This window comes from Telmatherina bonti (genome assembly GCF_933228915.1).
Source record: "Telmatherina bonti genome assembly, chromosome: 15".
NCBI lineage: Eukaryota > Metazoa > Chordata > Actinopteri > Atheriniformes > Telmatherinidae > Telmatherina > Telmatherina bonti.
Genome location: NC_136613.1, coordinates 24,251,028 through 24,323,116, shown reverse-complemented (window position 1 = coordinate 24,323,116; position 72,089 = coordinate 24,251,028). Strand labels below are relative to the sequence as shown.

The 72,089-nt window shown below is 39.7% G+C and overlaps 2 protein-coding genes across 2 annotated transcripts; one reads left to right on the top strand and one right to left on the bottom strand.

Annotated features, from left to right (window-relative positions):
• Window positions 1–49,190: 49,190 nt before the first annotated feature.
• Window positions 49,191–59,538, top strand: pou1f1 (POU class 1 homeobox 1; the record flags this gene model as incomplete). Its single annotated transcript, XM_079254211.1, has 7 exons — window positions 49,191–49,326; window positions 50,915–51,076; window positions 51,376–51,474; window positions 57,168–57,428; window positions 57,920–58,084; window positions 59,135–59,195; window positions 59,298–59,538. The coding sequence occupies 7 exons, from the start codon at window positions 49,191–49,193 to the stop codon at window positions 59,536–59,538; spliced, it is 1,125 nt and encodes a 374-aa protein (XP_079110337.1).
• Window positions 59,539–61,750: 2,212 nt separating this feature from the next.
• On the bottom strand, window positions 61,751–71,798 carry chmp2ba (charged multivesicular body protein 2Ba). Its single transcript, XM_079254417.1, has 6 exons — window positions 71,610–71,798; window positions 68,957–69,048; window positions 65,946–66,140; window positions 64,928–65,030; window positions 64,590–64,696; window positions 61,751–63,449 (listed from the first exon to the last, which is right to left on the bottom strand). The coding sequence occupies exons 1-6, from the start codon at window positions 71,641–71,643 to the stop codon at window positions 63,336–63,338; spliced, it is 645 nt and encodes a 214-aa protein (XP_079110543.1). The 5' UTR covers window positions 71,644–71,798; the 3' UTR covers window positions 61,751–63,335.
• Between the last annotated feature and the right edge of the window lie 291 nt (window positions 71,799–72,089).

Here is a 72,089-nt window from a genome sequence, read left to right as displayed (position 1 = left end):
AGCAAGCAGCTGTGCATTACATTGTTTTAATGCACGATGAGTCTAGAACACCACGACGCGCAGTGCATTAAAACTGTGTAATACATGGATCTGAGTTGTTTAATTCTCTCATACCACAGTCCCACACAGTAAACATTTTCGAACAAGTATTTTTCTTTTTTACAAAACTTGATAAATATGCTACAGTATAGGAACTATTTTATGTTAACTAGCTAACCCACCTTTCTCTCATTCACCTGTCGAAAGATCTGAACTAGTTGCTATGGTGATGCCCATAAGGAGTGACATAACAGTGATTTAACTTGCCAAATTACGTGTGTTTATACATACAAAAATAAGGCATACCAGTTAGCATTAGAATTATCACTGACCATGGTCTGTGGTAAGCATTTTACTGACTCACTTTGGTCTATTAATTAAATTGCAGTTCTGAGCATGTTTTGTAATCCAAGGTCACATGATGTAACATTCTCTACCATGATGTTGCTTAGCAACAAATATGGCCGTGCCCTAACTGAAATCAACATAGCAGGAGAAAAATGAGACCACCTTTTATCCAGATTCCAGTAACATCACTGGTGTGATTCCTGATGACTGTACATCCCCTACATTCTTCTTCTATCATAAAAGATGTCAGATTGAGACATTTCCGTGCTACCTGTGACATTGAATTTCTGAATGCTTCACCTCCACGGATGTGCAGAGCATTGTGCTGCTGCTGAGTGGGTAGCAAGGCTTCTTTGATTGTTCATTATAAAGTAAGTGCAGCTCAGAAAATACCATCATTTTTTCATCTCATGTTTCCGCAGCACAAGCAGTTTTAACTGGATGTTCAAATCACACATGTCTGTTTGGATGGGGTTTGTAGGAAAAACTCCAGTTTAACCCAGTTAACATTTATTTTCTCATGGTTTTTAGATTATTGTAGTCTTTTTCAGGATTGTTTTCAGATGGGAGGTACAGAAACCATCCAGGTAGGTACCTGTATAGGTGCCTGTACAAATAGGTACCTTATCCCTCATTTTACCTGAAGGAAGTACCTTATACCTTCCTGTACTAAACTTCCTGTTTAGTATTTTGAACCTAATTTTCTTCTTAACAGCAGTATCACAGATATTAGATCTTTGCATACAAAAGATGCTTCAAGGCAATATGCAGCCTAGGATTACATATGCTTGTGAGAGTAGTAACATACAACAAGACAGATTTTATTTGCGTGAGATAAAAACACAATCTGAAGGTGCTTTAAATCACAAGAGAAAATTGTGTAAATTGTGAAGTTATTTTTGTTTGTTTTTAGAACATGCATTTGGTTCTACAAATCTAGTTCTGGCTTGTAGGCCAGTGAGGCAGATGGATGACAATCCAGAGTAATATTCATTCCAATTACAATCTTTATACAAGGAGTTTCAGATCCAGGCTTCCCTGTTTGGAATTCTAAGTACATCTCCATGTTTCACTGGCAGCATTGAAAATTTGATCCTTATGAGTTTGGAATTTTACAGACATATTTTTTTTTTTAGTAAAATGACCTTTTTTATTTTCTTTTTAGAGACAAAACTTTGTTCAGAAAACATAACCCTCAATATTAACTGATTTGGAAGTCCTTGTCATTGAAAATCTGCTTTTCTCTTTCATAGAGAGGCACATCCATCAGTGCCACCTGTAAGAGTCTCAGGGGGGAGGGCTTGATACTGAAAAATAGAGGCATACCTGGAAGAGAGAACTTGAGGTGAAGATCTCACAAGAGATATGAGAAGAAATCTGGGAAAAAGAACAACAATTTATAGCCAATCTAGGACATCACAAGAACAACTTTGAATGTACAATTTTGACTGTCTCCCCAAATTTAAGACAGACACGTCAAGAACAGAATAATAGCTGATAGCTTCACACACTGCTTATAGTCCAACTCTGTGTTGCAAAAATAATTGGAGGCAATCAGACATAAATTGTTAGACACCAATTTGCAATTGAATCCACCATGTCTTCTCCTTTTTTAGAGCTTTGCTACAGTAGATTTAATTTTTTTTAAAAATCTGTCATGTAAAACTATTGTGTTTTATGTGCAAGTCCTTCCAGTGTCCATAAAGAAGTTTTTAACATGAAATTTTTTAAAAAAAATGAATGAATTATCCTCATTCAGCCTTGATCTGTGAGGCATAAAGAACACCACTCCATTAAATATTGACATAAAAGTTTAGTAAGAGAGTTAATAAGATAATATAAAGTATGTTTATTGGAATTTTGTTTTGGTTTCTGACACTTTCTGATAGCTATACAGGCCCTGGGTCAAACTATCCACAGAACATTATTGCTGTTCCAGAGAAACAAACATAACAAAAGTGTTAAAAATATACAATTGTTTAATGTTTAATGCTTTTGTTTTATTAATGTGCAAGAAAAAGTGTTTATTTTCTTGACTTGTTTTAGGGCCCACATATTTGTTTAATTTTGTTGTATAAGAATGAAACACAACCTGCTGGATATTTGACATGTCTAAGCATTTAAAAAACGGGGTTTAACGGAAGAAAAATATAATTCAGTAACAAAAACGGAGAGTTGACTCAGACAGCTGTCATTCATGACACCTGAAATTTTCTCCCTTCAGGAAATCCCCCTTTTCCACCTCACAGATTGGGGGAATGCCATGTGGACATTTGCATCATTTTCCAATGCCAAGTTGCCAACATATTGTTAACTAAAACACAGTAAACATTGGTTTTTATAAATAAGTTAGAATAATTCCTCCTTACCCACGACCCTTCATTGGACTAAGCAGTTGTGGTAATGAATGAATGAATAATTCTTCTTTATCAGCAATATTGTAACAATTTTTGCATTGTGCCGAATTTATCATCTAATGTGAGGATGTGCATATTAGTTACGTTTGAGACAATATCAGATAGAAGGTTCATTAAAGACAGAAGAGCATGAGCATCTTTGGATTTTAGAGAATTGTCGTTTTTCTCATTTTTTTTCTTCAATATCAAAGGCCAGATATCAACTGAAGATTTATGCGACAAGTTGCACATAAAAGTTTCACAAAATGATGAACCACATCCTGGTAGGATGATCAGCAGATTAAATGTTAACTGGAGGCTATAGAAATAATGATTGTGATGATTACTGTCCATTTAACACAGTTTTTATATCATGTAGCAAGAAGACATTTAGTAATTAAAAATCAGAACACCACCAAGACAGAGAAAAATGACTTCACAAGATTAAAGGTATGTGTACGACATGCTTTGCAGAACCCAATAAAACAAAACAAAACAAAAAAAATCTATGCATGCAGGTCTGGAAAGCTTCTTTTTTGTATAACCATTTAAATTACCATTTAAAAACTGGATTTTCTATTTACTCAGGTTATGTTTGTCTAATATTTTAATTTGTGTGTTAATCTGAAATGTTTTAGTGTGATAAATTTTCAAAAAGTAAGAAATAAGGAAGAGCATAGTGTTACCCATATATATGTATGTACATGCCAAAGAGTTTTGTTGATTCCTTAGGTGATATGCGTTATTTTGGTTCGTGTTTTTTTTTTTTTTTTTTAAATTTAATTTTGAAATCGTTTTTTTTTTTTTTTTTTTTTTTTAGTGTCTTACCTTCCCTGAGTTAGTTATTGGGGATGGGACGGTGCTTCTTGAGACATAATTTTGTGTATGTGTGTGTTGGTGTGTGATCATGTGTATGTGTGAGTTATATGCTGTGTATATTCCTGTTTGATGGGTTCTTGATTTCAGGGATTTGATGGGTACCAATGGTTTTTATCTCTCTTTTTTTTGTCCTCAGTGTAAAACACTTTGTGCTACATTTTTTATTGTATAAAAAGTGCTTTATAAATTAAGATTGATTAACTGATTGTTGATTGCTTGTTAATAACTCCACTGGCATATTTGTAGGTCAGGTCAACCTCCCACATTCAAACCTATAATTTAGTAGCATATAAAGGGTTCTTTTTTAGGAAGGTCTAATCCTCTGGAAATCTGTTTGTAATCCAACTGTGATGTTTATTGATCAGTGTGTGTCTTTTCTTGCTGAATCCTTTTGTCCCACCAGACTCTGCTCGTATCTGCTTTGTATGCTTCCGTTTTGACAGCGTACCAACTTCAATTAGTGTGCTATTCAAACACAAGAGTAGTTTTTGTGGTGTGTGTTTTTTTCAGATGTCTCTGTCCGTTTATTTTGTCGTATCTTTGCGTTTCTACTTTCCTCATTTTTATATGTCTTGTCCATAATTGTAAGCACAGCTCTTAAATTTTAACGCTTGCAGGCGTGTTTGGATCTGGCAGAATTTATGGCCATGTTGGATTGCACCTTCACTTCCTCAGTGGATAGTGACTGTCAGCCAAAACCCAACTGCTAAATTAACATCCTCCAAAGGAACAAAAGAGACAGCATCATCACAAAATGGAAAAAAAAAATCCTCTAAGAATTTTTTTCAAAAGACAGCAGACATACAAATAAAAAAAAATTATAAAAGACAATATGCAATGTCAGTACCATCATCCATTTTCATGATTGTTAGGACAGGCTTAAGAACCCCAGGGGACAGTGAGGGTGTTATGATGTGGTACTGTTATGATGTGGTGGTTTGCTTTTTCCTTGGTTCTGGGTTGTTTGTTTGTTTAGCTTTATTGATTTCCTGGTCATTGAGTTCACCTGCGTTCACTTAGTTAATTTGCTTCACCTGTTTCTTGTTTGGTTTTTCTGTGTATTTATACCCCTCGGTTTCAGTTGTGTTTGTTTGGTTCATTGTCATTCTGTTAATTGTCATTTTGTTGCTCTGCCCTGCGAATAAACCTGAGTTCTGTAGACTGGCGCCCCGACTCCTGCATTTGGGTCCACCTCCCTCCAGCCACTGTAACAGAATGAACCCACCAAACGAGGACCCAGCGGAGATGATCACTCTCTTTGAATTTCTTCGTCGGGAGGCAGCCAAACACCTCCCGACCTACGAGCCTCTGGACCCAGACCCTCTCTGGACCTCGCGACGAAAGAGACACTCCAGGCGCCGTAAGCAAAAACCCCCAGTGAGCATGACGAGTGACGAACTGGTGGGAATGCTGCTGGGGCTGGACGAAGAACCGGAACCAGTCGACACTGAGGTCCAGTCGCGGTTCTGGGGAACCAGATTGGCTATCAAGCCACCAGCTCCACGGTCCACGTATCCAGTATCCCCGCCTGGTCCACGGTCTACGCCGCCCGCGTCCCAGCCCAGACCCACGTCTCCGGCGCTGCGGGCTCCCACGCCGGCGCCCGGAACCCGTCCGGCGCTGCAGGCTCCCACGCCAGCGCCCGGGTCCACGTCTCCGGCGCTGCAGGCTCCCACGCCAGCGCCCGGGTCTACGTCTCCGGCGCTGCAGGCTCCCACGCCAGCGCCCAGGTCCACGTCTCCGGCGCTACAGGCTCCCACGCCAGCGCCCAGGTCCACGTCTCCGGCGCTGCAGGCTCCCACGCCAGCGCCCAGGTCCACGTCTCCGGCGCTGCAGGCTCCCACGCCGGCGCCCAGGTCCACGTCTCCGGCGCTGCAGGCTCCCACGCCGGCGCCCAGGTCCACGTCTCCGGCGCTGCAGGCTCCCACGCCGGCGCCCAGAGCCCGTCCGGCGCTGCAGGCTCCCACGCCAGCGCCCAGAGCTCGTCCACCTTCCTTGCTCCATGTTCCCGAGGGGGTCCCGGGTCGGGACGCTCCTCCCCTGCTCCATGTTCCCGAGGGGGTCCCAGGACGGGACGCTCCTCCCTTGACCCATGTTCCTGAGGGGGTCCCAGGACGGGACGCTCCTCCCTTGCTCCATGTTCCCGAGGGGGTCCCAGGACGGGACGCTCCTCCCTTGCTCCATGTTCCCGAGGGGGTCCCAGGATGGGACGCTCCTCCCTTGCTCCATGTTCCCGAGGGGGTCCCAGGACGGGACGCTCCTCCCTTGCTCCATGTTCCCGAGGGGGTCCCAGGACGGGATGCTCCTCCCTTGCTCCATGTTCCCGAGGGGGTCCCAGGTTGGGACGCTCCCCCTCTGTCCCGAGTTCCCGAGGGGGTCCCAGGTTGGGACGCTCCCCCTCTGTCCCGAGTTCCCGAGGGGGTCCCAGGTTGGGACGCTCCTCCTCTGTCCCGAGTTCCCGAGGGGGTCCCAGGTTGGGATTCTCCTCCACCGGCCCCAGCGCCAGCCCCGGTGTCCGGCGAGGAGGTCGCTCCTTCTCCTCCGTCTCCAGTGTCCGGCGAGGAGGTCGCTCCTTCTCCTCCTCCGTCTCCAGTGTCCGGCGAGGAGGTCGCTCCTTCTCCTCCTCCGTCTCCAGTGTCCGGCGAGGAGGTCGCTCCTTCTCCTCCTCCGTCTCCAGTGTCCGGCGAGGAGGTCGCTCCTTCTCCTCCTCCGTCTCCAGTGTCCGGCGAGGAGGTCGCTCCTTCTCCTCCTCCGTCTCCAGTGTCCGGCGAGGAGGTCGCTCCTTCTCCTCCTCCGTCTCCAGTGTCCGGCGAGGAGGTCGCTCCTTCTCCTCCTCCGTCTCCAGTGTCCGGCGAGGAGGTCGCTCCTTCTCCTCCTCCGTCTCCAGTGTCCGGCGAGGAGGTCGCTCCTTCTCCTCCTCCGTCTCCAGTGTCCGGCGAGGAGGTCGCTCCTTCTCCTCCTCCGTCTCCAGTGTCCGGCGAGGAGGTCGCTCCTTCTCCTCCTCCGTCTCCAGTGTCCGGCGAGGAGGTCGCTCCTTCTCCTCCTCCGTCTCCAGTGTCCGGCGAGGAGGTCGCTCCTTCTCCTCCTCCGTCTCCAGTGTCCGGCGAGGAGGTCGCTCCTTCTCCTCCTCCGTCTCCAGTGTCCGGCGAGGAGGTCGCTCCTTCTCCTCCTCCGTCTCCAGTGTCCGGCGAGGAGGTCGCTCCTTCTCCTCCTCCGTCTCCAGTGTCCGGCGAGGAGGTCGCTCCTTCTCCTCCTCCGTCTCCAGTGTCCGGCGAGGAGGTCGCTCCTTCTCCTCCTCCGTCTCCAGTGTCCGGCGAGGAGGTCGCTCCTTCTCCTCCTCCGTCTCCAGTGTCCGGCGAGGAGGTCGCTCCTTCTCCTCCTCCGTCTCCAGTGTGCGGCGAGGAGGTCGCTCCTTCTCCTCCTCCGTCTCCAGTGTGCGGCGAGGAGGTCGCTCCTTCTCCTCCTCCGTCTCCAGTGTGCGGCGAGGAGGTCGCTCCTTCTCCTCCTCCGTCTCCAGTGTGCGGCGAGGAGGTCGCTCCTTCTCCTCCTCCGTCTCCAGTGTGCGGCGAGGAGGTCGCTCCTTCTCCTCCTCCGTCTCCAGTGTGCGGCGAGGAGGTCGCTCCTTCTCCTCCTCCGTCTCCAGTGTGCGGCGAGGAGGTCGCTCCTTCTCCTCCTCCGTCTCCAGTGTGCGGCGAGGAGGTCGCTCCTTCTCCTCCTCCGTCTCCAGTGTGCGGCGAGGAGGTCGCTCCTTCTCCTCCTCCGTCTCCAGTGTGCGGCGAGGAGGTCGCTCCTTCTCCTCCTCCGTCTCCAGTGTCCGGCGAGGAGGTCGCTCCTTCTCCTCCTCCGTCTCCAGTGTCCGGCGAGGAGGTCGCTCCTTCTCCTCTGCCTCCGGTGTCCAACGTGAGGGATCCAGAGCCGAGGCTGCCCCCGTCGTCTCGGCCTCCCGGCCGTCCTCCAGAGCCTGGCCTGCCTTCGTCGTCTCGGCCTCCCGGCCGTCCTCCAGAGCCTGGCCTGCCTTCGTCGTCTCGGCCTCCCGGCCGTCCTCCAGAGCCTGGCCTGCCTTCGTCGTCTCGGCCTCCCGGCCGCCCTCCAGAGCCTGGCCTGCCTTCGTCGTCTCGGCCTCCCGGCCGCCCTCCAGAGCTAGGCCCTTTGGACTCTTTCCCCGGCCCTGTGCCCCTGGACTTTGTTTTTTTCCCCTGGTCCCTCCTCCGGGCCCCCTCCTCCCGCCCGTCTCGGGACTCTGGACGTTTTTGGGGCCATCCGGTGGCTGGCCCTTGAGGGGGGGGTACTGTTATGATGTGGTACTGTTATGATGTGGTGGTTTGCTTTTTCCTTGGTTCTGGGTTCCTGTTTTATTTTGGTAGTATTTCCTGTTTGGTTCCCTTGTTTGTTTGTTTAGCTTTATTGATTTCCTGGTCATTGAGTTCACCTGCGTTCACTTAGTTAATTTGCTTCACCTGTTTCTTGGTTTTTCTGTGTATTTATACCCCTCGGTTTCAGTTGTGTTTGTTTGGTTCATTGTCATTCTGTTAATTGTCATTTTGTTGCTCTGCCCTGCGAATAAACCTGAGTTCTGTAGACTGGCGCCCCGACTCCTGCATTTGGGTCCACCTCCCTCCAGCCACTGTAACAGAGGGAAGCATTTTTTTTTTTTTTTTTTTTTTTTTTTTTTTTTTTTTGGTGTACTCTTAACAATGTCTGAAGATATGTTGAGCTCTGATTATCCCTGTATGCCTCCATTGACAGTATGAATTTGGTTAGTCTCACTAGTGCAGGATTATCATTGGCTTGCTGACTTCCTGCTCTGGTATCACTCCAAAAGAACCTGTTTTGATTTTCACAGCACCTACTACCTACAAAGGGGACTGATATTACCTTGCAACGCTTCAAAGCCTGAGGACAAACACTGTGAAAAGGTGAACTTCATTTTATTTCTCCATGCCAACACAGCTGTGGTTGGAGGTATAATACACCATATTGAGTTTCCCATCTGTTTGCATATTGGTCCACTGTATAACCATCTGTTGGGTTGACTTGCTTTATGTTATGCTATGAACACATCTCACTACTTTGAGGAAATTTCTTCAAAAACTGGTGAAAAGGACCACTTGAGCCCAGGAATGAACTAATTGAAATTTGATCCCTTTGGGTCGGGCTTACTACACATCAAATATTTATTGACCATAAATAACTCAGGAATGGTTTTATTAATTACAACAATATACAGCTAATTAATAGCATGAAGAGATGATGGGAAGTTTATCTAGATATCCCTTCATTTTCTATACACAACCATCCATTCATTATCTACATTGTTGAATTGGGAAAAGTAATTAGGTTTGCAGACTTCACTTTGGTTTTTAACCATTTAAGCTCATCGTGACATATCAGATGTAAACGGCTTGCATCACTGTATGGTAAAAACGAACCTCAAAATCTTGTTGAGCACAATGTGATACTTGTTTTCTGCCAACAGATAGAAACCAAAAGACTATATTCTCTTAACTTTGAAATATCATATAGTGAAAAATAGTAAGTATCTTAAAGAAAATGTGGTAATATTTTTTTTATACATTTTTTTAATATGTCCATAAAGACCTAAGACCTCTTATTAAAAAGATTAGGCTTTTCTCACAAATTTTCCATTGGCTGGTTATACGGGTTAAGATTGTCCGTGGTTTAGTTCTAGCCCTACTACAAGAGTACATTAGGAAGAAAAAAAGCCAGATCAAGTCAACCAGAACTCAACTCAAACCTGTTAAGAGAAAATCCAGCCTCCTTTTCTCTCTCCCTCTCTTCAATATATATATATATATATGTGTGTACTTTTTTTCTTTTTTAGCAAAGAAATTGGACTTTAAGAAACTGTGTTTCTTATTTCTACACAGCACACACTGTAATTGGCCAAACATGCTTTGTTTTGTAGCATCAGCCATGAGCTACAGGGTGACTCGGTTTTAGCTGCAACAGTCTGCTGTGCTCATTAGGAAGCCACAGTGCAGAACATTCCAGGCAAACTCAACGGTATTTCAGCAACTGTCTCACAACAGAGCAAGTGTCAAACTCAGTCATCCAAATCTTGCTTCTCTAATCCAGCAACATTGTTTCTTTCCTTTTTTTTTTTAAGTTTGATTTTTTTTTTTTTTTACTTGAATAGTTTTACAGGAAAAAACGTCAGGGTCTTTGTAGGTTTTATTTATTTTTTAACCATTACAAATACATTTTGGGATTGTATCTGAGAGTTCCAGATTATCTTTCATAACAATTATTTTCAATGAAGCAATTAATGTCCAAAATAAATGGTGTATTGATAAACACATTTGGTTTGAAATACATCATTCATAAATAATGTTGTTTTTTCACACGGTTTTGGGTTTCACTGTGGGATTAAAACTAAGCTGCAGAGTTTGGTAAAGTTGGCAAAGACTAAAATCAGAACAAGGATCAAGTGAGTGTTGACAGATGTGATGAAATTAAATAATAATGAAAGATTGTTGGTCTATAAATACCGTATGTGCAGTCTGTCAAATTAGTTGAAGAGTTCATAGCATAAATACCTCCTATGAATATGAAGATTTTGCGTAGTTATGCAACACTGACAGTTTTGAGATGTAATTTCTTTCACTGAAAAAGCATTCACAAGATTTAATTTGGAATCAACTGAAACTGCATCGTCTTTGCATCAATAATAGATAAATATTAAATCAGCCATTATTTAAAGAACTGATTCCCAACCAGGGACCCAAAAGGTCATGGGAAATGTTTGAAGTTTTAAATGCACAGAAGTTACGCAGTTAAGATTTGTGCATGTACAAAATCTTGACATATGTTCTGTATTAATAAATGCCTTTGTAAGGATGATGTGGATCAGACACTGTTACTCACAGAGACATGCTGGCTGCACGTCTACAGTTCTACACAGACATTTGACTGATGCGTATCTCACAGACACATTTGCTTGCAGCTATGATACCAACAAGCAGACCCAGAGCCCTGAATAAAAAACACATGCAGTGCAAAGATGCTCTTCACAAGCAAGTTGTAGCACAGATTTGGAAAAATGTCTAAGAGGGAGCGACAAAAATTTCCGACGACAGATAAAACAATCTGGAGACACTGTGTAATCTGATCTTGTCAGAACCACTGTTTGCAGCTTATAAAAATACTTCAGGAGGAAATTGAGTTTGGTTTCAGTGATGTTCATACTCATCAAATGAATCACTAACGTGAAGAAGTGAAAAATCTCGACAGTGCAATTAATAATCTCATACCTTCATTCAGTGAAAATATTTTAACAAATATGAAAAGTTTTAGATTTACAAATGAAATTGTATCCCACAGCCAGGCCAATCATGACATTATAGGTTATTCTTCTATTCAGTACTTAGTACCATTCAGGTAGTAAAGACTGCTTTGAGGCAAAGTGTAGTTCTGACTATTTTTCTGAAATTTGAGAGTTTGTATTAGTCGTTCTTACTCAGGAGATGAAGACAGAAAAAAGGTAGCAATTCATTCAACATTTATTTAAATGTCAGATATATTTTCTGAACTATTTTCAAAACTAAAAACTGTGGATCTTTAGAAGACAGCAGGCCTCTTCCCAATTTGCTTTGGAGCAGGTCCTGTCAAAGCAAAGACTGAAAGTTGGAGAATTTTACCTGTCAACCTCATTGTTAAGGACCAGATTCACTTTACCATTCAGCTCAAAATGATCTTGCCAGTAGATTTCACCCTTAGGAACAGAGTCAAGGCGTATTGGATGTTAGTTAACTTGAAAAGAGTATGCTGTTTCAGACAACAGTTTCATGAAAAGAGCTTCTTGTGTATGTGGTTATGTTCATTTTGCACAATTAGGTTATTGTTTTAAAAGACAAATGACAACATATACGTCTAAAAGCCTTTCTGTATTTTATCTCACACAGTCAGGGACTCTAAAAATGCAATCAGGCACAGAGAATCAACTTCAGAGGACACAGTGGAAGATTTAGCAGCAAACGTCACCACATGCTGACCTGATGTGCTTTGATCCAATATCCAGTGGACTGGTTACTATTTCTATCTGTACCATGGGTAGAAGCAGCAGATCACACATTTGGAACATGTTCTGTACGAGCACTTGGGCCGGTGCTGCTTGTGTAAACCTTGTGGAAACATGTGGATTTGTAGCATGAATGCACCACCATTTCACAAAGGTTTTGGGGATTTCAGGCCAGGATTGCAACTTCCTAAGCCGATAAAAGCTGTCAGCGTTGTGACAAAAAACTTCCAGATGGGTTTAAAAAAAACAACAAAACACTTGCAGACACATATTGACTGCACAGTGAATAATGGGTGGATGTAGCCAAGATGTTTCCCATTGCTTTTTACAAAGGCTGCAGTATTGCAGTGGGCCATGACTTGTTCTAAAAACGTCTTCAAACCTTCCCACAGTTACATGGGTAGTTGCATAATGCTTACACCTTTGTCACACATGTCAGAAGTAGCTATAGAGTCACTTATTTTTACTCTAAAGTTGGACTTTTAACATAAACATTGATTTGCTTTTTTGGAACAAGACCTTTTAATTTCTTTTTTTCTGTACTTCAGTGCTCTGTTGCACTTGGTACAATGTGAAGCTAAAGCATGCAAAACACTGAAGTTATTCATTACCAAACACAGAGGGGATGTAAAAGTGCAGACTAAATCCTATTAAGGTGTGCAAATGGATGCACTTTCTTCAATTAAGTGTCCCATCAGGAGGCTGTTGCACATAAGTGCCACATAAACAGAATCTGTCATTGATTCTGCCTTCAAGACTCTTCTATACCAGCCTTCTGTGCCTCGTGACCTATTTATATGTCCCCAAATTCTCATTGCCCCAGCTACTAAAGTTTTCAAGCTGTCATGTGAATTCAACACATCAGTGAAGAACATCAAGCACAGATACATTTTAAGCCATTTGAGAATGAACAAAAATCAAACAAATATCCAAGACCAATGTATGGTGCTATGGGAAAATTATATTTTGCATCACTGATTTAGTGCAGTGAAATATTGTTTGTTTAACAACTACATAGTAACAGTAGGGAAAAATACAAATAGCTTTTAACATCTTCAGTTTTTAGTATATTTTAAACTGTATTGTTCTTCTCAAACCACAAGACACAATAAAGAAAGTAGAGAATATAATATCTTCCATCAAAACAAACAAAGACAGGGACAATTTCCAAATTCAATATGAGTTCTGCTGAAGGGTTTGACTTTATGCGATGGTAAATTTACTCGGAGGATATTTAGCTGTAACGGTGAAGGAGGAACACATGGATTAGATGCACTTGTCACCAGACACATTGTGTAACAAACTGTTATCAACTTTTAATCCAAAACAAAGTAGTTGTGAAGTTTTGAAAGACACATAGGAATGACTGAGCACTGACTAAAATAAAAAAAAAAAAAACATCCAAAATGTGAATTATAAAAGCTTCACAAGGCATAAATAAAGAAGCAGAAATAAATGTTCTGTATATCTCTGAAGGGTAATAAGGACCGTAGATGAATTTTCACCTCCAAATGTGATTGAGACATGAGGGCTCTCTTACAGATGGACCAGAGCAGATGGTAGAAGCTTTTGGTCATGTGGTATAATGAGAGAAGGGTTCAAGAAGAAATCCCAGAAGGAGGAGACACTGATGCATTTTAAATGTGTCAACATGGTGTGGGAGATTATAAATTTCCTTGTTTATCTCTTTTCCTCATGCTAATTTTGCATTACTGTTACAGTCACGCCACGGCAACAGTGTGCCTGGGTGAGCTTCAGGTGGACTGGGAACATAGGTAAGTCACTGCATTATGTTTCTGCATCGTTGGAGCCCAACGCCATCTGACTCTGCTTCTAACCCCGGCTGTGATGATTTTGCTTTGCAAGACAGAAGCATGGTGTCAAATAACGAGGGAAAACCATACAGTGAGGATTTTTACCACTAGTTGTGCTACTGAGCAATGTTTTAAAAGTGAATTTTGATTTATATTGGGGGCACTCATTGATGCAATGAACAGCATGAGAAACAAAGGCTGCAGGCAAGGAAAGATGAGGGAAAATCATGCCAGATACAGCCAGCAATCATAAAGAGCTGTGTATATTTTTCATGAAAAATAAGTTATATATAAGATCTGTTTTTTTTAAAGAGACCATTTGCTTTGAACAAAAACTCTAGAGAAAATAATCTAAAAGAATAATGAGATTAAGCTATTTATAGTTGCTCAAAACAAACAAAAGCAAAAAAAAGACAAAAAAATGTTCACTAACCTTGGTAACAGTGATTTCTTTAACAAGATAAATTGAGCAATATGTAATGGCTGTTGTGTTTTGAATTCAGTTTAAAAGCCTTGTGACGCTGCTACAATAGCTGCTACAATAATAGCTGCTACAATAATAGCTGCTATAATAATAGCTGCTACAATAATAGCTGCTACAATAATAGCTGCTATAATAATAGCTGCTACAATAATAGCATGATCATGTGAGGCATAGTCTTCACTGTGTGTAACTTCTTACCATGCCTTCAAATTGACACTAAACGCTAAATTGACAGTAAGACAGAAAATTAAAGACAGAAATTAACCTTCTAATGTCACCAGGTGAAACGTGGTTGGATCATCAAAGTAGGTCTAAACAGAAGGAGAGATTTGGGAGTGTGTGTGGCCGGAAATAAGCTATACATTTAATGTAAATATGATCTTGTTCGAAAAACAAATGTGCAAAACAGATGAAGTAAAACATTGTGAAATAACATGTTCGGAGCAGACAATGTAGTGTTTTCTGCAGGATTTAAAAGGAAATGTTTTTAGGATATATTTGCTCATCTCTCAAGACATTTTACTGGAACACTACATGAAGAAAACTGTTGATTCATGTTGATCCCTGCCAGTCCACCCACATACATCTTTTTATTACTTTTATTTCACCTCAGGAAATACAACAGTTGTTACCATAGCAGCAACAGAAAGAATTTGTTCACAGTTATGCTACTTACAAGAAAAGTCATAATATATATAATAGATATATATAATACATATAATATATATAATACATATATATATACGTATATATATATATATATATATATATATATATATATATATATATATAGAGAGAGAGAGAGAGAGAGAGAGAGAGAGAGAGAGAGAGAGAGAGAGAGAGAGAGAGATGTCACTTGGTGAGGCTTAATAACCACTAGAGGTGACATATTCTTTGAAAATGTTGTTTTTTTTTGGGGGGGGGGGGGGGGGGCTCCATAAGCAAATGACACATGGGTTCATATTTTGGAGGACTATACTATATGGATCCTATTATAAATGAAAATGCAGGGGTAGATTATTTGGCTATGACTGGGGAAAACATCCTGACTTCCCATAGAGCATATTGACAAACTAAGCAACATTGTGCATTTTCTAAATGCACAATAAGTCCTCTCCTCAATAAGACCAGACTGAGGTCAGGTTCATAAGCACTGGGACAAAGTATTTTGTTTAACTATGCTATGTTTTGTTTGATTGTGAAAATGGAGGTTAAAGAAAAATAAATGAACTCACTGAGAGGCACCTGAATTTATATATATTTAGAATAAATTTAAAGCTTAAAGTTGCACCAATTAAGCACAAACTGCACTAATGCACATAAACATACTCTCATAACTTTAACTGACTGGATAATTATATTTTTTACAGTTGATACCAAAAGTGTGTATTTAGATGGACTTATATTATTATTGAAATTGGAAAGACATGCATGCTTATAATATGTCAAGCTGCCATTATCAAGGATAATAAGTCCTTATAAATTAAGGACTAGCATTTGAAATACTGCATCTTTGTCTATCTGTCTGTTTGAGGACAGCGTGAGGGTGGGGGTTCCTCTGTTATGTTTCTTTCAGGGAAAAGTCTAAGTTGCCCTTGTTGCTTGGGAACACCACCATAGGCACATTAATATTACTTGTGATCTCACAGATCATGCTACCAGATTGTAGACATTGCAGATGCACAAGATGATAAAATTTGCCCATTGAAAATCCAGCTTTCTTGACTTTAGTGTGAAAAGGTTTTTCTGCAAGACAGGAATTTATTCTGTTTTAGAAAACTGTCTAGCATTCTATATGTTTAGAATTCTATGGGGCTATGGCATATGAGAGTCTAAGTGTTTGTATGAAATTGCCTTAAAAAACAAACTTCAAGAAAACAATTTTTGGATAATATTGCAAATGAGAAGAAGAAAGAAAGAAAATGATGTCAAGTTAGGACATAAATGTTACGATCGATCATCCATCCAGATAAGATAAGATTCATCCATCCATCCATTTTCTATACCACTTAGTTCAATTCAGGGTTGCTGAACTCTGTCCCAGCAGGCAAGAGAGAGGGTACACCCTGGACAGGTCCAATGTCCATCACAGGGTGAGTGCTAAGGTAATAAATAATAAATACCTTCCCACTCTTCAGCCCCGCTCCCTAACAACCCAACCAGAGAGTTATGCATCCTCATTGCTGTGAGGTCAAAGGATTTCCTTAGTCTGTCTGTGGAACAGTTGAGAGATGACAAACTTGACGCATGTACTCATCATGTGTAAGAACACATTGCACAGAGGATGTGTGGTGGTGAGGTGTTGTCCATGATGGACTGAAACTTAAAAACTTGAGATGATAGATTTGGAATTAAATGACAAACTACTGTAAAATATAGGCAGTAAGAAAATATCCAGAAAACCATAGGAAATACGCTTGAAAAGGCAAAGTTCTGGACAAGAAACAAAAGAAAGTAATAAAAACTGGTCGCAAAGTCATGTTGCTCTCAGACGAGAATGAACAACCTTATCTTCTCATCCCAAGTTGCAATCTTCTTTTGGACTAAAAGTCTTTTATAATAATATAGTCTGAAGCCTTTAGGAATAGGCAACCTACACTGTATGTTGATATTTTTCAGACACTGCCCACAAATGTATCTACACTTATCCAGTCTGGAACACACAAAAAACATGAACATGAAAAATCATTGGGATGAGGGTAAAAGTCTGGAGAAACCTGTACTCTACACTGTACCACACTTTTGTGTGAAAATAGGCTAAAAAAAAAACAACAACCATCAGTTAATTAAATGAGTTTGTTACTCTTTACTGGATCAGGACTATCAGCCTCACACTGCAGTCAGGCCCTAAATTTCCACTGGGGTGCCTGTGTGATGCGTCTGAGCCGTGGCTTTTGGACCTGATCAAAATAAGATCCCCCTGCAGGATGGAAATGGCTGAACTCTGTAAACATTATGTCATTAACGGTGACCCCCAGGTTAGAAGTCAAGTAGGTCAGGATGTCAGGGTTTTTATTTACGAGGAAGTTTTTAATGGAAATGGAGAATAACAAGCTCTAACATGACACCACACATCTTTTGTCGAAAGACAACTGAGATATCAGACGTTTTGGCAGTGGAAGGTGAGTCTAACATACTTGCAGATCTTGCTACACTGACTAGAATCACAGGTGTCCGCATCTGGCATGCACCTGGTGCAACTTGGTGCCAGACATGGACCTGGTGGAAATTAGGGGTGAGAGTGACTAGTCAGTTTCAGTGCCTTTTCTTTGTATGCATGAAATGTTACTGTTGGTGTTAAGGCCTCCTTATATAATGCAGCTAGTAAATCACTGTCTTTCAAAAGGAATGATGAAGTCCCACTACTCCCACCAGCAAGACTTCTACAATATTTTGCGTGTGTGGGATGAGTGTGTTCAGCTACATGTTGCTGTGCTTGTAATACTATTATTTGAACAGTTAAAAATACATTTGTATTTCTGTGCCAGTCACCTCTCAAAGCTGGTCATGCTCAAAATGGCCTATTTCAGGGCACCAGTTAAACAGTTGGTGTCTTCCTGGTTGATGGCTTTTCTCCCGAAATTTGGGTTTCCCATAGGATTTTTTTTTCTCATGAGAAGAAAACTGTTGGGTTTCTATTTATTCAAAGTTTCCTGGGATTACTTCCTGTTATAAATTGGTGCAGTGCATCAAGAGTAACACGGTTTGGAGGACACCACCCAGTGACAGGACAACTATGTGTATTCAATAAATATCATGAGATGCCAGAAATTAGACATCTCTTAAAGTTACAAATCATGCACCTGTGGGTTTTTTGCCCTGGCCCTAAACCTGTTTCCTAGAAAGGTATATAGAGGCTATTTCAAAAGGCTATAAACGTCTCTTAATCCAGCAATGCACTTACTTATGTCTCAAGCAAAGCAATTCAGCTAATATTGAACAGGTGAATAATTGATGGGTAAAGGAAGAAAATTCAACGCAGACATCACATTCCCAATATTCATTTTATTTTTTTTAATTTGTTCCCTCATCTCACATCCCTCCTCATATCTCTTCCAATTGGCTCCTTTGAGTTTGGGAGTGCTTGCAGGACAAGCTGTGAGCAAAAATGCACAGGTGAATCTCTTGTAATCATGTTCTGTATTGTCAGTAATGTATGGAAAAAAGCTGTGACATATTATGGCAGACTGTAATTGAGTTAAAAGCATCTCATTACTGCTGTTGGTGCTCATTTGATGCAGGAGTAGATTGTAACAAAGCCATGGGTGTGCCAGTCAAAGTGACAAAGAGAGAAACAAATTTAAAAATGCATCTTAACTTAAACTCTTTTTTCCTAGTTTCTTCAGGGAGAATATGAATTAAAAACTGTCCTATTTATTGAATAAAACAGAAAGACGGAGTATTTTCTTATGTAATGAACATTACTTTTAAAAAAGAAGAATATTATTACTTTTTTTAAAAGGTGAAAGCCCTTGCCCTGGAGGAGTTTGTGAACCCACTCTCACTTTTAAATATATGCTAATAGAGACTCATCACTGATATGACTTCATGTTAAATTTGCTAACCCTCAAGTTAGTGTTTTAATTTTATATTCAAATGCTCTCGCTCTCTGTTCGAACAAATGTAAAGTAGACTGCCCCCATCTTCTCTTGCACTTGTGTTGCCATGGCTCAGAGGATTTTCACTTCACTGCAGGTATTATTTGTGCTGAAACCAGTAATGAACTGATAATACTTAGGACCACCAGGGTCCTTCATGTCATCAGTGACTCTGTAGTTGAAGAGTCGTCCTTAGAAAAGTCCTCTGAGACACAAGTGCCTCTCCATTCCAGACTTGGCTTTTCCTGTCTGACCATCTCTTGTCCCGCACATGTACACATCTTTTTATTAATATAAATATATAAGCAGTTATACATATCATAATGTATTAATATAGATATAATATAAAATCAATATATGTTCCATTCATATTTCTTCATTTGGGATTTAAAAATTTAATATTATTATAAATATTTATTGTACTATAAATGTACATCCTATATGGCTATTTACATATTTTACCATTTATCAATATAGACTCATCTGGATATATTCTCACTAATACATTTACATATATTAGACAATATGGTGTTAATACACACAATTAATGTAATGCATATTGATTTACAATATACTTATATTTTGTATTTAATAATGTTTACTTACATACACAATAAAATACATCACAAGCTTACAGTGTTAAGTCCCATCTCTCTCTGAATCTTAAAAGAGTTTTTTGTTTTTTTTTGCTTAAATAGATGGATGTTTGCAGGTTGTGGACAGTTCTACATCTAGTATATTCCAAAATTTCACTCCATTAATAGTTATACTGAATGTTGACATCTGTAGTCATTCCAAAAAAGCACTTTCAAGTGCCTTTTCAGCACTGATACCCTCTATATATCTTTGACCACTTTAGTTTATTTCGTTTTCACAGTATTTATTTAATGGATTTAGGTTTAGGAATATGGTCATTTTGTTTATTTTATTTGAGTTTTGCCAATTTTCCTCTGAACCAAACATATATGTTATTAGCAAGCATGATTCCTTTGAGTGATGGAAATATTTTACTTCTATGGTTCATATATAATGAAACCAACTTCCTGGTACTCCCTCCCCAATTTACAAACAATGTGATTTAATGTCAGTTTCATAAATTGCTTCCTGTTTTAGATAACCTTTAATCCACTCCAGTTACAGTGCCCTATATCTCATACTTGTCTAATTTATTAATTTTATTTTTTGTTTTGTTTCACAAAATATTTTTAAGACCTATGCATATTTCTCTTCATCAATGGCACTTGTAACTTCTTCAGTGAGTTAGATTAAAGTTTGTGAGGTTGAGTAATGACCTCTGAATGTCCCAAGTCAAGCAGGAGACAATGAGTTTGATTGGGCTGTTTTGTGTCTTCACGATTGTAGAGTCTGGGGTCCAGGGGGTGGGCTGAGGTTGTTAATAAGCTCCATAGTGGCACAGCTAGGTGATTGGACAAGATCCGTCTGGAGTTCCTCAAGGCTCTGGATGCTGCAGGGCTGTCTTGTTGACACACCTCCACAGCATCATGTGAACATTGGAGAAAGTGCCTTCTTAAACTGGTAGCTTGTGGTGGTAGTCCCCCTTTTTTTAAAATGGGGACCTGAGATTGTGTTCCAACCACAGATCGATCACACTTCATATCCTCCCTAGCAATGTTAACTCAGAAGACCTGTAGTGGAGGGTTTGTCGGATAGTTGAATTTAGATTGGAGTTGAGGTCTGGACTTGGAGACTGACTTCGACAGTATACCCCAGGAACTCCTGTGGGGGTGCTTCAGGAGTGTGGAGTACCTTGTACCTTGTACATGCTGTGCTGTCCCTGTACAACTAATGTCAGAGCTCGACCCACACTGCAGGCAGTAAGTGCGGTTCATTTCCAGCGAGGGTTGGACTCCAACAAGGCTGCCTTTGTTACTTACTCGATAGCTTTTATGGAGAAAATTTCAAGGTGCAGTCAAAGTGTTGAGGGGGTAACCTCAGGAGTTTGTTTTTTTGTTTGTATAGAATGAAGAGCTGAAAATGTTGTCTGCTGATTGTCTATTTTTTCCTTTCTTTTAGTCTTTTTTTTCTCTTCTGTTTTCTCTCATTTTTTTGCACTCTCAGGTCTAGAATTAATACAGTACATTTAGCCTCAAACGCAATTAAAAATAAAAAATAACACTTCATCATCAACAAAGCCTGTATAAAGAAACAAGGCTGCCATTCTGCTTGCTATGCTCCTGGACCAGAGGTGGTCCTGGCTGGTTTTGCGCCCTGGGCGAACCCCCCCCCTTTTAGAACTGTGTTTTCTTTTTCTTTCTTTCTTTTTTTTTTTTTTTTTTTTACATTTTCACACAACCAAATAAATGTAACATTATACAGATCTGTTAATTTTATGCTTGAAAGATAATTTATTTGGAAGCAGTAGTGTGTTTGGGGAATAATCAGAGTTCAGTCCTGTATAGGCCTACATGACTTTCAGCAGCAAGCTGACGTGATAGTAGCGCAGACAGCGTCCAGTGCTTATTAACTTGACTTGGAAATGCGCGGCATTGGGGGGGGCAGTTGCCCACATTGCCCATAGCAAAGACTATCCCTGTGCTGGACAGAACTAGTTAAGAAAGAAAAAGTGGATTGGATCTTTTTTTTGTTGTGGCTCTGTTGACTTCATCGGGTCATGAGCTTACGCTGGACGGACCATGTCTTTCAAATCTGGGTTTCCTACCAGCTGAGTTTCCAACCTTTTCCCTAAACGCAAATAGGCTGAAGGAAATTTAGGGATGGATGGATGGATGGAAGAATACATGGATCAGTTTGTCGTGACAAGTCAAAGATGTGTGCTAAATCTTTTATGAAAAAAGTCATCATTTAATATTTTACAACAGTCATATCTACACCAGGGCATCAGTCGATGTTTTGTTTTTACACTTATTTACAATATCAGTGATTGGTAGATAAAGCTACAATCTATCTATTTATCTGTCTCTCTTTCTTGCCACCAGTCATAAACAAGATCTTGAGCTATTTAAACGCCTCTGTTTCAGGCAGACACCCAACCCTGACCCAAAGGAATCCCATCACCTTTTTCTGTTTGACAACCATGGCCTCAAATGTGAAGGTGGGGATCTTGATCCTGGCACTTCAAATCACTCCAGCGCATGCTGAAGGTCATGACTTGAAGATGTCAACAGAACTCTAGAAAGCAGATTTGAAACCCTGATGTTCCCGAAACCTCCTCTGTCTTAATACGCTTTGAAATGCTGTCACTGAAAACCACAAACAGGATTGGTGACAACTGAGAGCCCCAGTGAAGTCCAGCATATAACATGAGTGACCTTGACTTTGGGGCAACTCCACACACACACACATCCTAATAGTCTGCTAGAGTAATTCTGGTAAATATTTTTGCAGTAACCCCCACTGAACCCTCATCGCCTGTCTTTGAGTATCCACAAGATCTGGCCATGTATCTGATGAAACATCATGTCAATCATTGAGCTTTGACTTAAGTTGGACAAGTACCGAATACACACAAAATACCATGTGCTGGAACATAGTTCTTACTGTAGACAAACTTTTGGAAACTCTAACGATATTCAAATAGCAAAAAAGCACTTGGGCTCGAAACAGGGAATCTGTTCCTCCCGATTATGCCCATTCAACCCTGTATTGGAAACTGCAGACATAGAAAATGAATCGTTGGAAGGATGGATGTGTTAAGTTGCACTGCATTGAACTCTGTTAGCCAACATAAATTTGCTTCAGCTAACACTGAACTTTTAATCACCACAGTTATGCCAACACCAAGTCTGTTAACACACTCATTATGATTCCTTTTCTTCTACACAAATACTTTAAGACCTCTGATGTTAAAGTAGACAAGAAGGCTTGAAGGTGGGCTGTGCGCATAGAAGCGGATCAGAGGATAAAGAAATGCATAAAATATGCAGTTACATCATCCACAACATACAATCTCTGACAGCTTCGAATAGTCCTCAAACCACTGCAATAGTTTCCTGTCAGCCTGTGGGGTAGATACTATAACAAAACATACATCTGAGATTTATGCCTTGAAGGTGACAGAGCAATACAAAGAAACTGAGTTGCAGTATGTCTGTGTCCAAGATGAAATTATCTTCAAAGAGAAACTGATTGGTATTAAGATTAATCTTACTGTACAGGCCACTCTGTGGTGCAATGAGATGATCTGTGTACAATCACATAATATGACCAATGATCTCAAGTTCATGCTGCCACTCTTTGAAGCTTTTCCGTTCCAGTCTGGATCATCAGGGCAAATTAGCCTTCATTTGTTCTTTCTCTCTGATCTCGGTGTTTTGTCCCCTCCTCTCCTCATCAACCCTCAGAGACCTGCTCTTTTCATCACCACAACTGTTTGATCTGAGCCTTCGAGCTCTTCACTTTACTACACAGAAAGAGATGGAAAAAGGGCGAGCAAGAGAGAAGAGTCATTGGTTTATCATTTTACTGTGCTGTCCATATTTTCACCAATATTCATGTTATTATTTATTCTTATATTTTGTTATGGTCAGGGTAACTATCATTCAATTTTAATTTAATTTCTTTTTTCGTATCTGTTTTTTAAATTTAGAAGAGGAAAGCCAAAGGCGCAGTAAAATGTAAGGCTGTCTCGCTCTTGCTGTATTCTTGTTGCCACAGACAAGACCTGTCCTGCATAATAAACTCAGAGCTGCACTATATCCGCTGCTCTTCTGGTGCTTATCATTGCACCAGTGGCAGACCCTGTGCTTGTCAACATCACCCTTTCATACTTAATCCGCCTTTATGGCACCATCAAAGACAGCCAGGACATGAATTTATGGGCCCACTGGCTCAGTTATTGTTGATTTCTACACTGTGCTGGGTTTTCTGTTGATCCAGTCATCGAAAAGGTTTACATTGTGGAAATGTCTGCTTTTTTAACTACTTGGATTATTTTGCTTCAAGATGGCCAACTTTTAAATGTTGTATTCTGTAAGGATTTGTAAAGATTTTAAAAGTGCTCTTTTCACTAACGATAAATCTTTTTTTTTTTTTTATAAAAGAAAGGAAAAAACATGAACTCACCTTGAAACAGCATGCAGTGCAATCATGGTGATTCTGTGGTGGCTGTCAAAATAATGTATTTTAGGGATAAGGTCTCTTCTAGTCTATTGACTTTATAGATGGGATATAATCTGTCACCAACCAAGAAAAAAAAAACAGAGCAATCTAATCTAGATCTTGTGACCAATCTAGATTAATTAAATTACACAGGACCATATTCACCAACAGTTTTTATGAACAAATTTGTTCTTAAAGGACACCTTGACACTTTGGCAGATTTTCTGAGATTTTCTGCGTTCCCTTTGGATGATTCTGCATCATGCTTTCCATTAATGTGAGCTCTCTCCAACAGTAAGTCAGTGTTATGTTGACTTTTCTTTCTTTGTTGACTTTTCCTTTCTTTCTTTCTTTGTTCCACAACAGCAGCAGTTCCAGAAATGTACATTATGTCACAGTGCCAAGGTTATACCCGTGAATTAGGGTGGAAAGAACCACACTAGTGATTATTAATGCTTCCCTCGTGCGGTGGGTTTATTTGCAATCCAAAATACATATTTTTATTTAAAAATGCAAATGAAGTCATGAACAAACAATAAACAACTGCTATACTTTGCGACACAAGGCACATATTGAGGTAAAACCATTACATCTCAAAACAGCATAAAAACCTCAATTTGACTTCACCAAACTAACATAAAACATGCTGTAATATGTCTAAAAACTGTAAGCAACATAAAAACATTTACATTTTTCACCATTACCTGAATTAGGGTGGAAAGAATCACATGAGTGATTCCCCTCATGCAGGAGGTTTATTGCAATGAGGATACAGCGTGCGATCCCCCTAGTGGTAGGTGACCCAATCGATCCCAGAGCAACATGATTTAAGCCTTTTTGAGTGCTCACCTTTGCATAATTCTAATGAACAATATATGAAATGAGTAAATCTTTTACCTATATCTAACTCTTAACTGAATTGTATTTTACGATTCAACAAACCTTGTTGCTTACTTTGAACCATTTTATCCATTTTAAATTTAAATCACATTATGAATTAATTCTTAGACTGTGGTTATGGGGAGAAAGGTACGCTTGTGTTATCTCAACCATCACACCATCATATGTGTCAAGAATGTGGTGTTTTACACAGCAAGTGTTACCTATAAAAATGTATACTAAGATTGTCATTCACACTGATCTTTGTGTAGGAATAGTCATGAGACATTTAGTATTTATCATGATGATGATCGTAATAAAACACAATATAAATAAAATAAAATAAAACAAAAATAATTTCAAACAATTCTTTTTTAACCTTTGTTTGTTTGAAAATAATATAAAATAACATCAACAAAGCCACAAAATAATAAAATAACTCTTTTTTTGTTTTTACACAATTCTCCCCTTTCTGTACACAGTTGTTTAAGACAAATTCAAAAGCTGAGGCTGCAATTGATTGGTTCTCATTCACATTTTTGCAACTCCAGCTAACCATCTTATGCACAGCCAACAAAAAACACCCTTGTATTTTTAGTCTGATCTTGCCCTGTGAAAAGAGCTTTTTTTTTAATCTGCACAACTTATGAGAAGAGGACTGTCATTTTCTGAGTGAAGGAGGTCAACTTGAAAGTTAGAATGGACTTAACTAAGCAAAGTTGTTGTGATGTTACATATCATGTTGGTAAAACAAAAACTTTAATTAATTTTATGTCATTTAAATAAGAAAGAACACACACATGAGCCACTTGGCAGTGCTGTTTATTTGAGCATAAAGATGGTACACAGCTTTAATATAACTGCTCTTCTGTGCATTTACCACTAACCAGGTTGTATAGTAAGGTTTTTGTGTGACCAGAAAGTAGATTCTAATTGTGAGTTTTAAAGCTAATGTTGGCACTGGCTGGTCGTTCAATGGTTAAGTTATAATCAATGACAGGATGCCATGGTCTCATTGTTGTGCACATTCATTTGGGTATGTTGAAGGTGGACCTTCTTGTAAATGAGTATTTTGGGTTTTTGGAAAGCAGTGAACTGACTTGTATTTTTTTTTTAGCAGTTTAGTATTTTATATGTATTTTCACTCAGCATCAGGGATTTCAGTCAAATGACCAGGCAGGAGACTGTCTGACTAATGTAGGTATAAAACCTGGCATTAAGTATGATTTAAAAGATAAACATAAATATTTCCTAAATATTTTATAAATGTGGACTTTGCCTGACATGCCAGGACAGCATCAGTAGTAGATTAGAATTAATGTTCTCCTCACAAACTCTGGTCAACTTCCTGTAAACATTCAGTTGTCAATGCCTCAATAAGCTAATATAATTCTGTTCTGTTACTGCTGCTATCATGAAAAACTTAAATGGACGTGATAAATGTACAATAACAGATAACTGGAATTTCTCAGTTTGTTAGGTCCTCCCAGTGCACTTTATTTTATTTTTTTTTTTTTTTTCAGTGCACTTTATAAGGTATAAGTCACGCCTGCTGAGGAGGCATGACACCTGTACACCTGATCCTCATCATCTTGATCCCCAGCAGCTGCTACTTAAAGACGGGGCTTTCTCCTCCACAGCATTAGATTGTTGTGTAGCTGTCTTAAGGAAAGCACTCCGGACGGTTGTGTTTATTCCTGTGTCTTGACCAAACCTTGTAACAAGTCTGTCCACTCTACCACAGTCTGCAGTCCCCCACTTGATCTTGAGACAACATAAACATGATACATTATATATTTATTTTATTTAACTGTTTGGTCTCAGCGTCCTTCCTGCCTGATGAGGATCAGTATGAGACACTTTTTGGAAGTTATATAAATAATTTTATGGTCTCTTCACTTAGATGGTACATGCTAGCAGTGGCTCAGGTGGTAAAGCTGCTTGTATTGTGACTTGACAGTCTGTGGTTGGAGTCCTGCTCCCCCATGCTACTGCATCCCCGAAGGGACATGATTGTTCTCTTAAGGTTGGTTCCAAGTCTGGATAAAGGCAGAAGGTTGTGTCAGGATGGGCATCCGGCGTAAAACTTGTGCCAATTCTCCTGTGTAATGATGTGCTGTGGCAACCCCTTCAGAGGAACAAGCCAAGAGGAAACAACAACAAGATGGATGCATTTACAGTTAAAACATGGTTGTTTTATTTATTTTTCATGAGTCTTTTTTAAAAGGTAAACTTTCATAAATTGTCTACAGATAAATAATATTTAAAATCATATATAATGCTTGTAGAAATTAAACTATTAAAAACTAAAAATAATTTCATCATGCTTTTTACTTTATTTTTGTTCAGCAACTGTTTAACTTATTTTCATATGGGAGATTTTCTTTAGGACCAAATGTAGGTGAAAGAATGATGCTGAGATCTTGTAAAAATTATTATTTTTTTATTATCATTTCAAGTTGTGTTATACTCTGATTTCCAAAGTCTTGAAATTAAAGTTGTTGCTTTTGTTTTGTTTTCTGTATCTAATGTGTTATGGTTAATGTGGGGTATATCATTCTATCCCAGTTGCCAAGCAGACTCTAGGAATAGATGTGACACAGTTTCATAGTTGCAGCATTGAAGGGCTGTAGAGTAAGTTTGTTTGAACACCATATTTGATCACTTTTTACTCTGGTATCTAAACAACATATCCATAGTGCTTCCCTCGGACCAAAATAACCATAATAATCTACTTTTCTTAATTTCTTTATCCATTCTGTCCTCTTCTGCGTTACACTTCTGTCTGTAAAGGCATTTATCTTTGCAAAATAAAGACAACTGGCACATCCTTATGATTTACAGAGACTGGCATTCATCAATCTAATAGGAAAAGACCTAACTTTGTGGTTTTAGAACATTTTTGTGAAGATGACATGTACTTTTCTTACTAAACTTAAGAATTCAGAATGAATTGAAGAAGATTTGAAAGATATTGGCAAATGCAGTCCAGTGTTGTCATAACCCTAACCACATAGTTGTTTTTGCCTCAACAAAACACTAAGAAAAATGTTTGTAACATAAACCTCCACACATTTGATACATTTTTTTTAAATAAAATGAAAAATACATTAATTTTACCAGCTGCATCACATCCTGCTGTATTAACTATTTTCTGCGGGGCAGAACAAGCAGATATAATGGTGTTCCAGTACACATCATATTGTCTTTTATTGCATGTAAACAGCTGCCAGTAAGTTACAAGCTTGAATGGAATGAGTCAAATAAATGAGTCAATATGAGGTTAACAAGCTTATCAGTCAGACTGTCCGGAGCCTCTCATCACCTGAAGTGAATTCTGCTTCAGCCTGCTAACAACAAATACCCAAACCCACTGATCCACTATGACGATTTCCGGGCTAACACCAGTTTTTCTGTGAGGTAAACTGCATGCAGATGAGCCTGTTGCTCTGCAGCAGAGGGAATTCCCTGCTGATGTTGCAGCTGTGACGGTTAGCAGAGACAAAACTCAATTCTGTTTGGGATTTTTATAGCCTTTCAGTGGTCAGGTAAGGCAAAGCTTATGAAAAAGATGGCAAAACACAATTTCATAGTTGAATTCACAGGCTTAAGTTGGGTGCCGATTTTCCTGATGGAACATAAAGTTCTATAAATGTGCACCATAAAACGAACTCCTAAAAAAACATGGCCAGATGACAAACAAAAACCTGAGTCCTCAAGTCTGAATACATAGTAAGTGGATTTGGTAACTCTTCTTTGGTTTAGAGATCTCTTTGCTGGCATGAGTTTGTCTCTGTCTGGAAGACTAGACCCCCATAGGTTAGAGAGTAAGAAGTCAGTTAATGGTTTTCTCAGTGTGGGAATGATGTGATTCTATGTTTTGCCTCATTTGTTATAAGATCAAAACCCAAAAGAACCCTTATGAAAGATGTTGGATGAAAGATGTTGGGCCAGTGTGTTAGACAACAAACTCCTAGAACAAAATACCCATTAAATAGTTGTGACTGCATACTTCAGCCAAACATAGGACAAGACAATAACATGTTGTCCTTTTCATATGATACCATTAGTTTATGGTGCTTTGTCCTATAAGTTGAAACAGATGTTTTGCCACTTAAAGGAAAATCACAATTGCACAGCATGCATTACTGGTTTTGTTTAAAAAGAAAGGTGAATTGTGAATAACACTTATGAACATAAATAACTGGAAGAAATACTGCCGAGGTGATTATAAAATATATCAATTTGCAAATTTGAAGAGATAAGATTAAATTTGTTTGATAAATGATAATAAAAATAACTACACTATAAATTAACAAAGAATTAATCACATTTCTTTAACTGAAAAGTGCTCAAGAACATGCACTAGTAAAATATTACAACACATCATCATTACTAAACAAGAGCAGCTTTATCATAATTATCAAGGCATCTGATAGGCTACTATACCCATGTGACACAAATAAAATAAATACACCAGGACCAGTTTTCGCTTGCAACCATTTAGCCTAAAACTCATTGAAGTTAAAACAAGTGACATGACATTGCAATGTCTTGAAAAACAAATTCAATATGCTCATTGAATATGCCAGAGAATCTGTACACCCATTTCTAGTCACTTTGTTCCAAAACTTTACTGAGAAAATGTCATAATGAGCCATTTTACTCAAAATACCAGAGACACTGAAGGATGTGCAGAAATCTGGTCTGGACTTTTTCCACAGTTCCCGGTCACACAAACTTCAGAGCAAAAGATTTTCTGCTGGAGATGAGCTCGCTCTCAGCATCAAATATAAAGATACAATGAATCAGTTTAAGGTCACAGAAGGCAGTGATGCTAGACTAGAGCGTGGTGTTTGGATGTTTAGTTTTTGCTTTTTTGTTACGTGGTCTGACAAAGATCTTGCTTGTCCTAACTGAACATGTGGTTCCAGGATGGGGCTTCATCGTCATCTACAGTGGCATTGTCGCCAGCAAGGCAACCACTGACGATCTGATGCCAGTGAACCATGGACAGTAGACCATTCTCAGGTTTTCAGTTTAGATTGTCTTCAGTTTCAGGTTGAGTTTTCTGTTCCTTAGTCTTGCTTTCTGATGTTTTTTAAAGTTTAGCTCCTTGATTAGTGTTATTTCCTGCTGCTATGCTTCACTGGTTCTCATTTACTAATTGCCATACCATGTTCTTTATTTGTCATTAGTCTCTCATTATACAATATGCCTGCTTTCTTTAGGGAAGGTGAAAACAAAGCCACTTTGTCAGGAGTGTTTTGAAATCGATTCACTGTGTCAAAACACTGAAACCTGCTAAAAGCGCTTCATCTGCTTGTAATTGCGATTTGTAGCTATTTCCGTTGAATGGTGTTTAGGCCATTGCTACATTTTCGCATAAAATCTACGAGAGTTTATGAACTTTCTTAAACTGTTTGTCAAGCAGACAAGTAAGATTTTCCAGAGGGAAAATACTTAACAAAAATGCTATTTCAGTTGGCTTTAGTCAGAGATGTTTTGCTTGTCCATGACAAGAAAGTATGCATTCTTGCAGGATATGCAAGGATATTATGCAGTCTTTTAGATCATTGTGTTGGAACAAGTACCAGAAATACCGTCTTCCAATTGATGACCCAAATGCACAAGTTTCACACATAGTGCTACTCCAATTTTTTTTCATATCATGTAAAAACCTGCTTAACATGTCTCGATCTCTGTATACACAATGTATATAAGCCCTTGCTGATATTTTATATTTTTTGACTGACTGTTTCATAAAGGATATCTTTTCAACCCTGTGTTACAGTTTTATCTGTCAGTAGCAATGTTTTTATACAGACAAATATTTCATATGTCCAACTGATACCAATATGAACAGAGATTCCAGCTGACATGTTTACATGGACATCAAATAAAATGATCCAATCAGTTTTGTGTTTACATGATGGAAATTATTTAATACGACTGTTGTGCTTTTGACATGCAAAATAAAAAATAAATTATTTTGTTTTTCTTTGTCCAACTTTTTGATTGTCGAGGTGCTCCAAAATCTTTAACACTCAGTTTTTAATAATAACTATGTATCTCACAGAGTCCAGTCGTGTTTTGCTTCTGTGATTACTCAAGTCTTCTCCTAAACTTTTTACATTATCTCATCTCCACACATTTCAAAAACATGCACAGAAACAATATACATGACAGAAAGCATCAAAATGAGTGTATTCGTGGTCGTTTTTTCCTATTGATCCATGTGACTGTGATTTAATTCATCCCTCTTTATCTGATTGAAAATTCTTTCCAATGGAAGCCAATAGGATCATTTATTCTAACATATGCCATTGAACCCTGCAGCTGCTGCACACATTCTATTGTGATGCTTTACTTCGAGCTGTTGTCAAAATGATACAATAAATGGTCGCTAAAAAGATGTCTCGAAAATGTACCACAATGTGTAAGGGGCATGGGTCGTGTTTGAATTTCAAACCTAGCTCAGAAAGCATGCAAGGCACATGTGGTTATAAGAAACTCACACTGGTATTCCTGTGCCACTGATTAAAAATAAAAATAAAAAAATGTATAAGCTTAAAAATAAGCATAAAACAAGCATCATTGTACATGTCAATAGCATTAAATAGTTTGTGTATAAAAAATGTGGCACTGCATTTTTAAATAATTTGAGGGTTAAGATTGAAGCAGAGTTGTGCGAATAGGCTCCAGCATCGCTTCACAAGGTATCCTTTGTATGCTTCAAATCATTTTTTGTCACTGAAGTCTTCAGTCCACTAGTCTCATGTTTTTGCTTAAACTTAGTCTTTTCTCAGTTTACGTTTTAATACCTGCTTTGATATCAGGAAATGGTGTATCACCGCACGCAGGGAGAGCAGGGGTTTTGACACAGATATTAATAAGAAAGGCATAATCACCTTGCAAAGATGATTGCCACCCAGCTATCAATTCGCTTTAGAATGACTAACAGCAACATGAGCCAGGCCATGGCAGAATTTTCATATTGATAGCAAAATTTTGAAATGATAGAAGAAACTATTTTTGAGAGAGAGAATAAAAAAGTTTTGAAAGACAATATATTTTATTTAAAGTATAAGTTTTCACTCTAAGAGAAAAGACATAACTTTTTTATGACATATTTTTTAAATGTCAAATTATTATTTTTTTATATTCCATGACAGAATACTTTTTGTCAAAACATTTTTTTTGTTTTTGGCTAAGAAAATACCCTTCCCTGAGCTGCCACCTTTTCAAGGTGGAGGAGTTGTGTATCCTTTTTTTTTTTTTTTTTTTTTTGTCTTGTCCAGCAGTTAAGCAAGCAGACTGATGTTCTGGATGCTGTGTTCTGCTGAGCAAATTTATTTTGCCAAGGGGAACTTTTGTAGATGTAATGATCCCCTTGTATTTCTTGATTCTTATTTTATTTTTCTATTTGCTTTGGATAATAGTTAACTATTATCAGCTATTATTATTTACTAACTATTAAATAGTTAATAGTTAGTTACAGAGTTTATGCTGCTGGACCTGACCGGAAAGGACAGGAAAGGGGCAGAAAGAGAACAGAAAGGAGAACATAAAAAACAAAAAGAGATCAATGCATACACGTATATGCACATACATACCCACCTACATATATATGTATATACACTCGCACATACAGTATATACATACATACATATATATAGATAGATATACATACATACATACATACATATATATATACACACAAACATACATACATATACATACATATACACATACATATCCATGCACATACATACAGACATATACATACATACATACATATGTACACACACATACCCACCCACACACATAAATATATACACCCACACAAGCCAACTCTAGATTCATGGTCCCTGTGGAGAACAAAACCACTGACAATCAGGAGGACCAGAAACTAGCAAGTTAAATCAAAAAGACAGAAAGAGAGGTACCTGCTGTAAACTTGCTGGATGACTCAGTGACTGTGACACATGCAGAACATTCATGCAGAACATTTAGAGTGGAACGTGTTCAGAGAAGAGTGATCATGCCAATGTGACCCCGCCCGCCTAGGGCTAGAGGCAGGCCAGGAGAACCCAGAGACCCGGGTAACCGACAGTCACCCCCAGGCACAGACCCCAACCACCCCACTCCGGAGCCAGCCATGCATCCGCTCAGGAAGTGGCGAAGGAGGTCCCCAACCAGAGTCCCCCGCAGTCAGGGGGAACAGGCCCCAGCAGGCCCAGGCCGGCAAGGGCCGATCCCACCGGGCACCGGCCACCCAGGGCAGACAGAGCGCAGGCCCCAGGGACCCAAGAGCCCGAGAGCAGCCCCCCGCCCCCGCAGGCAGAGGGTACAGCCCACACCGACGGAGGACCAGGATCCCCAGACCGCCACCTAGCGGCAGCCAGGTCGCACCCCAGTGCGCCAGCTGCGCTCCCCGGGTACAGGACACCACCCCCCCACCACCAAACCACACACATAAACATGCATACCCTCCCTCCCCCAACACGCACTCCCCTCTCAGCCCCCATCAACACACCCCTCCGCAATCCACACACATCTCCCATCACATACACAACCCCACCCCACCTCTACTCACTCACCCATACCAAGTCACACAAACCCCAACCGACCCCGCCCCCACACACGCTCACACCCCGCCACCCCATCCCTCTACTTCTACCCAACCACACATGCCCCACCAAACACCCCTCCACCACCCACAGCCCCCCCACAGACACCCTCACTCTTCCAACACAGGCACACCCCATTACATACAACCCACCCACCAACATACCCCTCCACACACACACACACACACACATCTACTCATCCGCACACATCCCTATCCCCTCACCCCCTTACCCACCTATATCCCCAACTCTAATCCCCCCCCAGCCACCGCACCATCCATCTGTAACCCCATACACCTACTCCCACACATCCTCACCTCACCCCTCCATCATGTCCCATGTGAGATGTCCCAGAGGGGGCAGAGGACAGGATGGCCCCGATCAGGGCCCCCATAATTACCGCCCACCACTCCCAGCGTCCCCCCCACCACTCCACAGATGCAGCTGACCCAGTACCACCCCCCCCTCCCCAGGGCCGGCGACAACCCTCCTAAAGCCAGGCCAGCCCAGACTCAGGTCTAATGGATGGCACTCTTCCCCCACCTGTACCCTCCCCCAGTAAAGCCCCGAGAATAGGGGCATGAGAGGACCCTATCGCCCCTGCCTCCCCCCCGCTTATGACTGATTGTGAAGTATGTATTAGTTGCAATTGAAATTGAGGGAAGTGCCACGCGGTGTTGGGAGAGGGACCACCTAAGCAGCCCCGCCCACCATACACCGCACGCCCTTCCCCCTAATCATGTGAGTTGTCAGTGTTTTGGTGTTTTGATGTCTAAATGTAATTAAAACTGGGAGGTGAGCCGAGGCTGGGTGCAGCGATCAAGACCACCTTGATGGCCTTTCTCACCACCCAGCGCCACGTGCACACCTCCCAATACCCTGCCTGTGTGTGATGGGGAGCGGGGAGGAAGAGGGGTCGAGGGATTTAAGTCTGGAGGAAAGCTCACCCTCCTCCAGAAGGTGAGCTGCCAGCAGCACTAGGCATGCCCCCCCTCCCAGGGCCTCCCAAGGACCAGGACAAGCCAGGGACAGCCATCCCCGTAACCAGAGCCTTCGGCGAATCTAACCAGAGAGTCATCACCGACCCAAGAGGGGACCAACTCACCACACGCAGAAGGGGGGCATGAGGACAAAGAAGAGGAGGGGCGGCAGAAGGGGAATCCCAGACCGATTGTCCACCGCCCCCTCACTCACAGAGGACACCCCCACCTGGGGACATGAAGTCCCCCCTTGTCCACACATCGGCACTTTCACACACATCCGCCACTGTCTCAGCACACACACCTACACCCACACACACACACACACACACTTCCCGACACATACAGGTCCACCCAGCCACACATTCAGCCCACCCTCAAAACCATCCTCCTGACCCCCACGTCACATCCAAATCTCCCCCATCCATCACATCTACACTTATCCACCAACCCACCACACACATGCACCACCCACTCCCCCATACATACGCCCCTGCCCATCGCCCCCCCCCCCCCCCCCCCCCCCCCCCCCCCCACACACACACACACACACACACACACAAATTGTATTAGTTGCATGTTTGAATTCTTAGTCATTGTAAATGTATTTGAACAGATCTGTGACCATTCATTTTGGTCAAAGTTACTGGATAAGTCTGCTTCTGATTTAGAAGTTGGGAGACATATGGAATTGTCTAGCTTTGATAGTAATCTATATATTTTGGATAACAATTTCGGGGCATTGAGATTTAAGAATTCTGCAGCCCTGATAGGTAGCTGCAAGTTTAATTGATCATGGGTGTATTTCTTACCTATAATAGATTTAAGTTGGTGGTATTCTAAGAATTTTGTGCTGCTGATTTCATATCGTGAAGTAATTATATCAAAAGGGAGAAAGTTCCCGTTTTCTATTAAATGTTCTAACTGTTTTATTCCTTTATTCTTCCACTGAGGGAAGTTTATCATTTACCGGTTTTGCTGGATGTCGGGATTGTTCCAAATAGGTGTAAGTTTGCATGGAATAAGCAAGGACTTGGTTAGTTTAAGAAATTCCCACCAGGCCATTAGTGAGGAGCTGATATTAATGCTTTTAAAGCATTTTTGGCGTTTGACAGCTGTGCTGATAAATGGCAGGTCTGAAATTGCCATATCCTCACACATAGCTTCTTCTATATTAAGCCATGGTTCATCTAGATAGCTAGGTTTAAGCCATTTAGAGATGTATTGTAGTCTGTTCCTTATAAAGTAATTCTGGAAATTAGGCAAGTCTAAGCCACCGCTATCTTTAGTCTTCTGGAGTGTTTTTAGACTAATCCGTGGTGGTTTGTCTTTCCAGAGAAATCTAGTGACATGAAAGTCCAGCGATTTAAACCAGGTCGATGGAGGTTTAATGTGGATCATTGAAAACATATAATTGATTTTAGGTAGAATCATCATTTTTATAGTGGCAACTCTTCCCATTAGTGATATGGGTAAACATTTCCACCATGTGAGATCGTCCTCAACTGTTTTTAGTAGAGGGACATAATTTAGCTTTGTAAGGTCTGACAGTCTGGGTGAGATGTTTATTCCCAAGTATCTAATATCTCCTGACTGTAAAGCAGTGTCAGGAGTATTATGGAAGGAACAGTTGATGGGTAGAACGGTGGTTTTAGACCAGTTAATGGAATATTCAGAAATTGATGAGAATTTATTGATGAGTGTGATTGTCTGACAGATGGATGATTGTGAATTTTGAAGGAAAAGTAATACATCATCAGCATAAAGACTGGTCTTATGCTCAATATTTCTACAGTTAATGCCTTTAATGTCTTTGTTTTGTCTAATGCTAGCTGCTAAGGGTTCAATAAAGATTGCAAAAAGTGAGGGGGAGAGTGGACAGCCTTGTCTGGTGCCTCTCTGCAAACTGAAGCTGTGAGAAGTTTGATCATTTGTCCTGACGCATGCATTTGGATTGCTATACAGTATCTTTATCCAGTCGATAAACGATGAGCCAAACCCGAATTTTCTTAATGTTGCAAATAAGAATTTCCAGTTCACCCTGTCAAATGCTTTTTCAGCATCTAGAGAGATTATTGTAGTTTCCAGGTTATGTATGGTGGCATAATCAATTAGATTTATTAGTCTGCGCGTATTAGTGGTGGAATGTCGTCCCTTGATAAATCCTGTTTGATCAGGATGTATGATAAGTGGGGTTATTTTTTCTAGTCTTGTAGCAAGCACTTTACTGATTATTTTAAGATCTGCGTTCATTAGTGATATTGGACGATAACTAGATGGGAGTTTGGGGTCTTTTCCTGGTTTTAGTATTACTGTAATACTAGCCAAATTCATGTTTTGAGATATTTGGCCTTTTTCCTTAATTTCTGAAACCATTTTATAAAAAGTCGGTGCTAGTGTAGACCAAAATTCTTTATAATATTCAACTTGGAAACCGTCTGGTCCTGGAGCTTTATTGCTGGGCATGTGTTTTAAAGCTTCATGTAGTTCCCCTACTGAAATGGGTGCGTCCAAAACCATTTCCTGATCCTGTTGTAACTTTGGAAGATTGAGGTAGCTGAGAAATTCTTCAATGTTGTTGTCTGATGGATCTGTTTCTGAGGAATATAATGTTTTATAGAAATCCCTAAACGTGTCATTTATTCCATCAAGGTCATGAAGGATATTTCCTCTTGAATCTTTAACAGAGGAGATGGTTGTTTTCTCCTTGTTTGCTTTTAATTGATTTGCGAGAAATCTTCCAGATTTGTTGCTATGTTCAAAATTCTCCAAGCGAAGTCTTTGTAGCAAAAACTGGGTTTTTTTGGTTAATTATTTCATTCAGCTCTAGTTTAGCCTTTCTTATGTGATTCAGAACTTGCTCTTCTGGAGAAGCCTTGTAGGCATCTTCTAGTGATTTTATTTTAAGCTCTAGTTCAGATATTTTTGAACTCTCCTTCTTTTTCTTATGTGATGAAAATGAAATTATTTTCCCTCTCATGACTGCTTTTCCTGCCTCCCAAAGAACACATGCTGATGTTCCTGGTATGTCATTTTTTTCTATATACAAAGACCACTCCCGTTTGAAGTAACTGATAAAATCAGGATATTTAAGTAATGATGTATTAAATCTCCATTTGCTATAAGATGGTTTAGTTTTCTTATTAATTAGGGTAAATGATACTGGTGCGTGATCACTGATAGTGATGGAATGGATTTTAGTTTCTGAGATTTTGTACATCATAGAGCTGTTAGTGAGGAAGTAGTCTATTCTGGAGTATGAGTGGTGGACAGATGAAAAGTAAGTGTACTCTCTAGCAGTGAGGTGTTGTGAGCGCCAGACATCACAAAGACCAAAATCCTCCATATATCGTTTAACAACTCTTGCTGACTGCCAGACCCTGTGTTTCCCTGCTCCGCCCCCCTTGTCCATCCCAGAGTTTAAGGTCATGTTGAGGTCGCCCCCAATGATAAGTGTATTATCAAGGTGATCATATAGTAAGGAGAAGAAGGAATGAAAAAAATGAGGGGTCATCAGTGTTTGGGCCATAAATATTTGTGATGCATAACTTCATGTTTTGGATAGATAATGTCATTATTATGAATCTTCCATCTGGGTCTAAAATTATATTATTAGCAGTAAAATTAATTTTCCTGTTTATCAGAATGGCTACTCCTCTTTGTCTAGAATTGAAGCAGGCCGAGTACACGTGAGGGAACTGTGCTGTAGAGAGTACGTTAGCTGTTGTTTTTAATAAATGAGTCTCCTGTAGCAGGACAATGTCTGCCTGTAGATCATTCAATCTGCTAAACACCTTCAACCTCTTCTCCCTGGAGCCAGCTCCACGTATATTCCACGTAACAAACCTCAGGGTGGTCATGCTCAAGCTACTGAAGTGTTTCTATAAAAGTATGTGCGTGTTTGTGTGTGTGCAAGCCCACATTAATGCATGCATGCTGCGTGTAGATTGTGTGCGTATATAAGTTCATCTGTGTGTACAATGTTCCTATATGTCTGTCCACATGCTTAGAGTGTGTGTGAGAGTTGGGGGTGAGTGTTGATGTGATTAAACGTGCTCTGTGTTGTAGGTATATTGTGTGCATGACATTTTGTGTCTGTGTCATGTGGATGTACGTGTGTACCCTACATATTATTGTTGGTATGGCATAATAGAATGAAAGAGCAGCTAGAAAGGAAAGGAGTGAGAAAAGCAAACAACTACAACTACACATGAAAAGAAAGAAATAGCACAAACAAACGAGCAAAAACAAAACCCTAAAAGGGAGGGAAAAAAGAGAGAAAAAAAAGGCCAAAAAACAAAACAAAACGAAAGCAACAACAACAGCAAATTTACAAAGACTGGCAGTAAATGTACAGTTCTGGATGACCATAATTAATGTGCTTATAGCAGATTAACATGTAAATTTAACAATGATTAGCTGTATGAGTGATAGATATTACCTGAGGTTAGTAGAGCCAGGGGGTGGTATTTTTGTCACGGTAAAGCTATCCATTAACGAACAATTTGTCCACCGCGATGACTGCACGGGATCCTTCGTCTCTGAGCTTCTTTCAGATGGGAAACAGGACCCTGCGTCTCTCCAGAATCTCTTTGGGAAACTGATTATTTACACTAAAATCGGTCCCGCGGAGTTCCGGACCTCGATCCCTCACCTGCTCTTTCTGCTTGTAGCTCACGAACTTGGCTACAATCGGTCTCGGTCTGCGGCTGTCCGGTCTTTTCCCACCTAAGCGATGAACTCGGTGAAATGAGATGTTCCTCACCGCGTCTTCGGGTAGCTTCAGCTTGGTTTGGATAAATGATCTGATTGTTTGCTCTGGATCCTCTTCTTGTTGCTCCGGGATTCCTGCGAAGACCAGGTTGTCCCTCATGCTGCGCGTCTGGAGATCGATCACAGTTTCCTTTATTTTTTTATTTTCCTCTGTGAGTCGGGTCATCCCCTCGTTGAGAGAAGTCACCGTCTCCCTGAGGCTGGCGTCCTCTGCGGCCAGAGACTCCACCTACTTTTTGCTGAATTCCAGCGACTCCCGCAGCGACTGAAACTCCCGGTGGAGAACTTCCAACAGGCCTTGACGAGCGTCGAAGCTGGCGAGATTTTTGTCAATGGACATCAGGATGTCCGAGGTGTCATCCCCGTTAGAGGACGTCGCTCCGGGCGAGTCTTCTTTCCGGCTTCTCTTGGAGGTTGAAGCAGATCTGAGCGCAGACGGAGTCGATGTTTGGCTTGTCTTGTCCATGACGATGCGGTTGAAACACTAGTCAATAAACTCCGACAAGCTGGTGAGATCGTCATCGCTTTGCTCCAGAGTTTACCTTAAACAAGACTTTTTAATTGTTTGCTTCCAGAAACAGTTTTAAGATTATATTGGCAAGAATATGATGTAAAATGAATATTTGTTTTAACGCGCCTTGACTAAATCTGCCGTCTCGCAAAATTTACGTCACTGCCGCATCACTTACCTGCGCCTCTCTCACTTACCCTGCGCAGAGGGTTGTGTATCCTGAAGATCCTAGCAGCTATGTTGTCGGGGGCTTTATGCCCCTGGTAGGGACACCCATGGCAAACAAGTGCTTAGGGGAAGGATCAGACTAAGAGCGGCTCAGCGACCTCCATGATGATGACGACTACTAACGGAAGTGTTCTCTTGCTCGGGCGGGGGTCACAAGGGCCCCCCCTCTGGAGCCAGCGTCTGGTGGCTGAGCCTTCGCCTGTGTGGCATGGTTGGGCTCAGCCTGTCACGAATGCTGTGTGGATGCAGACCCAAATGCAGGAGACAGGAAGCCAGGATGCAGGAAAGTTGCCGTAATTTTAATCCATGGCAAAAGCAAGGGCAAAACTAACAAAATGAACCAGTAACTGACAACGCAAACCAAGGGATATAAATACACAGAAGAAGAAACTAGACAAAGGTGAAACTAATCAGAAAATCAAACCAGGTGAACAAATGAACAGGAACCTAAACATGAGAGAACTAAACAAGGAAAACTACAAACCAAAACAGGAAACCAGAACTAAGGAGAAACACAAAACATATCATGACACAGCCTGAAAGGGTTACATGGGCCCCATCTCCCAGGGGCTCACCATCTGCAGAAGTAGCTTTGGGAGGTGGCAAGAGGCAGGGACCCTGGTGGTCTGATCCTTGGCTGCAGAAACTGGTTCTATGGACGTGGAACGTAAGCTCTCTGGCAGGGAAGGAGCCTGAGCTTGTGCGCTAGGTTGAGTGGTTCCGGCTAGATATAGTTGGACTCACCTCGACGCATGGCTTGGGCTCTGGAATCAGTTCCCTTGAGAAGGGCTGGACCTTCTTCCACTCTGGAGTTGCTCACAGTGAGAGGCGCCAAGCAGGTGTGGGCATTCTTATTGGCCCCCAGCTTGGTGCCTGTACGTTGGGGTTTACCCAAGTGGACAAAAAAGTAGCCTTCCTCCGCCTTCAGGTGGGGAGACAAGTCCTGACTGTAGTCTGTGCTTATGCCCCGAGCAGTACTTCAGAGTTCCCACCCTTGCTGGAGCCATGGAGGAAGTGTTGGAGGGTGCTCCCTCTGGGGACTCCCTTGTTCTGCTGGGGGACTTCAATGCTCACATGGGCAATGACAGTGAGACCTGGAGGGGAGTGACTGGGAGGCATGGTCCTCCCCCTCTGAACCCAAATGGTGTTTTGTTATTGGACTTCTGTGCTCATCATGGATTGTCCATAATGAACACCATGTTCAAGCATAAGAGTGTCCATATGTACACCTGGCATCAGGACTGTCGGGGCTGCAGCTTGCTGATCGACTCTGTAAGTGTATCAGTGGAGGTGTGGCCATATGCCTTTGACACTCGAGTGAAGAGCTGTCAACTGATCATCACCTGGTGGTGAGCTGGCTCAGATGGTGGGGGAAGAAGCTAGTCAGATCTGGTATGCCCAAATGTGTTGTGAGGGTCTGCTGGGAATCCCTGGCAGAGTCCCCTGTCAGAGCAAGCTTCAACTCCCACCTTCAGCAGAGCTTCAACCATGTCCAGAATGAGGCGGAGGAGATTGAGTCCAAGTGGGCTATGTTCTGTGCCTCTATTGTTGAGGCAACCAGGTGGAGCTGTGGCTTGTTGGTGGACACCAGCAGTGGGATGCCGTCAAGCTGAAGAAGGAGTCCTAACGGACCTTCTTGGCCTGTGGGACTCTGTAGCCAGCCTGATAGGTATTGACGGGCTAAGCAGAATGCAGCTTTGGTTGTCGCCAAGGCAAAAACTCAGGCATTGGAGGAGTTCGGTGAGGCCATGGAGAATGACTTCCGGACAGCTTTGAGGTGATTCTGGTGCACCAACCGGCGACTCAAAATGGTGAACTAGTACTCTGTCAACGCTGTGTACAGTGGAGATGGGGAGCTGCTGACCTCAAATCGGGATGTTGTGTTTCGGTGGAGGGAATACTTCAAAGACCTCCTCAATCCTATCAACACATCTTCCGATGAGGAAGCAGAGCTGGGGGACTCAGGGGTGGACTCTCCTATCTCTGGGACTGAGGTTGCTGAGGTGGTTAAAAAGCTCCTTGGTGGCAAGCCCCTGTGGGTGGATGAGATCCACCCAGAGTTTCTTAAGGCCAGAGTTTCTTAAGGCCCTGGATGCTGTGGAGCTGTCCTGGCTGACACGTCTCTGCACATCAGGGACAGTGCCTCTGGACTGGCAGACTGGGGAAGTGGTCCCCCTTTTTAAGAAGGGAGACCGGAGGATGTGTTATAGAGCTGACGAGCTCTATACCCTCTTTGGGTTCCTGGAGGGGGTTTGCCCAACTAGTCTATATGTGCTTTGTGGACTTGGAAAAGGCATCGACAATGTTCCCCAGGGGCTCCTGTAGGGTGTACTCCGGGAGTATGGTGTACTGGACCCCCTTGTACGAGCTGTCCGATCCCTGTACGACAGGGGTCAGAGCTCAGTTTGCATTGCCGGCTGTAAGTGGGATGCGTTTCCAGTGGAGGTTGGATTACGCCAAGGCTGCCCTTTGTCACGATTCTGTTTGCAACTTTTATGGACAGAATTTCTAGGTGCAACCGAGGTGTTGAGGGGATCCGATTCGGTGACTTCAGGACTGGGTCTCTGCTTTATGTGGTCCTGTTGGTGTCATCTGGCTGCGATCTCCAGCTCTCGCTTAAGTGATTTGCAGCCGTAATGCAGACTCTGCGCTGACCTGCTGTGGTGAAGAAGAAGCTGAGCCAGAAGGCAAGGTTCTCATTTACCAGTTGATCCATGATCTTACCCTCACCTATGGTCATGAGCTGTGGGTGGTGACCGAAATGACGAGATCTCGCATAAAGCTGCTGAAATTACTTCCCTCTGCAGGGTGGCCAGGCTGTCCCTTAGAGAAGGAGAAGCTCAGTCATCCGGGAGGGGCTAAGAGTAAAGCTGCTGCTCCTCCGTATCAAGAGGAGCCAGTTGAGGTGGCTCGGGCATCTGGTCAGGATGCCACCCGGACACCTCCCCGGTGAGGTGTTCAGCTGGCCTGGGAACGCCTTGGGATTTCCCCTGCAGTTGGCAAATATGACTAGGGAGAGGGAAGTCTGGGCTTCTCTGCTTAGGCTGCTGCCCCTGCGACTCAAGCCTGGATAAGCGGAAGAAAATGCTTTTATGGATAGATGACTATGAAAATAATTATTATACACTTTTTTTTCCTTACAAAACTTTTTCACCTCCAAGGTTGCATATTTTCTTGCACTGAATAAACCCACAAATCCAACTCCATACCGATAGCATTGTTTCCTGGGAGCAGCTTGTACTTATTGAACGGAATGACAGTGGACAGTCAAGTAGGTTAGCAAGAACTAAAAGAATAAAGTCAATGCTTTTTCATTTCTTAATACAGAGATTTTGCGTAACATTTTTGCAGACAAATTGCTGTTCTGTGTGACACATTCAACTCTATAGTGTTTCTACCCTCAATGGTTCATTGAGCTTCTTTGCTTGGTCCTGCATGTAAACGTAGAAAAATGTGTATTAGGCACATTTTGGCTTACACAGAGCAGAATTATAAACACAAGGTATAACTATTGTAAGCGTGGTCTATAAGTTTTCTTAGTATGTGCTTAGAAGCTTTATGCTGTTCCTCTCTTAGTTTAACTAGTAACAGGAACAGTGCATGACATAAAGATAAAAATGTTTTTGTTTTTTTTGTTGGGCACAGTCATTTTACAGAAACAAAGAGATAAATTGAAATTCTAAAGCTTTCAAACTTAGAAGGCACATGAGCAAACTAGCCTGCCTCTGTGGCTGTTGCCTAGCTACTGAATTCATGCTATTTCTTTTCCTTTTAGTTTGTAGTACAAAGTCACAACTTGAATGGAGCTGATTGAAAACATCCAAGAAAGCATATGAATGTCATACATTTATGTTTTTACATTTTCTAGACTTTTTAGGTCTTTATTCTTTTCTAGTTAATGTGAACCACCTTAAATAATCTTTCACTTTGCACAGCCTATTTGAGCTTAAAAGATATTGAGTTTAAAGAGTTGATTTTTTCATTAAATAATCTCAGCACAAAGCAGCCTGACACAACAGATTTGCAAGCAAATACTTTAACCACAATCAAATATTTGCTCAGTCTAAGGCATCTTTATTCTCCGACACAGTCCAACTGCATATGTTGTAAATCTTGGTTATATTCAATGTTATATCATCCTCTCCAGGATGGTGTCTCTGTTTGCTTGCCTTTATAATCTGCCAGTTCATTTTCCACAAAGTACTTGTCCTCTTCTACTTTGCTTTCCTATTCAACCACAGTATTTTGTTGTCCTTCTGATTTGCCCATTCAAAGTGTGAGCGGTTAAAAAGCTAAGGACAAACACATGAAAAATAGTCACCAAGAGCAGTGTGCAGCAGCTGCTGTGTTGACTATTGAAAAGTTGTGGGTGAAACTTAGCCTGTGCCAAAACTGTATATGGATTGTAAAAATAAAAATCTCTTTAAACATTCAGTATAGGCTGCACAATAAATATGTTTAGCAACCCCAATAATGTTAGTCTGTCCTTCTCTGAGGATTCAGAGTGCAAGCTGAGACTCGATGGTTGAAATGTGGAGAGAGGATCCAAAAGAAATAGAAGATGAGTCGGATTTGCAGTAGGTGCATCACATAGTTTATATCTGTTTGTGTTGATCAATTCTGTTCTCATTACTCATCAGTAGTTCAGAATTTCTGTTTAGAGTCATGCTTGTGTTTGGTTTTGTATTTGAATAGTCCTTTTTGATTTTAATACTTTTCATCACGTAATTACAGTATTTGGAACCTTTGATGGAAACTTTATGAAAGGTTTGTTTTGCACAAACAGTAAAGAGATAAGACTTGGAGGTCTTTTGCAAGTTGAAGGTTAGTTGGAAAATTTGAAGTGCTCGCTGTTTTCTTCATTAAAAGGTCGAGGTTCAGTAGTGTCAGAGGGAATAAAATGCAAAGCATCTGGTCTACTGATTTTTTTACATGACAGATGATAAGTTATTTTATAAAGTAAAACTAAAAGGAAAAACATGTTTAGAGAAAAAAGGACAGAGGATTAAAGAAAACACTTGACAGCAAAGTAAAGCAGCCCGTTGATACTAAACTGGGTTTGTAAATAGAGGTTGGTATATTGTCATTTAGCTAGCAAACATTTGAAGCTGACATTTACTTAATGAAGAGAGATGGTAATCTGGGGGACGAGAGCACATCTAGAACCCACTCTTGTTTCCTCCTCTGCATGGTTAACCTTTGCATTTCTAACGGGGCTTGCTGAATATGTTGATGAAATTAGCCCTTTCAGATTTGTTTGGGTGGTGTTTGTAAGTCAGGTGCAGCCCTGGGCAGATGGCGCTCGCAGGAGCGTAGAAGGTTCACTTGATATTCATCAGGAGAGCTGACCTCTGCCATGATGCATTCAAGCAACCTGCAAACTTCACTCAGTGTTCCCCTCTGCATAATGAATGAATGCATGAACTCAGAATCAAGGTAGTCATGGCAGCTCAGTTTCATCTGAGCCGCATGACCATCATGCTGTAGCTGGATAATGCCTGTATGTGGTTTTGAAGAAAGAACACTGATTCTGGCATCTTATTGAGACATCTTATTAATTGTCACCATGTCTTAGAAAAAAAACACATACTTCCAATAAACCAATTGGTTTCTGTCTGGAAACAAAATATGAAAAAAGCTTGAGTCAGTTCTTGTGTAGGAAATCCTTGACATTTGGCAGAAAACTCTTAATCCTTCTCATTGTCTTCAAATCTTGATTTAATGAAGTTATATCAATGCGTTCAACCTAAAATTTTTCCATCTTTCACAATATTGTTCTATTCCTTCCTTCTCGCTTCCTCTTCCTTCCTTTCTTAAAATGATATCGGAATCTTCACAATGTTTTTATAAGAGGCTGCTAAACCAATGTTGAACTGCCAATCAGATTGTCTACACTATATGACAGCATACTAGATAAATACATAAAAATACTATAATATGTGATGTGCAGAAGCAAAAGGTTTTCCTGAAGCAGATAAGAGGTACACAAACACGCTCCGATGCACACATGCAGACATATTTGTTACAGGTCAGAATAAAACCTGATGAGGTGAGCCTTGTCAACTGCAATGAGCTTTATTGTTCTCACACACTCTCATACAGGCAAACACACCTGGTTCACTGTATGTATGGATGTGATACCTGTGAGAATGTGTCACCTTGCACTGTTCCCACTGCATCAGTGAATTGGATCAGGGCTCTCTGCTGTGTGTGTTCATGTCTTTGTGGTGGCAAAATATATTTGTGGTTTCTACATTTTTGTGTTATTACTGTCTTATTACCTTTAAAAGATGTGCCAACACTCTGTTTTTCACCACTGAAAAAATAGTGTTGTCCATGACTAAGTGCATGCTTGTCTGTGTTTGTGAAAAGATGAAGGAAAGGGGTGATCCAGGACAGGTGCTTTAGGAGAACCCTTTGACTCTTTGTCTCTTCACTAATTAAGTTTAGGGTCTTTAAAGTGCATATGTAGAATGTGTGTACCTGCATCTGCCTATCCATGGGAAAGCTTTGCCTTTTCCACTCCTTTATCCTCTGATTATCTCTTTTTAAGAACAGATGTGGTAGAAATTCAAACAAAGCTCTTCAAACATTACAAACTCCTAATTCAAAATAACCAGTTTAATCATTTAAAGTATTTCCAACGTTTCCTTCTTTTAGTTCCTGAATTTTAGTGACACTGGAAAAATCACTGGATGTGGAAAAAAATGTCAGATGAGCTTGACGTAGACGTGTTAAACATACATATTAATATGCTTTTAAATGCCAACTTCCGTTTGCAAGCAGAGAAAGTAACAATATCCATAACATGACAAACACTGACTGAAGCATGACTCATCATAAATTAATATAACAGCATTACTTTAAAAACAGGCTTCAACAACAGGAAAAGATCATTTCTTTGGACTGAAATTTGCTGCTTACCTGCACAAAGATAAGATTAGTAAGGATCATCCAGGTGTATACACACACAACCTGTGTGTCAGGCTTGAATTCGCCTCTCCTATGACATTATTGTCTTATAATATTCACTTTTGGTCGTTATGTGTCATTTACTAAAACATATTGATGTTATAGTTTTCTCTGAAAATCCATTATTTGAGAATTATGTTTTAGCTGTAAGATGTCCACAGCTTTGCAATGGAGGTGGTTTCTACCTTTGGAAATAGTTCTGTATCCACCAGCTTGGACCATGGTCTTCAGCCTGAGTGGGAGTAGTTGGCTAAAAGAAAAGAAGACGTAGGAAAAAGTATTTTAAGGATGATTCTGGTGTTGGTAATATTTTATTTTTCTGTTGTCACATGCCGAGACTCAGACATTTAGCTCTAATTTGTCTCTAATCCATACTATGAATCAGTTGTAGTCTGGTTGGCTGTTTGTTGCATATACTGATTAATATCAGTGCTAAGGCTTTTTTTTTTTTTACTTTTTAACTAAAGAACTCAAAAACTAGGTGCACCTAGTCCAAATTTACACTGTGTTTAAGCAAGCTGAATCGTGCCTGCCACCCACAAGCTATTTTCCACCTGCTGCCCACCTACATCAACAATAGTGAAGCAGAGCTGAGGATAAACATGAATGCAGACACAACAGAGTGCACATGGTGGCTACACTCATCAGATTAACCTTTCATCCACTCCAATAAGACCTGTTGTCTTTACCTGGAGCAGTCCGCATCCAACACAATGCAGACGCTGCACTGAAACAAAAGCAAGTTTCCTCCACACACTCTAATGTAACGACATTAGTTTTTGGCACTGAGAGGTGAGTTGCATCCTGAGTTCCAGGTCAGTGTAGGTCAACCGAGAAAACAACAACAACAAGCAAAAAACATCCAGCTCATACCTGAAAGTCTCTGCAACACAAGTCAGTGTCTTTGGATCGTGTTTGTTGAAGTGTTCAGAACACACTCTGGCAAAGGAACAAAACAGCTGGAATAGATCAAACTAAGATCAAACTAAAATGTTTCTGGTTTCAGAACTGAAATAAAGAAAAAGAAGTGGGAGCAAATGCTTGAGCAGCGTTTTTCTTCTCTAACAGCTGAGGCAAAGATCACAACATGTCATGTTTATTTAATTATTGGACGGGTTTTCATTTTGTGTGTGCACATGGTCTTCGACTTCTAGGTTTGTGACAGTCTTAGGCAGCCTTGTGTGCACTCTTCTTAACAGGTTTAACAAGAGATTTTCAATGGTGTAGGTGGCACTATTCATGTTTTATTCTCTAGGTGCTGTGAACAAGTCTCGGGAAAACTTTAGGACCTCAGTTTGACCTCCACTGTCTCTGTTAGCTGCCATCTTTTAATAATGATATGAATTACATTATGAATGGCATGGCCGCCTGAGTCCGAGCCAGTTGCTCTTTGCAGCTAGTAATTGGGACAAGGTTGAAAGTGAGCAAGGGACTGTGTAAATCTATGCTTGTTGCACTTTGCCTCTCCTAAAACTGCTCAGAAATAAGTCATTGGCCAAAAAGGCTAAATAATCTCTGGATCATGTCTTTTAAACTTTAGTATGACGATTCTGCTTTGTTAAATGTTCCTAAACCAAATAAATCTACCACAATGTGTTAATGCTTCTAAACTAAGAAAAATAAAGAGATTAAAAAAAAAGAATTACCACTGTTTCAAAAAAAATATGTTATCAGGGAAAGAGAACAACAGAGCGAATGAGGCCAGGAAAAGATCAAGTTTCTCAGCAGCTCTGTACCCTAATCCTGGATTTGGAAACGGGATGAGAAGAACATAGGTTGGTACAAACACAAGCAATTACTGCACCGACATAGAATTGGAGGGTGGAGGGAGATCAGCTCGATGGGAAATAGGGGATCTCATAGGTTGAAGGGGATGGTTAGGTGTGGGTGGGTGGATATAAATACCTGCAGTAGAGCAGGGCTGAAAAATGCGGAGGGTATGATAGATGCTGGCTTACTTGACTCTACGACTGTGAAAAAAGACACAGTTGTGATGTGGAAGCCTTAGAAAGAGATCTCTATTGCTAGGAAAAATTTACACCATTTTACATGAGCGGTTTTAAACTGAAGCAGAAGTTTTTTACTATTCATCTACAGGAGACTTTCTTTGAGGGTAGAATTGTGCCTGAAACTGTGAAGAGTTCTGGCAGAGGTGCTGACAACCATTATTTTTGATAAAAGAAAAGAAAGTTTTGCTCCTTACTTTTGTCATGTTCCCAAGTACTTAACGGACAGGTATGCTTGACTGAGGCAAGACAAAAAGGATAATACTTGAAGACGATGTTCAAGGTGTAAGACAGCAAGTCACAACCAGAAAAAGCAGCAAAAAGACAAGACAAGACAAAAAAAAAAGACGATAAAGAGCAGGAACAGAAGAATACAGATTACTAGAAGGAAAGACTAGAAAAGATAACAGAGAAATAAACCAACAATGACACAAAGACCAAATAAAGCAAAGTGAGGAGACGGTAAAGACTAAACAACTTGTTGACGGACGAACATCAGTTGCATTGGAACCATACCTAAAACCCAGATGAATATGGCATGTCAGGCATTTGGTGCCGACTCTTTCGCCCCACTGCCTGGAGATTCACCCTTGCCAATTCTGATGCACCACGGCTCTGCCAGTGACTGTCTACCGGCCACCTCCCATGCTCACAGCATGATCTCTGCAGGTAAAGTGGGCTTGAAATTTTTCTCCATCTTGTAATGTCATGCATAGTGTTATTCAATAACCCTCTTCCCTGCTGGAATTACCTCTAACTAATTTTTTTTTCTCCAATGACGGCTTTGTCTTTTGGAAATGAAGTGGAAAATAGGAGCTTAGACAGCCTAATTGGCATAAATATAATCCACATTGTGTTGTAATGATACTAAATCCCAACTGCAGAAAAGCAAGCCACTGACAATCAATCCAATCTTCCTCTTTAGGGAAAGGTAATGACACGGTTCTATCTCCTCTACTTTAACACACATGGCTATATGTTTTTCCTGTAGACCTACTTTTGTTCCAACTATACTCAACTTCTGCACCAGTGCCACAATCCTTAATGTGTTGTTTGAAGAAAACAAGGAGATAGAATAAATTGGAAAAATCAAATCCAATTTAAATGATGTACATATATCTAATGAGCTAGTCTGGCCCAGTTGTCAGTGGATAATTGTTGTGGGGATGTCTTCTCAGTATAACCAACTCCCCAAGCTCTTTGTTGTGATGTGTAGAAAAGCTCCTCAGAATTTCAGCGCCTGCAGATTGTTATAACCTAGACAGGATCAGATCATGCAGGATATTATTTGTATGATATTATCATATAACCAGAGGGTAAAGATGGCTTGTAAAAATGGATTTCTCACTCAGGCCACACAAGAGAGCGCCTATGAATGATCAAATTCCTAAATCTTCCAATTATGGCAGGATTGTCTTCAGTGCTACGGGGTTTTGATGTTTTTTTAAACATTTTCAGTGGTGCTTTGTCAACTCAGAGTGCATCTTAACAAAACCACTGAGCCCTCATTACTGCCTGGAGTGAGCTCCAAACTGCAGAAAGACGAATACATGAATAATTATATAATTAGCAGCAAACGTGAACATTCAGAGTGACATGTAAATCAGTCGATTTTAAGAAAAGTCATCATCAAAGCATGCATCTGTGTTTGCTGCCACATCTGCACTTCAAATGGCCTGATGTTACAAGGTGAAATATGTCAGATGCAGTATTGTAGTGATGTACCTGTATCCATTTCTGTCATAACCAATATCTCTCTCCGTCACCATAAAAGAACAAATTTATTCAAATCCGATAGTTACTAAAAGCTGTCTAAAAGGATTCATATTATTTTTTTTATAAGAGAATTAAGACAGTGACCCTGTGATGGACTGGTGACCTGTTCAGTGTGTACCTGTCTCTCACCTACTGAGATAAGCTCCAGCTTCCCAGCAACCTTGAATTGGACAAAGAGGTGTAGAAAATAAATGAATGAATAAAGTAAGATAAGGGTCTTTATGGTAAAAAAAAAATTCAGCATCTCTTAGAATTTATATCAGCAGTTTTTATGTTAATTCAGAGACAAATCATTCCATAAAATCAGATTTATGCCAGCTCCGTGTAGTCAGTATGTTTGTGTTTAAACTGATAAATGAATCAAACACAACTCAGCTTTACATTTAGTTCAAAACAGTATTAAGACATTTGACTAAAACGTCTCTTAAGTTCTTAGTTTTCTCATTTTTGTTCAGGTTGTAACAATTATTGTCTTCATCAGTGTCGTCGGGGCTGTCACTGGGTCAGAGCTCCAAGCGCCCCCACATGCACCTGTCCACTTCTTCCCTCGGCAATGCGCTCGGTAATACCCCTCCAAGCTTACATTACCCTGTCACCCCCTGTCACTACAGCAACCAGCAGGCCACTTATGGGATGATGACAGGTAAGTGAGGGTGTCAGTAGGAGGTGGTTTATTGGTTACTTGATCAACAAAATAAGTAAATCATTATGGTATGGCAGTGATGTTCAGCCTGATTAACGCAGGTTCACAAAGTGTCCCGTTTGGATCCATCAGGTTCAGACTTGTGTTCAGAGGCAAAACATCTGACATCACTGATTTTTTTTTTCCATGTTAACATTGATAGCTGTCTTAGAAGTTTGATGCTGATTAGCAGGCAGGCAATGGCAATGAGGTTATAGAGTGATGACACAATCTGTGGCTCTCTCCCTCTTTCTCTGCAGCTCAGGAGATGCTTTCTGCCAGCATATCTCAGACTCGGATCCTGCAAACCTGCGGTGTCCCTCACCCTAACATGGTGAGTGGCACGAACCCATTGCAAGGTAAAGAAATTATTCACACTTCCCACTGAAGCACACACACACTCACTCACCTGCAGTTAATTCTAGTAAATTGTGCAGAAAATGTGTTTACTTTTAATTAACTTTTGTATTTGGTACCAGTTAGATTTAATTTTAGCCTTGATTACCTTCTTTTTTTTTTTAAGCTCTTTCTCCTCTAATTAAGTGAATTGAAAGTAGACTTAAACATTGACAGATGGAAGCACAAGATTCAATCCAGTGATCACCTTTTTATAATTATCAAAAGCTGTTTTGTTGTCATTATCGTAAACAGATTTTATGATAACCAAAATTTAAAGCATGTGTCTTTGAGAAGGGGATTTTATTCATTTCATATTTTTTAAATGAATAATCATTAAAACCTGAAACTGGGAAAAAAAACAAAAACGTCTTTTTTAGGAAACTGAAAATGCCAAACTTGTTTGGAATATAAACTTAATTTCCCTCTTTGGAAGCACAAGATTACCTAAAATACCTTTTTTTTTTTTTTAAATAAAAGAACACATAAGAGACAAAAATAAAAACCCTTCAAGGTCTGAATTAGGTTAGGAAGAATTAAACTTTTGATGTTTTGATTTGACTTTGTCAAGGGACTCAAGATCACAAAAAATATCTTGAACATTTTTAAAAAATTACACATTCAGTCAAAACAGTTCAAAATAGGACTTTTTGCCCTGGAAGCATTGAACAACTCCAATAAATGGTCTAGTGAAACAGCTATCCATGGTGTCACAGGTTGCTCTTAAAGACATTAGAATCAAATTAAACAGGCGTTGTCTTTCATTACCACCAGGAAAAAGGCTCATTTGTCACCTAAATGATCTCAGTCTCTCCACTGAGTAATCAAATGGCAAAATGAACAAAATGAAGGCATTACAAATAGACCCGTCTACATCCTTTGTCTTCAGCATGAGGGATGTAATTAGGGATTCAAATTAATGTGTTAGCAATTACCAGATTGGCGAATCATTTCATGAAACAGTCTCCTTAGGAAATGTAGTGAGGCTTGTGATGTGCTTGTGAAAAGTCCCTTCTGAAGAATATCAACACAACTCCTGTTCAAAGAGTTCATCAGAAGTAGTTAGCAGTAGATTTTCCCTAAATAATAAGTTAATATTATTAAACCCAAGTTGAGTTACAAGGACTGAGATCAGAGGCAAAAACTAACTTATTTTCTAAAACCTGCATTTATTCATGTTCATCAATGGATCATATGAAGTATAATATGTAGATTATATGTAGGCTGCACAGTGTGGTGGTTTGCCTCGCTCATAGAAGCCTGCTGCTTCGAACCTTGGCTGGGGAGAAGTTTGACTAGTAGTCTTTCTGTGTGGAGTTTGCATGTTCTGCCAGTGTATCCGTGGGTTCTCTCCAGGCACTCTCCACACTCCAAAGACATGCATAAATTATTCATTGGTCACCCTAAATTCTCTATAGGACTGAATGTAAGTTTGAATGATTGTTTATCTCTGTTCATCTCCTGCTACAGACTGGTGACCTCATCAGTGTGTACCCTGCTTTTTGTCTGCTTCCCCACGGCGCTTCATTTTAAATAAGGAATAGATAGAATGGATGTATCCAAATTTAATAAATCAACTAATAAAACTGATGCAAGTTGAAACAAAACAATGTGAATTGTTTTTGCACAGCTTAAGTGTGCTGCTGTATTACATGCAGAATGTGGTTGAATTAAATCAGAATTTTCCTCATGTTGTCTGGACGGCAGCATAATGTCCCAAAATAAATCTACGTATCTTTTAGCATTAATGGTGCCTTCAAAGATGAGCAATATGTTATCCCAATGATAATTTGTTAACAAGACAGTTTTCCTCTTTGCCTCAGTCCTTCTTAAATGAGCTCCGACACAAAGGTGACCTTGTCTCCCCGCTTTTTTTTTTTTTTTTTTTTTTTTTTACTTGTGTCAATGTCGCAGTCACAAATTGTTCTCACTAGAGATGTAAGTGTATGTTGTTCAACACTTTAGGGGTCAGCATACATATTTCAGAACTGTTTGGTCTTTGCACTGCAGAGAGATAGTTCCATATTGTTGGAAGCCTATTTATGATACAATGGTAAGACAAACGTTTATTTGTACAGCATATTTTATGTATAAGACCATTGAAAGTCCTTTATACAAAACATTAAAAGCATTACAGCTGAATGCAGGAGAGGCATTAAACAAGTACAAGTTAAACTTGTAAGTTTTGTTTTCTCCCTGTAAATCATACCTTGGTGATGTTTGCCTCCTAGAAGCTTCTTACTGTTTTTAGAACTACAAGATTTTCCAGGTTTTCTGAAATATGTTTGATAAGATAAAAAAAAAAAAAATCTATTCCCTTTCCATGAAAATATCACACATTCATCACATTAAAGACATATTACATATAACATTTTGCATTTAACTGGCTAATTTCTGTTTTAAACTGGTTTCCACCAGTTCTGGAAACAGGTTAAATCCACTTTATTATTAACCCTTTAACACCCTTTGTTGCTCTTTTTGATCTAATTCGTTTATGTTCTGATGCAGAAAGGAACTTTTTTTCTATTAAAGCAACAACATCGTATTTTAAACAGACCGCTTCCTACCCAGCTAACCATAAAAGATTTTATAGCTTGACATTTTCATCAGCAGCTACTTTTAAAGGCAGACAGAGCATCAAAGAAAGAAAGTGAATATTGGCACAAAATGCAGAAATAATGCTCCAAATGAATGCAAATGTGGATTCTATATGCTGTATCTATAAACACGTATATGGCTGTTGAGGCACTGGAAATAAAAGAATGGGGTTTTATTAAAACTTACTGCTACCAGGAGAATTGCTATCAGTGCAGCTTTCACTGTAGCAGCCGTGTGTGCTTGTCAGTTTGCATCCTCTCTGGCTTTCCTCTGGGCTTTGCTCGGGGATTGTGCATGTGTACAACAGCTGGAGGGTCTATGTACATGCACAAAAAAGGGCAAGAGAGGAGCTTTTACACAACCAGCGAGCCCACCTGTGTAATGAGTGGGGCTTGCTGCTCGGTCCGTCTGCATATCACAAACAGCTGCTGTGTTGTTGTAGCATAGCTGTTTCCCTATGGGAAACAGCTATGCTACAGCTATGCTCCTAGGCTGACTCCAGGTGAGTCAGCCTAGGAGGGCCGTTGATGTGCACAGGGAAATTATGCTTTTCTGACACTGATTTTAGGAGCAGCGGACACCAATTTAAAAGACAACTGTCAAGTTTTTTAGAAACTACTTTGAAAACTAAAGGTTATTGCCAGAGAGACATATTCTGCATCTATTACTGTAAAAGGTATTTCAAGAGAGAGACAGAAACCCCAACCTTTCAGTGATGCCTTGAGTACAAGAGAAAATCACTGATGCATACGGTTTGGAATCAGAAGCTCTCCAGGTTATGCAGCATCCAGCTGAACATTTCAAAGGGTCAGTGATAGCATCCTCTCCTCATCTATGCTTTTGGAAAAAGAGTCATTTAAAACAGGCTGAGAGTTATTACAGCATTTAGAATTTGTGCCATTATATCCTACTTTGTGTTGACTTTAACAGCTCCAGAGACAACAATGACTCAAATATTACAATTGTCCTGGAAGAGTTTAATGGATCTGAGATTCTACAGCAGCTTTTGTTGCAGCCTGTCATCTCAGGTTCAATAGGAAATATTTGCTCTTTGCTAAATATGCTCCATTTAATGACAGGAAGAACTGGTGGAGTTACAGCTTCATTTGATTGGATGAGTAAGAAACTACAACAGTCATTGCTCTGAAAAAAGTCAAGATAGTTGTATTGATAATCAAGTGAATTGCTGTTGATCTGCCAAACTTTTCTGTCAGTGATAAAGTGTGGAAGGAAATAATCCATTGCACTATTTTGACAAAATGGAGTTCAATAGCATAAACATTAAACATGCCAACTGCCTGTGAATCGTAAATAAAGATATCACGCAACTCTACTTGGTGACAAAATCAGAAATAGCAACACTGGTCTACAGCAAAAAACACGGCAGTATTTAAAAGTCTAAAAAGATACAGTTTGTACAAATAATACATTTTTCCTACTCTGTTCCCAACTTACATGCATACTCTTTCTGTCAATATAATTAAGTTTATCAAGAATTTCTGAAAATAAACCTCCCTAGAGGCATCTCTGCTACGTGGCTTGAGAATTTTAAAACAAAGTTGCCAATATTGTTTCTAATTATGGCAATTATTGTGTTGTTTTCGCATTATAAATGGTCATCCTGAACAGAGTAGTAACATTGTTGTATTTAGCTGATTGTTAAAATGAATATGAGTGTATTTGCCTCTATGTGTGCCATGTGATGGATTGGTAACCTGTCCAGGATGTAGTGAAGAAAAAACATGGCTGGAGAGAAGGTTCCCTCAATAGACATACACAATAAACTTTAACCTTTGTAATAGTCACATAAGAAAAACATTTTTTTCCAAATTTTTATAACTGTTTTCTAATATCCTGAGATTAAACAAGGGATGCTTATTATCCCCCCAATTTACTGGATCTATGAACTCAGCTTTTGCAGGAGTTTCACAGTTTGCACTGCAACCCCATTGACACAAGAGGGGAGTGTTGCATTGCTCATTATGGGTCCTGCACCCTTCCAACAATAGGTTATAATTGGTATATTTTAGTATAATCTCAATGAAAAAGGATTCAGTGGATCTGTCAATGGCCTAATGTTACCCTGATACTGATGCCACTGATATTACAACGTAATAAAAATTATATGTATTCACATATATGCAATTATTCTGCACAGCTTTTCCAAATGCAGCTGTGGTGATACAACGGATCTGATCACATTCCAAATTTTAATTAATCTTCCACCCATATAGTACTCTGGCAGTCATCTGTCACTAATCTGTCATCAGTGATTAGCAGCGAGCGCCATCATCTCCTCTCCGTCTGACAACTCAACATCGGCAGCCACCTGCAGAAGTAATAATAATAATTGGAAAAATTGAGCTAAAAGCCTGTGGCATGCAGCAGAAGTAATGCAGGGCTGTTTTAATGTAACTGTCCAGTCTGTACTCCAGTCTAATAGAGAGCCTTTAAAATAAGTAGAGGAAGGAAACTCAGGCTTGTGAAACACAACTGAAACAAGGGGTCAGAGGAAACTGTAGGAGTTTGTTAAATTATGGGTAAACTGGAGTTTATTGTGTTCAGTGACAGTGAAAAGAATAGCTAATCACCAAGCTCCTGAAACCACATTCAGTTTATTTTAGCACTCATGTCACATACAACCATTTTCAGACTGGGATGACTGCTTCTGTCAGAAAATGGAACTGGCTCAGGTGTCACCCAAGTATGCAGCTTCAAAGAGAGATATTATTTCCAACAGATATCTGCATAAACACAAAACTGATGAGGGGTTGTGTCTACCTGTAGGCGGAATAATGGTAGCTTAAGTCTTTTTGATGTTTCACAAGCTAAGAGGAGGCAGAAGAAAATGATGGGATATTGAGTGTTACAGTTTCAACTTTTATTTCACGAGAGAATGGAAATTGTCATTTTGGGCATTTTTCTGAAAAATAAAAACAAATATATATGGGACTTGTGGCCATGGAGCTTTTAAACCCTTTCTGACTGTCTAAAGGCATCCCTTGTGTTTCACACTTTTAATGTTTCGTTTCTTTCTGTCCTGTCATTCTCTCTCCAGGGTCTCTGACTCCATGCATATACAAGTTTCCGGATCATGGGCTAAGTAGCAGTTCTTGTGCATTGGGTCACGGTTTCTCCACTTTACCTTCTGCCCTGCTCCCAGCTGATGAAGCCCCTGGGGGACACAGTGTGGAGGTAAAAACCGACACCCAGAGGAAAAGCATGCGAGACCAAGAGGATGCTCCCGCCATGGATTCCCCGCAGATACGAGAGCTGGAAATGTTTGCAAACGACTTTAAAATACGCAGGATCAAGCTTGGTGAGTGTAACTTGAAATAACTTTTCCAACTGCAGTACTGGCTTGCTTAAATCTAACAGCTTTTGTTTTGGTTTTGTTTTGTTTATTTCTTCAGAGGTCGGAGGTCATGTATTGGTCGGGTTGTCTATCTGTCTGTCAGTAACATAAGTCAAAAAGTTGTGGATGAATTTTGATTAAACTTTCAGGAAATCTCAGAAACTGAATAAGTGATTAGTTTTTGAGGATGATCTGGATCACTGCCTGGATCCAAGAATTTTTTTAAAGGATTATTTACTCTGGGGAGACAGAGATAGTTTACCATTAGAGTTTCTTACTCAAAAATAATGCCCATGTTGGCAAAAATAAAAGAAAAAAACCCACAATGGTTTTGCGGAGGTCTGCGCTCTCTGAGTGCTTCTAGTTTATATATTTTTTTGTTTGCACCCACCTCGCTTATCCTGTTTGAGTATGACGTATGAAGTTTTTCTATTCCTGTTTCATTTTGACCCCAGGCTACACTCAGACTAATGTAGGCGAGGCTCTCGCTGCAGTGCACGGCTCCGAGTTCAGCCAGACCACGATCTGCCGCTTTGAAAATTTGCAGCTGAGCTTTAAGAATGCCTGCAAACTCAAGGCCATTCTGGCTAAGTGGCTTGACGAAGCTGAGCTGGCTGGCGGTGAGTCACACGCTTCCACCGTATCAACCCCCATAAGAGTGTTTATTTAAGGCTGGTGTAATCTTTATCCATCTCAATGAGGTTTAACCCGCACTTTTGATTCAGAGAGGTAGTATTTTATAGAAAAAACAGCTTGAGATAGAAAGGTTAAGACACTCAAGAAATATTTTGATCTATTTCACCTCAGTAACATGTTTTTTCAGACTTGTAGAAAGATAACAGCGGCATTACACATTTAATGTCTGCAATTTCACATTCTATGTTTTTTAAAGCTACTTTCTCTGTTTTTTTTTCTTTTTTTCTCACTCTGAGCCAAACATCACAAGCGCAAAGGCACCTACACAAACCAAACTTTGTTTAGACTGTTTCGCTTGAGAAGATTTTTTTATAGAAGGTTCCTTTAAATTTAACCTGACTTGTATAACATGTCATTTTAAACAATAGTGAAATATTTTCTTTCTGGCTGTTTAGAGTGCTCTGGATTTGTTGAATAATGACAACAAACATGAAAATTTCTTATTTTAAAAAAAATCTGACTGCATGCAACAAAATGCAGAAGGATTTTGAACCTGACGTCATGAAACCTGGATGAAGACGTTTGCAAATTATTAGGTTTTTATATAGATAACACTTTATTAACATACTAAAAGTGAATGATAATTTTTTACACAACAAAATAGAGCGCAAAAGTCTAATTTTATTCAGGGAGTTACTTCCACAATACTTCCACATGTATTAATGTTGCAAAAAAAAAAACAAGCACTCTACTGCTCATTTCTTTCTGTTTTTTTCTATACTAAATGTTTAGTTTTATCTGATATCAAAACAAAAACAGTCTGCTGTGATAAACATGACACCTCCAACCATGTGCCACAAAACTGGTATTTAAAGTGTCAGTCATTTTCCTGTGATTCATCAGTTAGGTAATCATTTTATTACTTGATCATCCAGACTTAAAGAGATTCCCTTGAACTGTGAGTGTCGATACTTTTCTGTCATTAGTGAAATCCGAGGTTTGCTAAATTAACTGTATTTTTTACATTCCTGCAGCTTTGTACAATGATAAAATAGGAATAAATGAGCGAAAGAGGAAAAGGAGAACAACTATCAGGTGTGTATTGTGTGGACCAAACATTCAAAATCTACTCTTCAAATAGTTCATCTTTACATCATGTCTTGTTGTTTCTTTGCTGTCTCTTGTTTGATATGGCAGTCTTGGAGCCAAAGAGGCCCTGGAGCGCAGCTTTGTTGAGAAAAGTAAACCGTCGTCTCAGGAGATAGCCCGAATAGCCAAAGGCCTCCACCTGGAGAAGGAGGTGGTTCGAGTCTGGTTCTGCAACAGACGCCAAAGGGAGAAACGTGTGAAAACCAGCCTCAACCTCAACTCCTGTTTGACCAAAATCACCCCAACCTGCATCGCACAAATGAGCAAAACACAAAGACCAATGGCATAATTTAATGTTCAGATAAAGAGCAATAGTCAGTTTCGTTTCAGGCTCCTGCATGACAACAGCTTGTAGGATACATTATTTTTTACACAATATGCAAAAGCAGTAGCTGTAGTGTGACTCGGGGGCATTCACTCAACAAGAAACAACAAAAACAAAACACTAAAAATAATTCCCCCACCTTCTAGTCAGTAAAATTGGTGGACAAAACAATTTTATTCAGGTAAACATTCATATCTGTCAGGTAAATACAAATAAAAACAAAAAAAAACACTCCATGATTATGTAGCAACAATGCATAACAGTCTCAGCTGCAAATGTCAGACAAATTTACACACACAAACACACACACATCGGTTGTTGTAGTTTTCCAGTGTCGTGTGTATGTTATGTCTGTCCTTATTTACTTACAGAAAGGCTTTCCTGCAGTATTTCAGTAAGCCACATTGTCCCACAGAAAATGCAATTTTGAAAAAGATGAATGTCAAAGAAAACAGCAATAATTAGTTTCTGCTGTTTGAAGTTGAAACTGTGAAGATTGAAAAGCAAGAGGGAAACACTGCAGCTCCCTGCCCTGACATTTTAAATGTACTGAACCTTGCCTGTGCCATGTTTGCTCTGTGAACGCTGAAAGTCTATTAAGCACACAGACTAAATGTAATTTCACCCATAAGCACCAGAGTGCAGACAAGTGCTTGAAAGATCAGCTCTGCCTCCTGTAAACATTAATACTGTTGGGAAAGTGGACATTCAGTGGTTGTGAAGATGAAGAAGTTTCAACATGAAAACAACCAGGATTTAACCAATTTGACTTTTTTTTTTTTTTTTCATTTTTGTCGTATTGTAATTCAAGCTGGTATTTGTGTGCTCTTTATAATTATTGTTTTGTTTAAAACAAATGTTTTAATTTCATGTAGCTGTAGTCCAACAACCTATTTATTTGAGAGCTAATATATTGTGTTGATCTACCTTGCTGCATGCAACCTCTTTGATTTACGGTTTGAAGTCACGGCATGAAACTTTTTGACAGAAAACGGATGTGATGTCAGCGATCTGCCTCGACAAAAAGGAACATCAGTCAAGACTCTGACCTGTTTCTCATGAGTGATGTGAAATGTCTTAATAATGAGGATAAACAAGCTCAAACATCCTCTTAAGAGAAAGTGTACCAAAGTGCGCACAGTGTATTCCACACAACGCCCATTTGGGGTGAATCTTGTTTTCAGAAGAGGCTAACGTTGATTAATTTAATAAAAGTTAAATGAGAATGTTAAAAAAAAAGAAAAAAGTCTATATTCATGCCGAAGATGTACTCAGGGAAGCCAAAATGCCTCATTTCATCTATGAAACTGATCCAGCCCCAGACACTGTAAGGTACATCAGTTCAAACAGTAAATTGTGTTTTATGAAGAACTCCCATTCATGTGCCAAGTCTCATGCTTTATTACCACATTACCAAATCAATACTTAGATTAGGAGGACAAAGATTCATGAATAAAACCACAGGAAAGCTTCATACAGGAACACAGTTTCCACAGTGACTTACGTTTGGCTTGGCAAGTTAAGTACTGTCAGGGGAAATAAATGAAGCACTGTCATGGACTGCTGCTTGATACACTTCTTGGGGTGGATAGTGGAAAGTGAAGGCTGGGGAAATACTTAAGATGAAGCTACTAAGAAGCTTAAGCAAGTCTTTCTGCTGCCTTCGCCTTATTGCTGCTGCACCAGAAGATACTGACTTTTTTTTTTATTTAAGTCATTCACTGAACTTTGTCTTTGGAAAAGAGATAAAAGGTTAAAGCTAAAACTAAAATTTTGAGAAAAATGTTAATCTGTTTTTCAATAAATGACCAGCTGCATTAGTGCAAATCTACTCAAGTAAATGTATGCGTCAGTTTTTTCAGTCTCTGTCCTTGAAGCACCACACTGGCTACTTTATAAACTTTTATCAGGTTTACTACCAACCACACTTCTCACCCAGCACAAGCCATTGGATCTATCCAGTTCTGTAGAATCTTTAAATAAAGGTAAAACTTGTAGAATTTAATCACTTACAGTGATTGTAAGTTAAGGAATATTAACGTGTATTGATATGCTACATCGACTTTACATTTTTATGATGTACATCATTTATAAGGAGCTAAATCCTAAAGAAAAAAGCCTTAAGATAAAAAAAAAAAAAAAATCACAAAGGAAGATTTTACAATTGTACCTGAAGAAACTTTATTCCTTACAAAAGCCATAAACCTTTTACAGAGTCAATTTACAATGAATGAAAAGTAAACAGAATAGGAGTTAAAACATACAATATCCTATCAATGGAATTGCACTCAGAAGTCAAAATCTGTCAAAGCCTCCGTTCTGCTCACAATGACAACAGACTGGTACAAAGCAGAGGAACAAATGATCTGCAAAAGAATAAATGCATTGTATAAGTTGTACATGTCATACACATGCAAGACACATTTTCTGTTGTATTGGCAACAGGAACTGATATAGAAACACAAAGGCCAGAGAGAAAGAAAGACAGCAGTACAATGAGCAGATGTTGCTGTCACTCTCACAAGGCCTGAAGCTGCTGACAAGAAAGAAAAACAAAAAACAAAATCACTCCTCAGAAAGTCAGCTTCAGCTCCAGAGAGGGGGAAAACATACTGTATATCACAGTGTCATTTTAGCATACACTTCCATTATGTTATAGCTGTAGTGTGCAGTTGTTGTGATTGAGGCAGCTTAAAACAACCCATGACAGTAACTGCACAGCAGCTGAAAGGAAAGAGGGACTGCAGGACTGGTGCCATCTCACAATCGCTGTTTAAATCAAACCTCAACCATGAGGACAAAATTCTACTTGATTCCTCAGATTACATCAGACAACTGATTCAAAACCCTGCCAGTCTGTCATTATTCTTAATTTGTGTTCAAGTTTTCTTTAACGGCATTACATCATACGTTTGCCTCACTACATCATGCAAGTTACATTAGGTGCATATATCTGATTCCAGTTTCTGTTGTAGTTCTCGGTAATTAACTAAATGGTCGACCAGTGTTTTCATTTGCATGATGACAGTGATCAGTTGTGTGATGATTCCTTTGTAAGTTAAAGCAATTGAGCAAAGATGGGGGAATCAAACTGAGGTGTTCCCAGCAAAATACAATTATGTCCAAAGAGGGCCTTAATGGAGCTAGTTTGCCTCAGAGAATGTGAATCAGATCGTTATAAATTAACCAATGACAGAGATAGTTTAAGCAGAAAAAACACTAATTCCATCTGCTTATTGACAACCCCCAAAGCTCTTTTTAATTACAATGTTTTATTCATTAAAACTTGTCGGAAAAGATCATCCATCTTCAATAGCAAAGAAAACAAAAACTGATAGAGAACAGGAAAAAAAAAAAAAAAAAACAAGTTCCAAGCTCAAATATGTAATTGTAGCCCTTATTAACACAGATGAGGTGGAAAACATAGGTTTATGTGGTTCCTTAGGTTGAGCATTTATAATTATTTCTCTGTCAAGTTGTGGTCTTCCAATGTCGTAATAAATATTTTAAAATAACCAGATAAGATGTTCGGTCCCAATGATCCTAAGGCAACCTGCAGAAGATTGTGTAAAAATAAGTTAAAACATTTGTCTGTCTGCATGCCTCTGAATGCATGTGTGTATCTGTATTGTGTGAGTGTATGTTGCATTTACACCTGCAGTATTTGAACCATGACCAAACCAGTGTGTCTGACAGAGTCTGCATCAATCAGTTTTCATGTTGCACCCTTGACAATGTGAACATAAATACAAAATAGACAACTAGTCCACTCCCAAAGCACGGAGCTGTCTCTCAATCTCGTCGTCAGAGATGGTGGCTTGTTTAGAGGACGTGGCTCCAGGAACAGCCTTTCCAGCAGTTGGAGCTCTCACCATCTGGAATAATACATTGGAAGAAAAATCCCACTTGAAATCCGTTACTTCAAAGTAAAGACAGCAACCATGATTCCATCACAATGTGCCCACATTAACAGTATATCTAATCTAAGCTTCAGTAAGCATGTAAACGTTGACAGAGATCATTTCCAAACCTTTTCAGGTTTGTTGGTTTAGTCTTCTTCACTTAATTGGCCTAGTTTGACATAAGTGATACAGCAAATGCTGAGTCACCACCTAAATGCATTGTTTATTTAATGCGCATCATAAAATCAGCACATTGCTTTCTGCTGAAAAATTGAGGCAAACTGGAATTTGTTATTTTACAGTCAAAATAAATGAAACATAAATGCCTGTTTTTTTGTTAGTTTTTTTTAGTCCTGTCATATTTTATGAATCAAGTAAAATTTTTTCAGCTTTAGGCAAGGCAAGTTCTTTTGTATAGCACCTTTCATGTACAAGATAATTCAAAGTGCTTTACACAAAATATTAAAAGCATTACAGAAAAAAAGTATAGAAGAAAATACAAATAAAATCACAATAAAATCATAAATTATATTAAAGTACAGGGAAACATTTTAAGTCTTTTAAGACTGTTACACAAAAAAATTAGCAATCTCAGAAATATGTGTGCAGAGTTTTATTACCACTAAGTGGGAAATACTTTTACCCCTCTAAAACCAAAACACAGTTGTGCTAATTTTCATCAAACTGCCTGTTTGTTCTCTCCAGCTGTGGGTGTGTTTATTGGACACTGTGGGTTTGTGCATTGTGCTGTGAGAGGTAATAACTCATGCAGCCGCCCAGGGGGAGCCAGACACACAGCAGATGAACAGCCTGGCGGTTACAGCAGAGCTGAAACAGCTGAGGGCTGGCCCCACCATGTGGCAGCTGGGATGCATTTTAACACCTGAGTAAAACCAATTTTGAGCGCTAATTTTTCCTCTTGCTGGGGGGGCAACTCACTCATTTAAGACTGGTTACTTCTGTAAATGTGTAGTGAAATTTAATGTCTTTTATCCTATTAAAAAGTTGGGGTTTTTTTCAACTCAGGAAGCACACGAGGTTAACTGTATCACAAACACTTTAAAGTCTGAACAACATAGTATATGGAACAGAAAAGAACAGTCTGTTTTTTACCTTTCCAGTGATCTCAATGCCGATCTCATCCAGAACCTGGTTGACAATGTCCTGAGATTCCTCTTCATCACCAGACTCATCAAAGATCTCATCTAAAGTGTCGTTGACTGAACGAGGGGTGACAAGCAGGGGGCAGAAAAAACACAAAACGCTGAATTAAACTGAGTTTCATGCACAACTTTGGAGAATTATTGTCTTCTTGTCTTTATTGTCTTATTGTCTTCATATGGAGAAAGTGTTAATTCCTTTTTAAAATTCTTAAATTATGTTGTATATATCCTGATTATCTAGTTATATTTGGCTTGGGATTACTGGAGCTGTGCAAAATGTGTCCTTACTCATGTCCTCAGTCATGCCCATCTTCATGTTCTCCTTCTGGAAGTCCTGCATAGTCTTCAGTGTCTTCTGTGGATCCATCTTTTTATTCACTGCTTGCATAGTCTGTAGGAATTATCAAAAGAAAGTGATATATATATATATATATATATATATATATATATATATATATATATATATATATATATATATATATATATATATATATATACATAGAGAGCTAATGCTAATGAAATGCAACAAACTGTAAGAAGTGCTTTTGAGAAAATAAAACCTTCCCACCATGATGGATTCTTTAAGTTGTCTCATTAGTTGATCCAACACATGTGTACTTCTAAAAACATTGATTATTATAATAATGCAATCATAAATTTTCCCAAATTGTTCACATTAGTCTTACAAAATCTTTTTGCTTTGCAAAAAGCTCTATATGGCTTTGCTCTGCAATCTAACACACACTCGCAAATTAAGCATCCAACTCATTCCTGTGAAAGATAAGCATAAATGTGGCCTTTCACCATTAACCAAATTGCTGAACTATTTACTTAAAAAGTGAATCAAAGTTGCTGCTTTCATGTACTGAGAACTGCAGGTGTTCATCTCTGTATGAACAAGCCATGTGCTCATTTTTCTACATTTTTTCTCCTCACAGCCTCACATACACATCATCACACTCCATTAGTCTGAAGCCGAATTACATCTGACCTGTCTTACATCTGACTGGACAGCAGCTTTTACACTTCATTAACAATGATGCTGGGACTTGCCTTTAAGCATTAACAGTTTCCACATCAACTTTTAATCACAATGTTTGAATATTGATGCAAATAAAATCAAACCACATATCAATTTTTTTAAAAATGAAGTTCAATTAAGCAGATATCAGATGCCTGGTGTTCATTTAAATGTGAAATCTAGTTTGTGGTGAGACAATCAGTAAGATAAAAGCAGTTCACAGAACAAGCATTAAAACAAGCAAATAAGCTATTCCTCACCTGAAAACAAAGCACAGGATCTTACCTTGGCTGTGCTAGACATTGCACCGGCCATCTTCATTTGAGAGTTCATGACCTTGGTCTGGGTAGACATGGAGGTAACTTTTGAGCTGACGGCATATGTCCGGTTTTTCTGTTTCCTCAACTGGACTAACTGCTTGGCGAGAATCTTACAAGCCTCCCGGTTACCACTCTTTGCCATTTTCTTGATCTCTGCTTCCTGGAGACAGACAGAAGGAGACAGAGATGTGAACACTCGGCACACTTCTCTGAAAGTTACACGACTGATCTGGGTGTCAATGTTTGTCAGCACAAATGTTGTGTAAATGTTTTCTTTGCACCACTCACAGTAGAAAGTTGAGGTTTATTTTGCACATAATAAAACAGCAGAAGGCTCCAGATTTTCATTCAGACTAATATGACTTATGTGCCATGTGCTGAATATATATTCTGTAGTGAACACACATCATGTAGACGTTTGGAGAGTCACAGAGACAAACATGCTCCTGTTGTGTTTTTCTGCATGGTGAGCCACATTCCAGCAGACTGGTATCTACAGAAATAGGATTTCTTGCAAGCCAAGTCAGCTTGGTGATAACAAACCCTAACGCACTGTATGGTGCTGGAGTTTTTATTTCAACTCATGGAATAATTATTCCTCATTTTTTGGTCAATCCAGTCCTCCACTATTCAACTTAGTGGCATGGCAAAATAACAGGCTCATTCAGGTATTGTTTCTGAACATAATGAAGAGATTTAACAAAGAAGCCTTTAGAAATGGATGATGCAGAGAGTAACAGAAACAAAACATTGGAGAAAAAGCACTAAGGATTAAACTTTATCTAATCTTCTCCACTGTACAGAACATTTTCATCTATCAAAAAACAAACAAAACAAAAAATAGCCTTGTTTCTCAAAATGTAACTCTCACTTTTGAGCTGATTTCCCACCATAAATAAAATATGAATACAAGGTGCAAATGGTAGTAAAAATAACTTATATGTTGGTTTAAATAATTTGCTAAAATGATTTCATGATTTGTATACTGATATATTTTGTAGAATGATCTATGTTCAGTCACATTCCTAAGAATCATTTGTCCACAATAACCATGTGTGGAAAATCTGTGTGGCTTCCCCAGCCCTAAACTCAACAGTTAAATGGGTAATACATAAATATAAAACATACATAAAAAATAGGTAGTACATACAAAACATAAAAATACACACCAAAGTATAAAATTGTATCAAAGTACTATATTTGTATTGATAAACAATTTCCACAAAGCCCCAGAGAGACCATTGTGTTTGTAAACATAGACGGGGTAAATGCAGTCAAACAAATCGAATGTTACTGGCTGGCAAGCCAATGCATGCTTTTAGCTTTAGTAAATATGGGAAAATATTCTAATGCCTACAGGGATCCAGCGTGTGGGCATGAATGTGGGAGAGCATCCCCAGAGATGAGAGTGAAGCTGCAGGTTACAGTAAGCCTCCCAGCCCTCTCAGCATCAGCAGTTCTTGTTTATTTCTTGTGTGTGCTGAAAGCATTCTCTTCAGGAAGTAACAATCAATTATTAACGTTCGATACAAAAGCAACAGACTTTCCCCTTTCAGCTCTGTTGTTCTCCTGCTCTCAGCTGCATATATGATTGCAGACATACGCCAACTCTATTTGGCGAAGTTAGCTTGCTTATAAATGGCTCAAATGCCTGATCTGGACACCTTTAAAGAAAAACAAGGCTCACGCTAATTTCCGCTAGTGTCAGCTGAAACCATCTAAACAGATTTAACAAGAAAAAAGACAGAGACAAGCATGAGTTTCTGCTAATGGCAAGCTTATGATGTTTTGTTTGCCTCCCTGTCAGAATACAGGGAGGGGTTGAGGGTTAATGGGTCAACAGTGCTCACTCATATGATGATGTGTAGGACAGAAGTGTGAGGCTGAGGTATTTCAGTGCAAGAAATTGACCAGTATTGCATTAGGAAAGGCCAGAGTGCTGAACTGTTTTCAAAACAATACATGGACTATGTGATTCAATCGCAGCCACAATCCAGCAGTTTTTGCAACTTCTGCAACCAAAACAGGTCACATTTATTCATTGATTAAAAGATGTAAACATCTTGATACTTGAAATATCTTCAACAAATTCTAAAAAAACATTAGCTAGAATCAAACTCTGTCAACTCCCCCTTACATCTCTGAAAAAGGGAATAGCAATACATAAAATCCACCCATAATTAATTATAAAGATACACTTGTAATCTGGCACTTTGAAAGACATTGCTTATGTCTGATTATACCCTAATTTTGACATGTGTGTGTTTCCCCCTCTTTTACATTCCTTTTATTATGTTTAATCATAAAGAATTGAATTTTAAATGAACAGCTTGACTTAAAAAGTACTTTGATCTTTGCGGGATAACCTCTGTCCTGCATCATATTCATCTACAATGTGCATGCATGTACAATAACAGTGCTAACTTGCAAGTCCAGACTATTTTATTTCTTAGCCAAGGTATCTTGAATCCAGAATGTGCAACGAAGCTTTTAAAAACCAGACTAATTAGTGAGAAGCATTAATGAAAAGGAAAATTGTAGTTCTCCAGGGAGGTAATTATATCCTGTATGATATTACTAAATATAAGTGACTGGGGAGGACAGTCAGCTTCTTTCATCTTTTAGAGATTGGAAATATTATGTGTGATTGTTAATATAGCCTCATTTTGTCCCACTGAATGTGTGTGCACGTGTGTGTACTCTCATTTGCCCAAAGCAAAGCCACCACACCAGACCATTCTTGTCTATTCATTTAAACCTATTAGCCAATAAGACTCAATCACCAATTGTGCAAAGTGGATATTAAAATGATTTGGGGCCATGTTCGTGTGTGTTGAAGAAACAGGGGGGGGGGGGGGGGGGGGGGGTTATAAAGCTTTGATGCAATATGCAGAAATCTTAAAAAGCCTTGCAAGCAGATGCTTAAACTTGCTGTAAATTTTGCCTGTCTATGAAACTGTATGCATGAATTCCAACCATTTGTTTCTCTTGTTTCTCCAGCGCTGCTCTGTCTCTGGTGATCTGCCTCTGAGTACCGCGCAACTCCTTAGACTGCTCCTTGATGATGTCTTTAGAAAAAAGGCAAGAAAGCAAACAGGAGAAAACATGAGTTAATTACTTTGAAGTTGTCTAATAACCACCATCATTTTACACAAATCAAAATGCAAATATGTAACCAAACACTCTATAAAACAAAGCGAATTTATGTTATTTTAGATTAATTCACGAGAAAAATAAATTCTAACACTGGCTACACCCTGCATTTGGTGTGTACAGTGTGTCTTTCTCAAAAAAGAAATAATAATGTACAAAAAAAAATAATAACGACAACAACAAAGGGGAAAAAGGGAAGAACACCAAACAGAAGAAAAATAAGAAGAAATTTAGCAAGGGTTTAAGTCAGTTGCATGGCTCCATAAAAGTGAATGTGTCTGAGTGTGTGTGCCCAGATACATGTGAAACACCACTAAATTATCAGCAGCACACTGAATGTGTACAGACGGTGACAACTGTGGAACTGCCCGGGCAGCTCAGACTGAGTTTGAGTCAATCAGCTCTAAACAACATGCACCAACATAAGGCAGCATAACAGGAGATCATGTCTGACCAAAGTCACACATTCACCCCATTGGCTTCTTATGAAAACAAGGTTAAACTATTCACTCGTTGGTTTGGGGATTTAAAAAAAAAAAAAAAAAAATCAGAAAATTACTACATTTTTATGTTACAGCCTCCTTTAAGCTATTTTTGGAATTAATTCCCTTTTAAGAGTCAGACAGGGAACATTTAAGTGCATAGATATGGAAAATAAATCAACGCAACCACACCTTAAGATATGATTCCAAATTACAAATCTTGATTACAATCTTAAAGGATCTAAACCATCCTGTCACTCAAGCCTCAGTTACAAAAACATGACAAAAAAGACACATAAAGACGTCTAACACTGGAAAAGAAACTTTAGAATAGGTAGTAAAAGAGAACTGGATCCTCCTCATGAACAGGCAGATCTGCAATAAACGATTACAAAATCACATAACAAGAAAGACATTAAATTATAAGCAATCAAACTAAGTATAGTAGTTTTTAACAATTTATCTGGATCCATTTATTCATAAAATACTATATTATGGAGGATTTTTGTATATATAAAAAAAAAAAAAAAAAAAAAAAAAGAGTACATCAGTGCCAGAGAAAAGTCTATTCCTCCTGAAAAGTTCAGTAAGTAGAAACTTAAAGAAACGTCAGCATGGCGAGCCACTTGTAAGAACGATGCACAAATACGTAGAAGGTGACGTGCCGCAAACGTCTCAAAGTGGGAGGGATATCATCCTACAAATATGTGATCTAACCTCTCCACGACCACTAACCAAATTTGGCAAATAACCAGAAACCACTCCAACCACCCGACCCAGCGTAACAACGAAACCACTGTGTCCAGAAGAACGAGGGATGAGGAGAATTCAGAACCCGAGACAGGGACTGCAAAAAGTCACAGCTGAGAGGATCTGACGACAGGTTGACATGGAGCGGCGGTAACGCAGCACAGTGAGTACAGTATGCAGATTGTCAGTGTGGGTGAGGCTGAATAGCAGTGATGGGAGGAGTAACTAATGCTGTGAAAAGATTTGCCTAACCCAGAAGGGTCTGTTTTTAAACCTGCTGCTACATTTTAATATCATTCTGCACACAAATAAGTTTTATGTCCAAAGTTGATGAATATTAGCTCACTTTTTTTCCTCTGACTTCTTGGAGTCAGGATTTGAAACCGAAGAAATGATTCGTTAATTTTGAGAAAATAAGTGGCAGACTTTCCATCTTGAGCCTGTCAGGCTGATTACCTCGCCTGGGGTACAATACTCAAATATTTATAGTAGAGGGCTTTTCAGAAATGTTGAGAGGTGCACATAGTTTAAATTAACTCAAAATGCAAGGATAGCATGGCAATGATGTCATACTTTAACATCCTTCTGATAATTCACACTTCCTTTTTACATTATAGGTGATTAGGAAAGGAAAAGAAAAGGAAAGATCACATTCAGTTTTTCAGACTTAAGCTTTATAGTATATGTGTGGTGCACAAACAGAGGATACTGCAGCCAAATTATGTGTGATATGGGACATAGCTAGAACATCTCTAAGTAGATTAAGACAAATGTTTGAACAGCTTATATAAATTTTAATTATTAAATTATTCAGATACTTCAGGTGAAGTAAAGCTTTGATTTCACTGTTTCTGTCGGTCTGAAGACATTCGCTTCACCTTAGCTTCTGTGTAGCAGTACACCCACACTCTTCCTACAGCCTAACACCAACAGATAAAGAAGTCTTCACCAGACTGTAATGTGGGGAGAAAACAATTATATATCCGTAAATAATATTAATTTGGTGTTTAGAGTTATATTTTAATCCCACTTCATACGAAAATAGCACGTTTCACTAAGCTACATTGAGTTTGGCAACACTTTGACCATAAATCCCAATCAGCAGCGTGACGAGTGACTCAACAGGATCGAGAACAGGTTAAACTGGTGAAGTTCAGAGAGCTAATTTGATCTGTGAACACATAACAGGCTGAACGCCGGGGCTAAAAACAACTTAGCTAGCTTTTAACACAGAGCAAACTTACCATCGACAGTCTTCTTCTTGAAAAGGGAAGCCATGTCGCTGCTCTGTATCTAATAAAATAACAAAATAAAAATCCTGTAGTGATATACTATTTGAGTCCTGTAGTGAATACCGTCTTTAAGCCGTCAGACCGGGACGGTGGGTCAATTTTAGCAGCTACTGCTTCCTGGTTGAGTTTCTGTTGTCGGAGTTCCTCCCTCAGCTGACTGACTGAAAACCTGGGTGTGTGACGTCACGACGGGACTCTCATGCTGCCTTCACGTTAACTTCGTCAAATGAGTTTCATGTTTATATGAATTTAAATATCAGAGAATAATAATAACCTCGTGTGAGTCCAAGTTAATAGTGCTTAATAGTGCTTAAATGCAATGAGTTGTTTCAGACTACAATATATATATATATATATATATATATATATATATATATATATATATATATATATATATATATATATATATATATATATATATATATATATATC

Bases quoted from the DNA above. Each gene is read 5' to 3' on its own strand.
- chmp2ba (XM_079254417.1), bottom strand. From the start codon at position 71,643: ATGGCTTCCCTTTTCAAGAAGAAGACTGTCGATG. The intron at 69,049-71,609 runs GTAAGTTTGCTC...TTTTTTCTAAAG, and splicing joins CAAGAAGAAGACTGTCGATG to ACATCATCAAGGAGCAGTCT. The intron at 66,141-68,956 runs GTTGGAATTCAT...GTCTGTCTCCAG, and splicing joins AGAAACAAGAGAAACAAATG to GAAGCAGAGATCAAGAAAAT.